At 43.7% G+C, this 72,089-nt stretch overlaps 2 protein-coding genes across 4 annotated transcripts in view; one reads left to right on the top strand and one right to left on the bottom strand.

Moving 5' to 3' along the window:
• rnf13 (ring finger protein 13) overlaps nt 1-9,824 on the bottom strand; it is a 259,925-nt gene extending 250,101 nt beyond the window's left edge. For 2 of the 3 annotated variants that reach the window (XM_072572033.1, XM_072572035.1), the window contains exon 1: nt 9,608-9,824. The gene's annotated coding sequence lies outside the window, so the exon portion shown is untranslated. The remainder of the gene's footprint in view (nt 1-9,607) is intronic. The other variant, XM_072572034.1, reaches the window with a different exon arrangement.
• A 37,640-nt stretch (nt 9,825-47,464) lies between these two features.
• On the top strand, nt 47,465-60,590 carry commd2 (COMM domain containing 2). The gene is made up of 5 exons (XM_072572032.1): nt 47,465-47,643; nt 49,959-50,036; nt 53,206-53,288; nt 54,908-55,081; nt 58,030-60,590. The coding sequence occupies exons 1-5, from the start codon at nt 47,577-47,579 to the stop codon at nt 58,225-58,227; spliced, it is 600 nt and encodes a 199-aa protein (XP_072428133.1). The 5' UTR covers nt 47,465-47,576; the 3' UTR covers nt 58,228-60,590.
• Nucleotides 60,591-72,089: the final 11,499 nt, after the last annotated feature.

Genomic DNA, 72,089 nt, shown 5'->3' with positions numbered 1-72,089 from the left:
CTACTTTTTGTCATTTACATAAATGATTTGGATGTGAGCATAAGAGGTTTAGTTAGTAAGTTTGCAGACAGAGAAGAAAGTTTCCTCGGATTACAACAAGATCTTGATTAGATGGGTCAATGGGCTGAGAAGTGGCAGATGGAGTTTAATTTAGATAAATGCGAGGTGCTGCATTTTAAACAAATCTGAACAGGACTTGTACACTTAATGACAAGGTCCTAGGGAGTGTTGCTGAACAAAGACCTTGGAGTGCAGGTTCATAGCTCCTTGAAAGTGGAGTCACAGGAAGATTGGATTGTGAGCCGAGTAGTGGGGAAAGACAGAGCAACAATGGCAGGGGTTTCTGGGTGTCATTGAGGACACAGTACAGAAGTTCATCCCAAAAAAAATAGAACTTATCGGGGGGGGGGGGGGGTTGGAAAGAGAAATAGACAGCCATGGCTGACAAAGGAGGTCAGGAAATGTATCCTAGCCACTTTATAGGCTCTCTTCTTCTAAGACCACTGGGAAATCAGAAGATTGGGAAGACTACAAAAAAAAAAGAGGATGACAGAGAGAAATAAGGAAGGAGAGGATCAAATATGAAGGTAAGCTAGCCAGAATTATTAGAAATTATAGTAAAAGTTTCTTTCAATAGATAAGAAACAAATGAGAGGCAAAAGTAGAAATTGAGTCACTCCAAACTGATACAGGAAGACTAGTGATGGGAGATGAGGAAATAGCTGAAGAACTTATTAAAACTGGGTCAGTCTTCACAGTGAAAGACACGAGTAATATCCCAACAATTAAGGAGAGTCAAGGGGCAGAGTTGAGTATGGTAGCCAATACAAAGGAGAAAGGACTTAAAAGCTAAAAGTTAAAAATTGATAAATCTCCTGGCCCTGATGGGCTACAACCTAGAGTTCTGAGGGAGGTGGCTGAAGAAAAAGCAGAGGCATTGGTTGTAATCTTTCATGAATCACTGGAGTCAGGGAAAGTCCCAGATGATTGGAAAATCACTGTTGTAACCCCCTTGTTTAAGAGAGGATGAAGACAAAACATGGAAAATTATAGGCCAATTAGCCTAACCGCAGTTGTAGGTAAAATTCCAGAATCCATCATTAAGGATGAGATTTCTAAATTGTTGGAAGTGCAGGGTCAGATTAAAACAAGACAGCATAGATTTAGTAAGGGGAGGTCATGCCTGACAGACCTGTTAGAATGCTGTGAAGAGGTAACAAGTAGGTTAGACCAGGGAAACCCGGTGGATGTTATCTAACTATCCCAAAAGGCCTTTGATAAAGTGCCTCATGGGAGACTGTTGAGTAAGGTGAGGGTCAATGATGTTTGAGTTGAGCTACAGGCATGGGTTGAGGATTGGCTGTCTGACAGAAGGCAGAGAGTTGGGATAAGAGATTCTTTTTCAGAATGGCAGCTGGTGACAAGTGGTGTCCCACAGGGTTCAGCGTTGAGGCCGCAGCTGTTCACTTAATATATTAATGATCTGGCTGAGGGGACTGGGGACATTCTGGTGAAGTTCATCGATGATACAAAGTTAGGCAGACAGGCAGAGAGGTGGTGGGAGGCTACAGAAAGATTTAAACAGAGAGTGGTCCAAGAAATGGTTAATGAAATTCAATGTAAACAAATGCGGGGTCTTGCACTTCGGAAAAATGAACACAGGACGGGACTATTTTCTAAACAGTGAGAAAATTCATAAAGCCAAAGTACAAAGGGATTTGAGAGTGATAGTCCAGGATTCTCTAAAGATTGACATGCAGTTTGAGTCTGTGGTTGAGAAAGCAAATGTAATTTTGTCGTTTATCTCAAGAGCGTTGGAACGTAAAAGCAGTAATGTGCTACTGAGACTTTATAAAGGTCTGGTTAGGTCCCATTAAGAATACTGTTTCCAGTTTTGGGCCCCACATCTCAGGAATGACATACTGGCACTGGAGTGTATCCAGCAGAGATTCACATGGATGATCCCAGGAATGGTAGGCCTAACATACAATGAACAGCTGAGGGTCCTGGGATTGTATTCATTCGAGTTTAGAAGAATATGGGGACATCTAATAGAAACCTACTAGATAATGCATGGCTCAAAAAGGGTGGACGCTGAAAATTTGTTTCCATCAAGTAGGGATACTGGGACACGTGGGCAGAGCCTTAGAATTAGAGGGGGGCAATTTAAAACGGAAATGAGGAGATATTTCTTCAGCCAGAGTGTGGTGGGCCAGTGGAACTCATTGCCATGGAGCGCAGTGGAGGCCGGGACATTAAATGCCTTCAAGGCAGAGATTGATAAATTCTTGATCTCGTGAGGAATCAAGGGATACTGGGAGTGCGCGTTGAAATGCCAATTATTTGTTCGATTGTTAAGATAATTAATGTGAAACTTGTAGTTGGAAGGTGAAGATGGAGATTAGAAGAATAAATGGAATATTAGGAAAAGACTGTGAAAGGAAACGGTTTTTATAAAAGCGTTGAACGAACATGCCAATGTATCAAAATTCTGGCGTCCTCATCCACATGTCATGATGTGTCTTTTCACACAGTGGGAGTGCGCCATGATTGAATGGCGGAGTAGACTCGATGAACCAAATGGCCTTACTTCCACTCCTATGTCTTATGAAGGGTCGTTTGGTATGCTTTCCTTTATTGGCCAGAGTATTGAGTACAGGAGTTGGGAGGTCATGTTGCAGCTATACAGGACATTGGTTTGGCCACTGTTGGAATACTGCGTGCAATTCTGGCCTCCTACCTTTTGAAAGGATGTTGTGAAACTTGAAAGGGTTCAGAAAAGATTTACAAGGATGTTGTCATGGTTGGAGGATTTGAGCTATAGGGAGAGGTTGAATAGACTGGAGCTGTTTTCCCTAGAGCATTGGAGGCTGAGGGGTAATCTTATAGAGGTCTATAAAATCATGAATGGAACGGATAGCATTAATAGACAAAGTCCCTTCCCTGGGGTGGGGGAGTCCAGAACTAGAGCGCATAGGTTTAGGATGAGAGGGAAAAGATAGGTTTCTTTTAATATAAGTGGCAACTTTATCACGCAGAGGGTGGTACGTGTATGGAATGAGCTGCCAGAGGAAGTGGTGGAGGCTAGTACGATTGCAACATTTAAAAAGGCATCTGGATGGGTGTATGACTAGGCAGGCTTTGGAGGAAAATGTGCCAGGTGCTGGCCAGTGGGACCAGATTGGGTTAGGATATCTGGCCGGCATGGATGAATTGGACCGAAGGATCTGTTTCCGTGCTGTACATCTCTATGACCATCTACCACCATTATATCTTTATTTTACAAATAAATTCTCTCCAGTATTCCAGTGCTGGTGCTATCGTTTTATTTTCAAAATGCATCCATGAGATGTGGTGTCGCTGGCTGGGCCAGCATTCACTGCCCATCCCTAGTTGCCCTTCAGAAGGTGGGTGAGCTGCCTTCTTGAACCACTGTGTGAAAAGACAAATAGTGACATGTGGATGAGAATGCCAGAATTTTGATAGATTGGCATGTTCGTTCAAAGCTTTTATAAAAACAGTTTCCTTTCACAGTCTTTTCCTAATATTCCATTTATTCTTCTAATCTCCATCTTCACCTTCCCACTACAAGTTTCACATTAATGATCTTAACAATCGAACAAATATTTGGCAATACAGAACTGGAGTACGGTGTCAAAGCTTTTGTTTTGTACTCACCAAGATAACTCAAAATTTGAGCGTAATAGGAATTTTTATTTTTTTATTCATCTGAGGGAAGAGGCATCACTGGCTGGCCAGCATTTATTTCCCATCCCTAGTTACCCTTGAGAAGGTGGTAGTGAGCTGCATTCTTGAAATGCTGCAGTCCACATACTGTGGGTTGATCATAATGCCATTAGGGAGGGAATTCCAGGCTTTTTACCCAGCAGTGAAGGAAAACAAAATTTATACTGTATTAGAGGAGTGCACAAATTGGTTGTTGAATCATTGTATTGATAAGAGATATTACCATACAGAATACACCAACTAGATAATGGCCTCGATGGGGAGATGCCAGTATTGGACTGGGGTAGACAAAGTTAAAAATCACAACACCAGATTACAGTCCAACAGTTTTATTTGGAAGTACAAGCTTTAAGAGCACTGCTCCTTCATCAGTTAGCTAGTGGGGCAGGATCATAGGACACAATTTATAGTAAAAGATCAAAGTGTCATACAATTGATGTGACGTATTGAACAATCTTAGATTGATGTTAAGCATTTAATCATTTTGAATAAAAGCCTGCAACTTATTCTAAGTGATTAACTAAACTGCAATCTCGGTTTGTTCAAGAAGGAGCAGCACTCAAGGCTTGTATTTCCAAACCAAATAAACCTGTTGGCCTATAACTTGGTGTTGTGTCATTTTTAAACAAGATAATGACTGACAGTTAACTGCCAAGCTTTGTTTAAACATTAAAATCTGACAGGTTTCTGTATTCATATTCAGGCAATAAACTAATTGGCAATATCTTAGTGGTACTAAGTCAAATTCAGTAGATCACACCAGTAGCCATCTGAGATCATCAATTTTGGGGGACTGGTTTTCAACCCAGTGCCCAACCATACCTTTACCCAAGTCAATTATTTCAACATGAACCTTTGGTTGCTAGCATGCACAACCCTGATGTTTGCTCAAAGATCAATTCAAAAGTCAAAGCCATCATTATGAATAGTCATCTAAATCCATAGCCACCACATTTTTCCAACTCCACCCATCTGTTCCTTAGTTGCAAAATATTATCAGAACCAACCTGCCTACCTCATTTTTGTCTAACACTTGGTATCTATTGGGACAGTAACATTAGATAAAAGGTTCTCTGCATGAAGAGACCAGAGTCCCTTGGGCACCCCGAAAGAAGATCACCAACTCCACTTTTACAATTATCTCAATTGCCTACATTGGCATAATAGTTTATCAAAAGCAAAGTACCACCTGGAAATCATCATCCTCATTGTCCATTATTTGCTTAACAGAACTCTTACAACTGCAGTCACCCTGGTTTAAAATAAACTAACTTTGGATTTGATGAGAAACCAAACAACTGGATAGAAAGTTACTCCTTCCACTGACTGCAGAATTGAGAGCTAGGAGAAATAACTTGAGTTAGAACAATCTTTCAGAAGTGAAGCTGGGAAGCTTTTGCTTCTATGCAAAAAGGAAAAGCAATGGGTGGAACTTTATTTAGCCATGGGAAGTGAGCATGACTGAGACCATTGTTGCCAATCCTTAGTTGCCCTTAATGTTGTGATGGTGAATTGATTTCTTGAACCACCACACTCCATTTGATTTTGGCAGATTTATAATGCTTTTCGGGAAATACTTCCAGGATTCTGACAGCAACACTGAAGAAATGGTGATGTGTTTCCAGACCAGGAATAGCATGATTTCTATGAACTGCAGTCGATGCTAGTTTAATTGCTGATTTTAAACAATCGATTAATAAGCACACACAAAACTTGTAGTAGACCATATAGCACTTTGGGCTTGCTCCTCAATTCAATAACACGGTATAACTTCCACATTATCCATGTTTCTATTCTATCCTTAGACTCTGCTGGATTTTTCTTTTACACTCAGTCACAGGATGTGGGCATCTCTGGCTAGGTCAGCAGCTATTGCCCAACCCTAATTGCCCAGAGGGAAGTGTCAACCACATTGCTGCAGGTCGAAAGTTGCATGGGAGCCAGATCAAGTAATGGCAGCAGTTTCCTTCCCTAAAGGCCATTAGCAAACCAGATAGGTTTTTCTGACAAGTGTTTCATGAACATTAGACTCTTAATTCCAGATTCTTTATTGAATTCAAATTCCACCATCTGCAATAGCAGAATTTGAACCCAGGCTCCCAGAACATTAGCTGAGTTTCTGGATTCATAGTCTGGTTATAGTAGTAAGACTAAACCATTGTTTCCCAATATATAGATTCCACAAATCCATCTCAGCTCAAATATACTTCTTGACAAGGCATCCAGTATTCTCTAGAATGGAGAATGCCAAAGATCCATAACACTTTTCAGTCCTCAGTAGCTGACCCCTTGAGATTATCACCACAATTTGAGACTCTAACCAGGGTTACCAGAACTTTGGCATCAACTGTCACAATCCTCTAAAATACAAGCTCTAACAAGACCACCTCTTATTGGTAAATCTAATGAACCTGTGCTCATTCTATTCAAATGTGACCCCTTTGCACAGTTCTCCCATCCAAAGATCAACCTGGTGAATCTGTCATGCTTCAAGGGCAAGGATAACCTCTCAGGAGGTTGTGATGGAAACTGTACAAAATATTCCAGAGATGTTACACTAAAACATTTTATAATCCAGCCCATTTGTAATATCATATCATCTGTAGCTCACTCCTTGCTGTACCCTATTAAGTTTCTGATTTGATACATGAACATCGAAATTCACTGCACTTATTCATCCTTTACTTTTAAAACAACTTGTTTATCAAGCAACGTAGAATAAAATGAGTTACAGAGATCATATCAGCCATGGCCTCAATAAACAACTAAAAAGCATACTTTGTTCCTATGTTACAATTATTCATCATGGCCCACACATCACAAGCCAAATACATCAAGAGGCTCCCTGCACTGTCAACACTGTTGAACAACAGTAGGTAGTGTTCATTCGAACTCCCACTAGTGCCAACTGTTTCTATTCACTTTGTACAGCTAGTTTCTCGCTCAGAATCTCATGGCTGAGAGAACGATCAGAACGGCTCTTTCATAAAGAAAGAATTTTCTACTTCTACCTCCAAACAGCTCATGGCTAAGGCATCACATGAACATAAAATTCTCCAACTAAAATGACGTAATTAAATAGATGGTCACAACGTGTATCTACATCACTCCCTCCAAAAGGTAACAAGTACCTTGCTGTAAAGTTCAAACTTACACCATTTTAACAGGAAAGAATATAAGCAGGAAAGAGACTGCAGAGACAGGAGCTAATCACCAATAAATTATTGAACACCTCAGCCTCAAATTTCTGAAGTACCTCCCAAAAGGGAAGTATCTGCAATTGTCATCACTACTATAATGCAGCCAGATGCAAAAGCCAATTACTGCATCCCAAGAAAACCAATTGAAAATAATTGTTTTTATCTTGCACAGCTCTCAGCTAAATACTGCTGAGCAAACTCAAATGAAATCTTACATGTCCAGGTGAGATGTAGGCCTCTAGTTGTACAGTAGTTGTGCCCCTAGTTCTGAGCCAGAAGGCCCAGGCTTAAGTCCCATCCGCTGCAGAAGTGTCAGAACACCTTTAAACAGTCTGATTAGAAAATATAAATCTAGGTGAGAAAGGGCTCCTATAGTGCAATGATAATATTCCTATCTCTGGGTCAGGAAGATTGCATACAAGTCCCACCTGTTCAAAAAGTGTGTAATAGCATCTCTGAACAAGTCTTAGTACACTATTATCTGAAAGATGAAATGGCAGCCCTGAAGAGCTAATCTAGATTTTTTTTAAAACAACTAGCAATAAAGTAATGCATAAAAGACAGGATGCACCGAGTGAAAGGATGAGGGTAGCGTTTCAAGAGAAATTTAGATTAGATTACTTACAGTGTGGAAACAGGCTCTTCAGTCCACATCAACCCTCCGAACAGCAACCCACCCAGACCCATTCCCCTAACACTACGGGCAACTGAGCATGGCCAATTCACCTAACCTGCATGTTTTTGGGCTGTGGGAAGAAACCACACAAAGAGAGGGACAATGTGCAAACTCCACACGGACAGTTGCCTGAGGTGGGAATTGAACCCAGGTCTCTAGCGCTGAGGCGCAGCTGTGCTAACCACTGTGCCACCATGCCGTCCAAAGGGACTTGCATAATATACTTGCAAAAGAAACATTTTTAGGACTATGAGCTAAGAAATGCAGCTGAGTGGGATCAGTTAGTAATTCGCTCCAAGTATCAAAACATAATGGGCTAAGTTGTTCAATATGATTCTGTAATACCAGTTAATTAAACAGAAAAGAAACAGGAAGCAAAGTTATTCCAACTAAAAACTAAATTCCTTCCTTAAACCTTCAATGCTTCAGGTGCACTGGTTATTTCAAAGTGATAGACATTATTTTTATAAAACTAAGATTCTATGACTTAATTAGGGCTTATTTATAAAATTAATCAAGTTACCAAAACAGCAACATTAAACACTAACTCCAACTAATTAAAACACAACACACCTTAGAGCAGCAGTGGCCTCTGTGCGAGACAATATTTGTCCTTCACCCACAATTGCAAAAACAGAATGTCATTTTCCTCATTGCAACTTACTGTGCATAGTCTATCTAAAATCACTTCATTGGCTGCAAAACACTTTGGGACAAGTTCGTTCTTAAGTGCTTATTGCTTGTGAATCCAAGAATCCTGGAATGCACATTATGGTTTCATGTTCCCTCAACCTCTCTTCCCCACATCATCTTGCTACATTATAGATTTATAACTTTCAAGTTTAATGCACATTACAATTTCTCCTCCTAACTGTTGCAGGTCCTGATCACATCAGGGTCAACCAGCAACTGCAGGTGCAACTAGGGGCAATTATAGCAAACATCTATGACAAGACCACTCTACAGATGCTGACTTGCAAATTGAACATGGTTTAGTTTCCAGTTTTGTTTCTCTCCCGTTTTTAGGAACATTAGGCTTCAATTATCTGCTTGCACAAAATGGAGATGTGGCTGATCTGACAAGTTAGCAGGTAGATAAAAGACTACAGTTGAGGTGAGGTGTCTAACCCGGAATGCACAGCAGACATTGTTACTGCAGACAAGGCTACATTCAAGCTTAGAAATAGATTGATCAGAGAGAGAGATTTTTAGTCGACAGTTTTCACTAGCATTGAACGACTTAAATCATTAGGATAGAGCACTTAATGTTTTCGGAATCGTTTAGTTCTTGGAAGAGTTGGCTTTGAGAAATAAAAGTAATTTTATTATCATTCAGCAGATCTATTGGATAAGTGACTTCAATAGTAGCCGTACAACATGGAATGTTACGGCAATGTCAGTTACTGCGGACAGCACAAAATCACCCATTATTTTTAACCCGAGTCGATTTGCCCATTTCATTTCGTTTCGTTTCGTGCGCCTTATTGCTGCTAATAAATCCAAACGAACAAGTCAATCGAAAAGTAAATATTTGCCATACAAGCGAGCATTGTGGCCATTGCTATTTTATAAACAGACATGTAAACGACAGGACAATGCTTTTGTAAACAATACAAGTGTTACAAAGAAAAAATCAGGGAGGGAGGTGGAGAAACGTTCTGAAGAAGGCAAGCCACAGTCTGAAGAAGTTTTTTTTTAAAAGAAAGAAATGGTGATGGCTGAACGAAGGAGAATGAGACGGAGAGGGAGGCCAGGCTCACGCCACGATCCAAAACAATCAAACAAGCACAGTTTTACACCCAGTGAGCCGGAACCAAGATTCCTATTTTCCTTGGGTTGGGTAAAAGGCCGCTGAAGGAGGCTGCTTTAGGTCGGGGCCTGGTGGACGGCATTGAGCCTCGCCCTGCACCACAACTACCAACCCCACACCCCCCTTCTCCCCCCCGACCCGTAAACAAGTGCCCAGCCACTACTACCTCTTTACCTGTTCCTACTAGAAGCTCTCTGTTCCGAACTGAACAGCAGATAATGATGAAGAGGCGAGGGCGGACCCAAGACACATGAGTGTGACAATGAGAAAAAACAGCAGAGCTCACGTCGCCCGAGAAACCGCACTGATCCCGCCCCCAGGCCCAACCGTCAATCACTGCACCGGACACGCCCCCCACTGGACTGGCTGTCGGTCACCGCACTGATCCCGCCCCCAGGCCCAACCGTCAATCACTGCACCGGACACGCCCCCCACTGGACTGGCTGTCGGTCACCGCACTGATCCCGCCCCCACGCCCAACCGTCAATCACTGCACCGGACACGCCCCCCACAGGACAGGCTGTCGGTCTCCGCACTGAACCCGCCCTAGGCCCATTGGTGAACCCCGTACTGACCACGCCCTTAGGATTGGATGTCAATCACCGCGCTGACCCCTCCCCAGGCTCAATCGTCAATCACAGCACCGGACACGTCACCCCCCCCGGACTGATGGTCAATCACCGCACTGATCCCGCCCCAGGCCCAACCGTCAATCACAGCACTGGACCCGCCCACAGGACTGGCAGTCAATTACCCACTGATCCCGCCCTAGGCTCATGGGTTAACCCCGCACTGACCACGCCCCCAGGACTGCTGTCAATCACCGCACTGACACCGACCCCAAGATAGGCTGTCAATCACCGTACTGACACCGACCCCAAGATAGGCTGTCAATCAACACATTGACACCCTAGCCCGAGGCCCAGCGCTCAATAACCCCAATGCTCAATCACCGCACTGACCCTACCCCTCGGCACAGCTGTCAATCACCGCACTGACGTCCCGCCCCAGGCCTTGCTGTCAATCACCGCGGGACCCCGCCCCCAGGCCCCGCTATTAATCACCAGGGGATCCGACCCCGTGACGTGCCGTCACCCATCACAGCTCGGCCCAACCAGGTCCTGATGTCAATCACCAGTTGGTCCCGCCGCTGCACCCGCCGTCGAGCATCGCGCGACCCCGCCCCCCAGGGCCCTGCTGCCAATCAGCCCACAGGTCCTGCGTCAATCATGACGGTTCCGCCCCTGGACTCGGATATCAATCACCGTAAGGACCCACCTGCCAACGGGTGCTGGCCCCGCCCTAAGGGTACAGCTGTCAATCAGCGCGGAGCCACGCCCTAGGCACTGCTGCCAAGTGGATACAGAACTGGCTGGAAGCGCAGAGGCAAAAAGTGTGGCGCTAGAAAAGCACAGACAGTCAGGCAGCATCCGAGGGGCAGGTTTTGGGCATCATTCTTGATGAAGAGCTTATGCTTGAAACATGGACTCTCCTGCTCCTTGGATGCTCCCTGACTGCTGTGCTTTTCCAGCACCACACTTTTTGACTCTGACCTCCAGCATCTACTGTCCTCACTTTCACCTCGAGGACAGAAGGTGGGTGGTGGAGGGTTGCCTTTCAGACTGGAGGCCTGTGACCCAGTGGTGTGCCACAAGGATCGGTGCTGGGTCCACTAGTTTTCATCAGTTATATAAATGATTTGGATGTGTCAGTGAAATTAACCCAATAAAGCACAGATCACACAAGCCAGTTCGGGTGAAATTGACAAGCTGTCCACGTAGCTGGAAGAGAAGTTGACTAGGCTGACACAGAACTGACAGTCTATACAGGTAGATCAATGGTTCTCTTCCCTGAGCGGAGAATCAAGCCAGTTTTTTAATAGGAATATTGTACAATGATGCTTATTGAAAATAGGGAAAATACTATGGGCTTGATTAGCAAGTAATCCAGTTACGATGGTGATAATCGCAAGGCAGCTATCAGAAGAATGTCCTGAATAATAGATACAATGAAGCATCCTGGCAGCATCAAACAGTTTTTAATGGGATCAGGAGATTCCAGTTCTCTTTGAGGATAGGTGAGAATGTCCCTTTCCTTGGCATTGAGGTGTTTCCATTGTTTCTCTCCTGTGAGCAAGGTATTCTGGTGCCCTCTTAATATTACTGGGGTACAAGACTGCTCTCAAGGCTTTGGGACAGCTGTGTTGTTCGGGTCCAGGAAGTGTATTCCCTGGTCTGGAGTTACTGTGGTCATGTCTGGTTTCTCTTCTCACCTTGTTTGGTCAATGCTGAGGCATTCTGGGTGTTTCTTGAATGGTTTGGACAGGCTTGATTTTCTGTGTTATCTGTGGCCATGCTGTGGGTAGGCAGCGTGGCAGATCCTTTCCCACAATTCCCCCTCTTCTGTGTGTTTTTTTAAGGGAGGGATGAGAAGGGGGTAATGCAACCAGATCTGGGGTGAATGTCGGTTCAGGGGGGTGGGGGTTCAGCAGTTTAAACAGATGGATCCTGCAGGTGGCCCCTTATGGTCATGTCAGCAATGGTCAGGGCTGGGGGTTCATAGAAGAGGTTGTAGGCCAGGTAAAACCACCCTTTAAATGTCCCAGTGGTACCCCACAGACTCCAGTGGGCTGGGCTGTTGTCCCCGTAGTTAGTCGTTGCTGGTAATATTTTGAGTGTGGTAACCTTACGGGATCTGTTTGGTTCCAGCCACCACTCTGCCATGTCAGAGATTTTAAAGGTGATAGAAGCTAAGAGAATACCCCCATGAGAGTGGACGGGGGCTCTAGTGCAGACCCAGCAGCGGATCTGATTAAATCGCTGAGCATACCCATGGGCCATTCTCAGGAAAGTGTTGGCCCAAAAGTCATGGCGGATTATTAAATATCTCGTCCCTTGTCCCTGTTTACCTGCAAGCCATGGTGTGACGATCAAACAGTCAGGTTGAGAGTGATGATGGTGATGGCTGCTGCGTGCAACTGGATCCGTCTTCAGTGTTGCGAGTGGTACCTTGTCCTGTCTGGTCCCTGTTCATTGGAAGTGGAGCTCTCTTGCAGTGGGCGTCTTATGTCCATTCAGGCTGTCCTTCCACTTTCACAGCTGTCCGGGTCATCAGCAGGATCAGCTACAGGCCTTTTCACCTCATGGAGAGAGAGTCCTTTTCCAGTAGTTTTATCATGACATAGTCCCTGGGTCTGAATGGATGAATTAGCACTAACTGGGGTGTGGGCAGCACAGCTCTGACCTGGTCATGCTTTGCCTCAATGCTCCTTCTAAGGGCTTGCATGTAATTCAGCACAGCCACTTGTGTCAGGAGAAGGGCTGTATTCGTGGAGAGCTCTGGGGGTCTGGTAGCAGTGAGGAAAGGTTGCCCTATGAGCAAAATGGGTGAGTCCAGTCATGTGTTCACCTGGCCACGTATAGTGTAAAGGGCAAGTGGAAAGGCGTTTGGCCAGGTCAGTCATGCATCTTGGGTGATCTTGGTCACTGTGGTTTTAAGGGTGTCATTCATCGGCTCAACCACGCCTGACGACTGGGTTTGGCAGAGGATGTGGTGTCACCACGGTATCCCTAGTGCCTCACTAATACCAGTCGTGAGCCCAGCATTGAAGAATCGCTCTGTCTGTCTCTATGTTACCGAGGACCCTGAATCTGAGGATGACATCCCATAGGAGGCATTTCACCACGGTCCAAGCATCATCCTTTCTTGTGGGGAACGCTTCTACCCATTAGAGAACATGTCGATGATTACAAGGATGTGTATTTAACCTTGTTTTTTGGAGCATGTGTGCAAAGTCGATCTGCAAGTGGGTGAAAGGTCCCTCAGTAATGGGCAGGTGGTCATACCTGGCAACAGACTTTCCTGCATTGTTCTGCAGGCAAATGAGGTACTGTCACAGCAGGGCTTGGGCAGCAGCAGCAAATCACAGTGCATACCAGGACTGATTCACAGTGTGTATCATGACCCTCTTGCCCATGTGGCCAATGCCATGGGCTGCTAGGGCCAGTGTGTGTAGGTGGGCTCTTGGGCAAATTATATGGCCATCAGGGTGTACAAGTAGCTGTAGGGAAGGTGATTGTGTGGGCCCAATGCGGGCCCAACTGTCCTTTTCTTGCAGTGGAGCAGCCTGTTGGGTAGCTCGCACTGCCTCCATGGGGTCAGGGAATACTGGGGCCTTCGCCATTCTGGGGGCCTGCAGTGGTGGGGTGCAGTGTGGCTTCCCAAGCTGCTGTGTCCGCTGAGGCATTCCCGAGGGTGACAGGGTCAGTGGCAGAGGTATGGGCAGTGTATTTTATAATCATTAGGGCAGAGGGTAACAGGACTGCTTCCAGGAGATTGGAGATCAGCGCAGCTTGCTGAAGTGATGAAGCCTCTCTGTTTCCAGAGTGTGCCAAAATCATGAAAGACTCCAAAGGCATACCTGGAGTCAGTGCACATGTTGGCTGTGTTACCCTTTGAAATGATGCAAGGCCTAGTAAACACAAATGCAAAACAACTGCACAGATATACCATCTGGTAGCACAGCTGCTTCTAGGATTGTGAAAGGGTTGCAGACAGCATACCCTGCCAGAGTGCGGTGATCCGAAGGCCTGAAAGGGGACCCATCTGTAAAGAGTGTGAGGTCATGGTTGTCTAAAGGTGCACGTTGATGACCTGCTGGATGAAGTCTAAACAGTCATGGTCGTTTGCAATGGGGTTCTGAGTGAGTGGGAGCAGGGTGGCGGGGTTCAGGGCAGGGGGCACATTGTAGGGACAGGTCAGCTTTGGACAGTAAAGTGACCTCGCAGCCAGTTCTCCAGGTGGCACTGAAATGTTGGGTTGCTGCTGAAATTAGCAGCAGGGAGACCGAATGGGGAACCAAAACAGTGCATGGGTGATCCAGCATGATGGGGGTGGCCTTCTCTACTGTTACTGCGGCTGCTGCCACAGCTCTCAAACACACTGGCATTCCCCTTACAACAGGCAGGAACTGTACAGAGTAATAAACAACAGGGCGCCAGAGATCCCCATGAAGCTGCATTAAAATGCCGAAGGCAAGCCCCTTCTGATTCACTGACATAGAGGTAAAAGGACTGAGCGTAGTCTGGGACCCCCAGGGCAGGAGCAGAGAGCAGTCACTGTTTTAATTTGGTGAATGCGTGTTCTGTCTTTGGCATTCAGTGCACATTTGCTGGTTGCTTTGGTGAAGATGCTTCCTGTAGGGGCTCGTCGATGGCACTGGGATCCAGTGCCTGCAATAATTCACCATCCCCAGGAAAGCCTGCAGCGGAGTTCTTGTGGCTAGCGGGGGAAGCTGAGTAAGGGCCGTGACTCTCTCTCTGGATAGTGCCCTGAGGCCATGTGAGTGTTTGTATCCCAAGTACTGTACTTTCTACTGGCAGAGTTGCATTTTTTCCATTGAAACCCTGTGTCCATCTTCTGCTGAACAGCAGAGCAGAGCTACAGTGTGTGCATGATTCAGCGGAAGTGGAGGCCAATAACAAATCATTTGCATATTGGAGGAGGGTGTTGTGGCACGGCCGGTGTAGAGTGGAGAGGGTGCAGCAGCATAGACTGTGGGGCTCTCCGTGTTACCCTGGGGAAACCTGGTCCATGTGTACTGGCAGCCTCATATGTAAAAGCGAAAAGGTACTGGCTCTCAGGGGACAACTTGGTGGAGGAAAAGGCTGAGCAGAGAGCGATTACAGAAAAACAGGAGGCAGAAGCAGGGATGCTGGTCAGTATGGAGTTAATGTCCATGATTACTGAAGAGCAGGGAAAAGACTTTGCCTACTTACCCTATCCATGCCCCTCATAATTTTGTAAACCTTTATAAGATCACCCCTCAGCCTCCGACGCTCCAGGGAAAACAGCCCCAGCCTGTTCAGCCTCTCCCTATAGCTCAAATCCTCCAACCCTGGCAACAACCTTGTAAATCTTTTCTGAACCCTTTCAAGTTTCACAACATTTTTCCGATAGGAAGGAGACCAGAATTGCACGCAATATTCCAACAGTGGCCTAACCAATGTCCTGCATAGCCGCAACATGACCTCCCAACTCCTGTACTCAATACTCTGACCAATAAAGGAAAGCATACTAAACGCCTTCTTCACTATCCTATCTAGCTACAACTCCACTTTCAAGGAGCTATGAACCTGCACTCCAGGGTCTCTTTGTTTAGCAACACTCCTTAGGACCTTACCATTAAGTGTATAAGTCCTGCTAAGATTTGTTTTCCCAAAATGCAGCATCTCGCATTTATCTGAATTAACCTCCATCTGCCACTTCTCAGCCCATTGGCCCACCTGGTCAAGATCCTGTTGTAATCTGAGGTAAGTCATTTGCTGTCCACTACACCTCCAATTTTGGTGTCATCAGCAAACTTACTAACTGTACCTCTTATGCTCGCATCCAAATCATTTATGTAAATGACAAAAAGTAGAGGACCCAGCACCGATCCTTGTGGCACTCCACTGGTCACAGGCCTCCAGTCTGAAAAACAATCCTCCACCACTACCCTCTGTCTTCTACCTTTGAGCCAGTTCTGTATCCAAATGGCTAGTTCTCCCTGTATTCCATGAAATCTCACCTTGCTAATTAGTCTCCCATGGGGAATCTTGTCAAACACCTTACTGAAGTCCATATAGATCACATCTACCACTCTGCCCTCATCAATCCTCTTTGTTACTTTTTCAAAAAAACTCAATCAAGTTTGTGAGACATGATTTTCCATGCACAAAGCCATGTTGGCTATCACTAATCAGTCCTTGCCTTTCCAAATATCCTATCCCTCAAGATTCCTTCCAACAACGTGTCTACCACTGACGTCAGGCTCACTGGTCAATCGTTCCCTGACTTGTCCTTACCACCCTTCTAAAACTGTGGCACCACATTTGCCAACCTCCAGTCTTCCGGCACCTCACCTGTGGCTATCAATGATACAAATATCTAGTCAAGAGGCCCAGCAATCACTTCCCTTAAAGGTGTTGAACTCAATATTAAGTCCAGAAGTATGTGAAGTGACTGGTTGGAAGATGACATGTTGATCCTCCAGTTTGCATTGTGATCCACTGGAACACTGCAGCATGCTGAGAACAGACAAGTGGACATGAGAGCAGGGCACTGTGTTACAATGACCGGCTACGGGAAAGTCGGGATCATGCTTGCGCATGGACTGGAGGTGTTCTGCAAAGCGGTCGCCCAGCCTGCGCTTGGTTTCTCCAATGTAGAGGAGGCCACATTGGGTGCAGTGAATACAGTACACAAGACTGGAGGAGGTAATGATAAAATCTTGCTTCACCTGGAAAAACTATTCACACACTTGGATGGTGAGCAGGAAGCAGGTGAAGGGGCAGGTTATGAACCTTCTATGGTTATATGGGAATGTGCAGTGGGAAGGGAGGGGCTGGTGTTGGTGATGGAGGAATGGAGTTGGTGCATATGTGGTATCCAACAGTCATGGAAAGCCTCAAGTATACCAGTAGACACTGATGCTCCCTCTCCAGGTTCAACCAGATATACATAGAACATAGAACATAGAACAATACAGCACAGAACAGGCCCTTCGGCCCACGATGTTGTGCCGAACTTCTATCCTAGATTAAGCACCCATCCATGTACCTATCCAAATGCCGCTTAAAGGTCGCCAATGAATCTGACTCTACCACTCCCACGGGCAGCGCATTCCATGCCCCCACCACTCTCTGGGTAAAGAACCCACCCCTGACATCTCCCCTATACCTTCCACCCTTCACCTTAAATTTATGTCCCCTTGTAACACTCTGTTGTACCCGGGGAAAAAGTTTCTGACTGTCTACTCTATCTATTCCTCTGATCATCTTATAAACCTCTATCAAGTCACCCCTCATCCTTCGCCGTTCCAACGAGAAAAGGCCGAGAACTCTCAACCTATCCTCGTACGACCTACTCTCCATTCCAGGCAACATCCTGGTAAATCTTCTCTGCACCCTCTCCAAAGCTTCCACATCTTTCCTGAAGTGAGGCGACCAGAACTGCACACAGTACTCCAAATGTGGCCTAACCAAAGTCCTGTACAGCTGCAACATCACTTCACGACTCTTGAATTCAATCCCTCTGCTAATGAACGATAATACTCCATAGGCCTTCTTACAAACTCTATCCACCTGAGTGGCAACCTTCAAAGATCTATGTACATATGTACATATATAGATATATATATACAGTTATTTTTAATAAATCTTTCGCGTGTACCTAATTAAACAAGTTAATTATTGGCCATTTAGAGAGGCACTGAAACAAGATAAAAATTGTAACAGAAGCTTATTAATTAAAAAAGAAATAACATTCCCCAGCTGATGATGCAACTCCAAATCCAGTTACCCCTTTATTTGTCCCCATGATACTTAATCAATTAATACACTCCAACTGTATTCTTTAACCTTAACAATGCGATCAACATTAACATTGACAAGGGAGACTGATGGGAATATGGGAGAGGACCAGCAAGCTAATGGAGCTAAGGATTGATAAGTCTCCTAGCCCTGATGGAATGCATTCCAGGGTACTAAAAGAGATGGCGGGCAAAATAGCAGGTGTATTGGTGGTAACTTTCCAAAATTCGCTGGACTCTGGGACAGTCCTAGTAGATTGGAAAACAGCAAATGTGATGCCACTATTTAAAAAGGGAGGTAGACAAATAATGGGGAATTATAGACCGGTTAGCTTAACCTCTGTAGTGGGGAAGATGCTTGAGTCTATTATCAAGGAAGAAATAGCAAGGCACCTCAAAAGAAATTATCCCATTGGGCAGATGCAGCATGGGTTCATGAAGGGCAGGTCATGCTTAACATGTTTGGAATTCTGTGAAGACATTACGACAAGGTGGACATAGGGGACCCAGTGGATGCAGTGAACTTAGATTTCCAAAAGGCCTTCGACAATGTCTGCACAAAAGGCTGCTGCATAAGATAAGGATACATGGCGTTAGGAGTAGAGTATTAGTATGGATAGAGGATTGGTTGACAAACAGGAAGCAAAGAGTGGGGATAAATGAGTGTGATTCTGGCTGGCAACCAGTGACTAGTGGTATGCCTCAGGGATCAGTGTCGGTACTGCAAATATTTACAATTAATATAGATGATTTGGAGTTGGGGCCCATGTGTAAGGTGTCAAAGTTTGCAGATGACACTAAGGTGAGTGGTAGAGCAAAGTGTGCGGAAGACTGTGAGACTTTACAGAGGAACATAGATACTTTGAGTGAGTGGGCAAAGGTCTGGGAGAGGGAATAAAATGTAAATAAATGTGAAGTCATACATTTGGTAGGAGTAATAGTAAAAAGGATTATTACTTGAATGGTAAAAAGTTGCGGCATGCTGCTACGCAGAGGGACCTGAGTGTCCTTGCGCATGAATCACAGAAGATTGGTCTGCAGGTACAACAGGTAATTAGGAAAGCAAATGAAATGATGTCCTTCATTGCTAAAGGGATTGACTTTAAAAGCAGCGACATTATGTTGCAGCTGTACAAGGTGCTGGTGAGGCCACACCTGGAGTATTGCGTGCAGTTTTGGACTCCTTATTTGAGAAAGGATGTATTGGCACTACAGGGGGCGCAGAGGAGGTTCACTAGATTGATTCCGGAGTTGTGGGGTTGCCTTATGAGGAGACACTGAATAGACTGGAATTATATTTATTGGAATTCAGAAGATTGAGGGGAGATTTTACAGAAACATGTAAAATTATGAAGGGAATAAATCAGATAGCAGTCGAGAGAATGTTTCCACTGGCAGGTGAAACTAGGACAAGAGGGCATAGCCTCAAAATTAGGAGGAGCAGATTTAGGACTGAATTGAAAGGAAACTTCTTCACACAGAGGGTTGTAAAATCTATGGAATTCCCTGCCCAGTGAAGTAGTTAACGCTACTTCAGTAAACGGTTTTAAAGCTAAGGTAGATTTTTTTTAACAATAAATGAATTAAGGGATACAGTGAGAGTGCAGGGAAGTGGATTTGAGTCCATGAAAAGATCAGCCATGAACTTATTGAATGGCAGAGCAGGCTCGAAGTGGTGAGAATGGGGGGGGGGGGGCGCGGTTAGGGGGGAAACGGCCTACTCCTGCTCCTCGTTCTTATGTTCTTAAGACCTAACAGACGCGAACTGGAATCTGGGAGATGGTATGATTGAGGATGTGCTTGCTATGCTGAGTAAGAGAGGAGGGGAAGTAAGTAGCATGCTCTCTTAAGGAGGTTGTGAAATCTGGAAACTTTTGAGTACAACATATCTTCTTTTGGTTCCTGATTTTATTCCTAAGCATAACGGACGCAAGCCTTGCTCTTGGCATCACTACAAATGATACTTTTCAACATAGTTACAGGATTGTTTTCCTTCTCATTTTCCCAAAAAGTCTTTAATTGACTGTAAAGTGCTTTAGGATGTTTTGAGATTGTGATCAACACGATAAAAATTCAGCTTCCGTTTTTATTTCTTTTGTGCAGCAGAAACTAGTTTTGGATTTTTTTTAATCGCTCACCACCGTAGTGGGATTTCAGCAATCCTTTTTTTCCCTCAAATTTCTTCACTTAAAGAAGCAGGAAGTGACTCTCTTAAAAGATGCAGCGCCCAATGACAGAAATATGCCACTTACTGCAGACATTGCATATTGTGTTTGAGTTGGCAAAAGTAGAGGTGAAAAGATATTCCAATCATTTTTTTAAAAAAATGACACTGGGTGTCTGTATCGAGTAGTCTACTTCAACAACACTTTATATCATATAGCACCATTGATATTGCAACACATTCCAAGCCACTTCAACAACTTTGGATGGTCTCCTCTACTTCTTTTGTCTCTTCTCATTTTTCTTTTCATCTTTCTTTACCTGTGCTGATCTTTATTGTTGCATTCAGATGATTTTATGGACTTGCACACACTTGGACACAATCTTTTGTTACTTCACTACACCTGTTACCAGTTGAAAAGGGTGGTGCTGGAAAAGCACAGCCAGTCAGGCAGCATCCGAAGCCAGGAGAGTCGACATTTCAGGCATGTGCCCTTCATCAGGATGAAGTGCTCATGCCTGAAACATCGACTCTCCTGCTCCTCAGAAGCTGCCTGACCTGCTGTGCTTTTTCAGCACCACCCTTTTCAACTCTGACTCTCCAGCATCTGCAGTCACCACTCTCTCCTACATTTGTTACCACTCTTATTGGCTGCTGTACATGTTAATTAATCTTCCCTGGTCTCAACCTTATCACAGATCTTCTCCTTAAAGACTCATCTAAACTCAAAACATTAGCTTGCTTTCTCTCCGTGGGTGCTGCCTGAGCTGCTGTGCTCTCCAGCCTTTTTTGTTTTCAGTTCTCCTTAATTGTTCTTGTCCTTCTACACCTTCCCCCTTGCCTCCCCTGCTTCCACTGTCTCAAAAACTCGAGTTCAGTTTGAAATTCCAACTCCATTTCTCTGCACAGACACTGTCTGGCCTTGCTGAGCTTTTCCATCTTTTCCAGTTTGTTTTTATTACAGGAGTGTTACTAGATCACATTTCATATCTTGCCAAATAAAGATTAGGTCAAGTCACCAAAAGTATGTTTCAAGAAATGATCTAAAAAAGGGGCTTGGGAAATATATTCCAGAGTTTAAGACTGAAGACACCGCTATTAAAGCAAAGCATTCCAGGAATGTTTAGTTGGCTAGAAATGGAGGACCACAGAGGTAACTTCAGGAAGTATGGAGGCCCCTTGGCCTATCAATTCTGCACCAATTAAAGATTACTCTAAATGTACATTAATCCCATGTTCCAGCACTTGGCCCATAGCTTGGAATGTCTTGATGTTTCAAGATCTCAGTTGTAAAATAAAGGAGGTTGTTGAGATAGGGAAGGGTGAAGACATGGAGACACAGACATTGAGAGACCGAGAACCAATGTTCATGAATATATATCTGTGATAGAATACAGGTTAGTGCAGAGTGAAATGCCCTCTGCCACAACACACCTAGACAAACCCTAGAGAAGTGCTTTCTGTTTTGAGTGCAATGTTTTTCCATTTCCAACTTCAAGCCTACTGAGTGACATTCTCAGCAGTACTAGGTTGGCAGAGAAATTATTTGTTAGTAGTAAAATATTTCAGAAGTTTCCCCGTGTTCTAAAAATTATGAGAAACTTTAAAAAATTATGGAGTTATATTCAACTCCATAAAGATTAAACATCATTACAATGCTCTTTTACAATGAGATGTAAGTTAAAGCTCTTGTCAAAAGTTATGTGCTTTACTAAATTCTCAACCAAAACCTCTTCTCACCATCTTTCATTCCTTAGAGAACCATGGTGTCTATCAGACCACAGGTTGCTATCCTTTCAAGAGAGTCAGAGAAATGACTGGTGGTTTTTTCAACTGAGGGTCACCATATCTCAGGTGAGGGGTGGGGGTGAGAAGGAGAGTCCCTCCTGATTACTTCAGCTGCTGCAGGAATTGTTGGTATCATTTTGCAGCGAAAACCAGCCTTCCAACCAACTGAGCTAACCAGCCCCCATCCTTTGAAAGCATTGCATGGCCATCAGCAGTGAAGAAATAGATAAAGTCTTGTGTTTGTATGTATCCTTTCATGATTTGTGTTTCAATTTGCTTTACAGTTCTGAAATGCAGCAACTTCTTTCTATTTCATGTAATGTGAGTGTCATTGGTGAGGCCCTTGACCTGGAGAAAAGGTGGTGGTGACCTGAATGGATGCATTTCATTTGGTGCTGTTGGGAAAGCTAGTCCGGGATTTTAACCCAATGGTAATGAAGCAATAGTTATACATTTCCAAGTGAGGAGGGTGAGTGGGTTCAGAATGGAACCCGCAGATGGTAGTGTTCCCATACATCAGCTGCCCTTGTCATAGAGTCATAGAGTCAGAGAAATGTTCAGCACAGAAACAGACCCTTTGGTCCAACTCGTCCATGCTGACCAGATACCCTAACCTAATCTAGTCCCATTTGTCAGCATTTGGCCCAAATCCCTTTAAACCCTTCCTATTCATATATCCGTCCACATGCCTTTTAAATGCTGTGCAGTAATTGTACCAGACTTCACCACTTCCTCTGGTTGCTCATTCCATACACGCACTACCCTCTGCATGAAAACGTTGCCCCTTATGTCCCTTTTATATCTTTCTCCTCTCAACCTAAATCTATGCCCTCTTGTTCTGGACTCCCCTACCCCAGGGAAAAGACTTTGTCTATTTATCCTATCCATACCCCTCATGATTTTATAAACCTCTATAAGGTCACCCCTCAGCCTCCGACACCTCAGGGAAACAGTCCCAACCTGTTCAACCTCTCCCTATAGCTTAATTCCTCCAACCCTGGCAACATCCTTGTAAATCTTTTCAGAACCCTTTCAAGTTTCACAACATCCTTCCATTAGGAAGGAGACCAGAATTGCATGCAATATTCCAATTCCAAGTGTTGGAGCTTGTGGGTTTGGAATGTGCTATCTGAGGACCTTGGGTGGGTTGCTGCACTGCATCATGCAGGTGGTATGCACTGCTGTCAATATGCACCAGTGGTGAGTGGAGTGAAACTTTATGGTGCAGGATGTGGTTCTGCTCAGACAGGTTACTTAGTTCCATCAAGTCTGTCAAGCTTCTTGAGTGTAGTTGGAGCTGCACTCATCAGAACTCAGATTTGCATCTCTGAGATGGACAGTTTTAGGGATTCAGAAGGTTAGATATTCACCTCAGAAATGCCAGCTCTTGTAGCCACAATAACAATATGGTCAGACCAGTTCAATTTCTGATGATGATGGTCAGAGAAACAGTGATGGGAATGCCACTGAATTTGTCAAGGGAGATGGTTAGGCTCTCCTTTTTTGGAGATGGTCATGTCTGGCACTTTTGTGGTGCAAATATTACTTGCCAATTGTCAGCCCAAGCCTGAAGGATGTTCAGGGTCTTGCTGCATATGAGCACTGACTGCTTCAATATTTGAGGAGTCCTTAACTCTATACAATCAACAGTGAATATCCCCACTTCTCAGCATGTGCATGTTTGTGTTGAGGAGGGTTGGTATAGAGAAAGGTTTCACGGTTTACTTTAAATAGGAAGTATGGAGATACAAACAGAAATTGGTGGAAAATCTCAGCAGGTCTGGTAGCATCTGTGAAGAGAAATCAAAATTATTGTGTCAGTTCCAGTGACCCTTCCTCAAATCTGACGATAGCTAGGAAAATGTCATTTTTTTTTGTGCAGCAGATAGGGGGAGAAGTTAAAGTGTGGCGATAAAGCCCAAAGAGAGAGGAGAACAGTTATACAGACAAAGGAGTGGATATTGATCTGGCTAGGAGGATAAATAGCTGTTACTGGGCTCTGTTAGTGATTAACAATGAGTTAGTGTGCAATAGCAGGCTGAGTGATAACAAAACCTGTGTGTGGGGTGGGGGCTAGAACATAAGAGATTCAAATCCTAAAGTTATTGGACTCACTATTGAGTCCAGAAGGCTGCAGGGTCTCCAAGCGGACAATGAGGTGCTGTTCTTCTAACTTATGCTGAGCTTCGCTGGAGCACTGCAGCAAACCTGAGGCAGAGATATTGGCAAGGGAACAGGGTGGTTTGTTGATATGACAGGCAACAGGAAGCTCAGAGTCATTTTTGCAGGCAGAACATAGGTGTTCTGCAAAGAGGTCACCCAGTTTCTGCTTCATTTCATCAATGTAGAGACCACCCTGTGAGCAGCGACTACAATAGACTAGACTGCGTGACATGTAGGTAAAACGCTACTTCACCTGGGAGGTATGTTTGGTTCCAGGCTTTCATTTTTCTATACCTGTGTAGTCTGTTGTGTGCATCTGTCATCATAAACTGGATCATCCTGAGACCATTTTGTCTGACCGTTTCCCTGGTTTTTGATTAATGGTCTGTATCTGACATAAGGTGTGTTTGGGCTCTTGGATACCGATGAGGGACAAAGTAAATGGGCAAATGTTATACCTTTGGTGATTACAGGGGAAGGTGGTGTGGGGGATTGTTGGAAGTGAATGGAGAACTTGGTTGAAACTTGCATGTGTACATTAAATTGTGTAGATTTGAATTTTAAATATAGACTTTTATGTTTATATGTTGACATATAGTATGTAAACAGTAATTGTTATACTGAGCATTGTTATACAGAGCAGTAGTCATTGGGGACTCGATAGTTAGGGGGACAGATAGGAGGTTCTGTGGGGACAAGAGAGACTCACGGTCGGTGTGTTGCCTCCCGGGTGCCAGGGTCCGTGATGTCTCTGATCGTGTTTTTGGGATCCTTCGGGAGCTGGGGAGAGGGGGAGAGCAGCCCCAAGTCGTGGTCCACATTGGCACCAACGACATAGGTCAGAAGAGAGATGGGGACTTGAGGCAGAAATTCAGGGAGGATGGAAGTTTAGAGCTAGTACAAACAGAGTTGCTTTCTCTGGTTTGCTGCCCATGCCATGTGCTAGTGAGGTGAGGAATAGGGAGAGAAAGGAGTTGAACACATGGCTACAGGGATGGTGCAGGAGGGAAGGTTTCAGGTTTTTGGATAATTGGAGCTCTTTCTGGGGTAGGTGGGACCTCTACAAGCAGGATGGTCTTCATCTAAACCAGAGGGGTACCAATATCCTGAGTGGGAAATTCGCTAAAGCTATTAAGGTGGATTTAAACTAATACAGCAGGGGAATGGGAACCAAAATTGTAGGACAGGTACAGAAGAGGATGAGAGTAGGGAGTTCCAAAATCAAGTATCTGACACTGGCAAGCGAGAACCTAGTTTGAAGTGTGTGTACTTCAATGCGAGGAACATCTGAAATAAAGTGGGTGAACTGGCAGCGTGGGTTGGTACCTGGGACTTCGATGTTGTGGCCATTATGGAGACATGGATAAAGCAGGGACAGGAATGGCTGTTGCAGGTTCCAGGATTCAGATATTTCAGTAAGAACAGAGAAGATGGTAAAAGACGGGGAGGTGTGGCATTGTTGATCAGGGACAATGTTACAGTTGTAGAAAGGATGTTTGGGGACTTGTTAACTGAGGTAGTTTGGGCTGAGTTTAGAAACAGGAAAGGAGAAGTCACCATGCTGGGAGTTTTCTATAGGCCTCTGAATAGTCCCAGAGATGTAGAGGAAAGGATAGCAAAGATGATTCTTGATAGGAGTGAGAGAGGCAGGGTAGTTGTCATGGGGGACTTCAACTATCCAAATATTGATTGGGATCACTACAGTACGAGTACTATAGATGGGTTAGTTTTTGTCCAGTGTGTGCAGGAGGGCTTCCTAACACAGTATGTTGACAGGCCTACAAGAGGCAAAGCCACTTTAGATTTAGTACTGGGTAACGAGCCCAGCCAGGTGTTAGATTTGGAATTAGGTGAGCACTTTGGAGACAGTGATCATAATTCTGTCAGGTTTACTTTAGTGATGGAAAGGGATAGGTGTACTCCACCGAGCAAGAGTTACAGCTGGGGGAAGGGAAATTACGATGCAATTAGGAAAGATTTAGGAAGTGTAGAATGGGGAAGGAAACTGCAGGGGATGAGCACATTAAAAATGTGGAGCTTATTCAAGAAAAGCTCCTGTGTGTCCTAGATAAGTTTGTACCTGTCAGGCAGAGAGGAAGATATAGAATGCGTGAGCCGTGGTTTACTAAGGAAGTGGAATCCCTGGTCAAGAAGAAGAAGAAGGCTTATGTTAGGACAAAATGTGAAAACTCAGGGTGCTTGAGGGTTACAAAGAAGTCAGGAAAGACCTAAAAAAAAGAGAGCTCAGAAGAGCCAGGAGGAGACATGAGAAGTTGTTGGTGGATAGAATCAGGGTAAACCCTAAGGCTTTCCATAGGTATGTCAGGAATAAAAGAATGACGAGAGTTAAATTAGGGCCAATCAAGGATAATAGTAGGAAGTTGTGTGTGGAGTCAGAGGAGATAGGGGAAGCACTAAATAAATATTTTTTGACAGTGTTCACTATAGAAAATGAAAATGTTGGCGAGGAAGATACAGAGATACTTGCATCTAGACTAGAGGAGATTGAGGTTCACAAGGAAGAGGTATTAGAAATACTGCTGAGTGTGAAAATAGAAAAGTCCCCTGGGCTGGATGGGATCTATCCTAGGATCTTCTGGGAGCAAGGGAAGAGATTGCTGAGCCTTTGGCATTGATCTTCAAATCATCATTGTCTACAGGAATAGTGCTTGAGGACTGGAGGATAGCAAATGTGGTTCCCTTGTTCAAAAAGAGTAGTAGAGACAACCCTGGTAATTACAGACCAGTGAGTCTCACTTCAGTTGTTGGTAAAGTGTTGGAAAAGGTTATAAGAGATAGGATTTATCACCATCTAGAAAAGAATAATCTGATCAGGGATAGTTAGCATGGTTTTGAGAAGGGTAGGTCGCGCCTAACGAATCTTATTGAGTTTTTTGACAAAGTGACCAAACATGAGAGTAAACCGGTTGATGTGGTGTATATGATTAGATTAGATTACTTACAGTGTGGAAACAGGCCCTTCGGCCCAACAAGTCCACACCGCCCCGCCGAAGCATACCCACCCATACCCCTACATCTACATCGACCCCTTACCTAACACTATGGGCAATTTAGCATGGCCAATTCACCTGATCTGCACATCTTTGGACTGTGGGAGGAAACCGGAGCACCCGGAGGAAACCCACGCAGACACGGGGAGAACGTGCAAACTCCACACAGTCAGTCGCCTGAGGCAGGAATTGAACCCGGGTCTCTGGCACTGTGAGGCAGCAGTGCTAACCACTGTGCCACCGTGCCGCCCACTATATGGATTTCAGCAATGCGTTTGATAAGGTTCCCCACAGTAGGGTATTATACAAAATGCAAAATGGGATTGTGGGAGACAGAGCAGTTTGGATCAGTAATTGGCTTGCTGAAAGAAAACAGAGGGCTGTAGTTAATGGAACATGTTCATCTTGGTGTCCAGTTAGTAGTGGCGTATCGCAAGGGTCTGTATTGGGTCCACTGCTGTTCGTCATTTTTATAAATGACCTGGATGAGGGCTTAGAAGGTGGATTAGTAAATTTGTGGACGACACGAAGGTCGGTGGAGTTGTTGATAGTGACGAAGGACGTAGTAGGTTGCAGAGAGACATAGATAGGATGCAGAGCTGGGCTGAGAGGTGGCAAATGGAGTTTAATGTGGACAAGTGTGAGGTGATACACTTTGGATAGAGTAATCGGAATGCAAAGTACTGAGCTAATAGTAAGATTCTTGGAAGTGCAGATGAGCAGAGAGATCTCGGTATCCATGTACACAGATCCCTGAAAGTTGCTACCCAGATTGACAGGGTTGTTAAGAAGGTATACAGTGTTTTGGCCTTTATTATTAGAGGGATTGAGTTCTGGAACCAGGAGGTTATGCTGCAGCTGTACAAAACTTAATAGAGACATACAAGATAATCAGAGGGTTAGATAAGGTGGACAGGGAGAGCCTTTTTCCAAGTATGGGGACTGTAAACATGAGGGGACACAACTTTAAATTGAGGGGAGTTGGTATAAGATAGATGTCAGAGGTAGTTTCTTTACTCAGAGAGTAGTAAGAGTATGGAATGCTTTGCCTGCAACGTTTGTAGATTTGCCAAGCTTAAGTGCATTTAAGTCGTCATTGGACAGGCATATGGACGTACATGGAATAGTGTAGGTGGGATGGGCTTCAGATTAATATGACAGGGTGGCGCAACATCGAGGACCGAAGGGCCTGTACTGTGCTGTAATGTTCTATGTTCTATGATATTACTTTATTGCTGTTTGTTTCTGCTGATATCTGGGATTAAATTATTTTTCAACTATTAACTTGGGGTCACATTGGAAATTGGGAATTACTGGCTGCTGGTGCTGTTGAGGGGCTGAACTGTGAAAAACCTCGCAACTTTCTACCTTATGGGTCCGTGCCACTTGGAATGCAGTGAAAAAGGTATGTATCATCTCATACCGATAGTGTGATTTTAAGTTGCATTATAACTACTTTAATAATGAAAATGGACTCACAGTAGAACAATACATCTTATTATTCCAAACCTGGATTGTGTCTTGACCCTGCCTGAGTTATTTATGGTAAAATACTGGGTGTTTCTAATCATCAGTGGCGGTAGTACTGGAACTTATTTATTTTAGTTAATACAGAGCAACATCAACATTTAAAGCCCATGGCCACTAATGTCTGGAAAGAAACAGGTAACAGATACATGGCAACACCACCATCTACAAACTCACCTCCAAACCACTCACCACCTTCACTTGAAAATATATTGCTGCTCCTTCAGTGTGGATGCATCAAAATCCTGGAATTCCATCTCTAAAAGAACATCGACCTACAGCATATGGACTAAAGCAGTTTAAGATCAAAGCTCACCAACACCTCTCAAGGACAACCAGGGATGAGCAATAACTGCTGTCCTAGCCAGTGATCCCTATGTTCCTTGAATGCAATTCTTTTCTCTGGTAGCAAATTTATATAGTTTGATCCACAGGACCTGGAGAGAGATCTAAAATAACTACACAGAGGCCAGTATCTCGTCACAGGGTCATTCTTTATTTACATGTGCATTGTACATGTGCTGTGACCTGCCAGGTCCAAGCCAGTCCCTTCTGAGTCTCATGTTTATGTGTCAGCCAGGACTCCCTGATAGGTCCAGGTTAATAATTCTAATCAAGAATCTTATAGTCAATGCGATCCAGCTTGCCAAGGTTCCAATAAATACAAGATTATAATATTTTAAATTGCTGTTTTGTGATTGAAGGAATAACTATACTCATTTAAAATTTAAAATGAACACTGCTAGACTAGAACATGGATGTTGCTGATTGCATAGTGAAAATTGACAATTTCTGGAAGGATTCCAATCAGCAATTACCAGGAAATGGAACTCTGATGTCATTTCCCTGGAATGTCATATTCTTGCATTGTATGAATACTGCTATTAAAAAACGCCAAAGACCAGAAGGCAAGAGCTTTCTCCCAGCTAGTTCTGAACAAAGGGGGACCTATTGAAACTCATTACGATTGAAGTGGCACTAACAGCTCACCACTGAGTTCATACGAACGAGCAATGATCCTTACTAGTTGCATCAAAACACCTTATTGTCACAAATATGACTCATTCAGAAACACCCCTCTCCCTGCTCCATCTGTTCTGTTTGTAATTTCTTTGTAATTAATTGTAATTTCTCAGATGCCTTGCTCACTCCAGTCGTAGCTCAGCTTCCATCTAGTCCAAATTAGCTTCGAAATCTCATTTCTCAAAACAATCATTGAGAGAGTGGAGCAAGTCAGTGCGCCAATATCATCTAACTCTGCTCTCCTTCTCAACTTCACAAGAGACTCTGCAAGTTTAGCCAACTTCAGCTGCCTGCATCAACATTTAACATCTAGTTACTTACATAAGTCACAGGCTTTATGAACTCAAACAAAAATCATATGAATTAATGTTGACTCCTTGATTTTTAATTCTAATCTCTTTCCTTTTTACTTCCTTGTATGCTTGTGTGTATATGTGTGTTGTGATAATCATCCACTGAGTTTGAACACAAACCTTTGTTTTTACCCTAAAGAGATTTTAATACAGGCCATTTAAAAATTGGACATCACAAACAGAGGGTTTGGAGTACACACCATAACCTATTTATAAAGGGAAAATAAGTAATTTTTTTAGAGAAAAGCATACCTCTGCTTGCAAACACAAGAGGAAAAAAATATATAATTCAATACAATTCTCCCTCTTGTTCATAATACTATATACATCTGCAAGGTTTGTGAAGGTTTGTAGCTCAGGTTGAGGTTTAGGGTGTAGGTTTGCTCGCTGAGCTGTAGGTTTGATATCCAGATGTTTCATTACCTGGCTAGGTAACATCATCAGTGGCGACCTCCAAGTGAAGCGAAGCTGTTGTCTCCTGCTTTCTATTTATATCTTTCTCCTGGATGGGGTTCCTGGGGTTTGTGGTGATGTCATTTCCTGTTCATTTTCTGAGAGGTTGATAGATGGTATCTAGATCTATGTGTTTGTTTATGGCGTTGTGGTTGGAGTGCCAGGCCTCTAGGAATTCTCTGGCATGTCTTTGCTTAACCTGTCCCAGGATAGATGTATTGTCCCAGTCGAAATGGTGGGTTTTTTACCTCCGTGTGTAGGGCTACAAGGGAGAGAGGGTCGTGTCTTTTTGTGGCTAGCTGGTGTTCGTGTATCCTGGTGGCTAACTTTCTTCCTGTTTGTCCTACATAGTGTTTGTGGCAGTCCTTGCATGGAATTTTGTAGATGACGTTGGTTTTGTCCATGGGCTGTACTGGGTCTTTTAAGTTTGTTAGTTTTTGTTTGAGAGTGTTGGTGGGTTTGTGTGCTACTATGATTCCGAGGGGTCTTAGTAGTCTGGCTGTCATGACAGCCAGAAATGACAGCCAGACTACTAAGAGCCCTCGGAATCGTAGTAGCACACAAACCCACCAACACTCTCAAACAAAAACTAACAAACTTAAAAGACCCAGTACAGCCCATGGACAAAACCAACGTCGTCTACAAAATCCCATGCAAGGACTGCCACAAACACTATGTAAGACAAACAGGAAGAAAGTTAGCCACCAGGATACACGAACACCAGCTAGCCACAAAAAGATACGACCCTCTCTCCCTCGTAGCCCTACACACAGAGGAAAAAAACCCCACCATTTCGACTGGGACAACACATCTATCCTGGGACAGGCTAAGCAAAGACATGCCAGAGAATTCCTAGAGGCCTGGCACTCCAACCACAACGCCATAAACAAGCACATAGATCTAGATACCATCTATCAACCCCTCAGAAAACGAACAGGAAATGACATCACCACAAACCCCAGGAACCCCGTCCAGGACAAACATATAAATAGAAAGCAGGAGACAAAAGCTTCACTTCACTTGGAGGTCGCCACTGATGATGTTACCTAGCCAGGTAATGAAATGTCTGGATATCAAACCTACAGCTCAGCGAGCAAACCTACACCCTAAACTATATATATCTGATGATAACTATTGGTATGAATGATGATGAGTAATCCATGCTCTAAAATCTCTGTCTGTGACAACACTGCCATTGTAATTATCATTTGTGGACTTGGAACCATAACTTGGAAACAGTGAGTGTCATTGATTTTGGCCTCACAAGAAAAGCAATATTAACCCTGGCTTTCCCCTCCATCAATTGTGCCTAAAACGATAAATGCAAAGCATCAGTCAAATAAATAAGCATCAGCCAAGACACCTTCCACGTCATGTGGACTGAGTAACAGTCAAACATTGAACAAAAAACTAAAAGAACAGCAGATGCTGGAAATCAAAACCAAAAACCAGAAATTGCTGGAAAAACTCTTCCAGTCTGTGGAGAGAAAGCAGAGTTAACATTTCGGGTCCAGAGACCTTTCTTCACTTATAGAGTCATAGAGATGTACAGCACGGAAGCAGACCCTTTGGTCCAACTCATCCATGCTGACCAGATATCCTAACCCAATCTAGTCCCACCTGCCGGCACCCGGCCCATATCCCTCCAAACCCTTCCTATTCATATACCCACCCAGACACCTTTTAAATGTTGCAATTGTACCAGCCTCCATCACATCCTCTGGCAGCTCATTCCATACACGTACCACCCTCTGCGTGAAAAAGTTGCCCCTTAGGTCTCTTTTAAATCTTTCCCCTCTCACCCTAAACCTATGCTCTCTAGTTCTGGACTCCCTGGCCTGAGGGAAAAGACTTTGTCTGTTTATCCTATCCATGCCCCTCATGATCTTGTAAACCTCTATAAGGTCACCCCACAGCCTCCGATGCTCCAGGGAAAACAGCCTCAGCCTGTTCAGCTTCTCCCTGTAGCTCAGATCCTCCAACCCTGGTAACATCCTTGTAAATCTTTTCTGAACCCTTTCAAGTTTCACAACATCTTTCCGATAGGAAGGAGACCAGAATTGCGTGTAATATTCCAACAGTGGCCTAACCAATGTCCTGTACAGCTGCAACATGACCTCCCTACTCCTGTACTCAATATTTTGACCAGTAAAGGAAAGCATACCAAACGCCTTCTTCACTATCCTATCTACCTGTGACTCCACTTTCACGGAGCTATGAACCTGCACTCTAATGTCCCTTTCTTCAGCAACACTCCTGAGGACCTTACCGTTAAGTGTGTAAGTCCTGTCCTGATTTGCCTTCCCAAAATACAGAACCTCACATTTATCTAAATTAAACTCCATCTGCCACTTCTCAGCCCATTGGCCTATCTGGTCAAGATCCCATTGTAATCTGAGGTAACCTTCTTCGCTGTCCACTACACCTCCAATTTTGGTGTCATCACCAAACTGTACCTCTTACGCTCACATCCAAATCATCTATATAAATGATGAAAAGTAGTGGACCCAACAATGATCCTTGTGGCTCTTCACTGGTCACAGGCCTCCAGTCTGAAAAAGAACCGTCCACCACCAACCTCTGTCTTCTACCTTTGAGCCAGTTCTGTATCCAAATGGTGAGTTCTCCCTTTATTTCATGAGATCTAACCTTGCTCACCAGTGTCCCATGGGGAACCTTGTCGTACACCTTACTGAAGTCCATATAGATCACATCTACCGCTCTGCCCTCATCAATCCTCTTTGTTACTTCTTCAAAAAACTCAATCAAGTTTGTGAGACATGATTTCCCACACATAACGCCATGTTGACTATCCCTAATTAGTGGATTAGTGGTGCTGGAAGAGCACAGCAGTTCAGGCAGCATCCAACGAGCAGCGAAATCAACGTTTCGGGCAAAAGCCCTTCATCAGGATATTCCTGATGAAGGGCTTTTGCCCGAAACATTGATTTCGCTGCTCGTTGGATGCTGCCTGAACTGCTGTGCTCTTCCAGCACCACTAATCCAGTATTTGGTTTTCAGCATCTGCAGTCATTGTTTTTACCTTATCCCTAATTAGTCCTTGCCTTTGCAAATACATGTATATCCTGTCCCTCAGGATTCCCTCCAACAACTTGCCCAACACCGACGTCAGGCTCACTGGTCTATAGTTCCCTGGCTTGTCCTTACCACCTTTCTTAAACAGTGGGATCACGTTAGCTAACCTTCAGTCTTCTGATACCTCATCTGTGACTATTGATGATACAAATATCTTAGTAAGAGGCCCAGCAATCACCTCCCTAGCTTCCCATAGAGTTCTAGGGTATACCTGATTAGGTCCTGGGGATTTATCCACTTTTGTGCGTTTCAAGACATCCAGCACTTCCTCCTCTATAATATGGACATTTTTCAAGATGTAGCAATCTATTTCCCTACAGTCTATATCTTCCATGTCCTTTTCCACAGTCAATACTGACGTAAAATACTCGTTTAGTATCTGCCCCATCTCATGCGGCTCCACACAAAGGCTGCCTTACTGATCTTTGGGAGGCCTTATTCTCTCCCTAGTTACCCTTTTGTCCCTAATTTATTTGTAAAAGCCCTTTGGATTCTCCTTAACTCTAGTTGCTAAAGCTATCTCATGTCCCCTTGTTGCCCTCCTGATTTCCCTATTAAGTATACTCCTACTTCCTTTATACGCTTCTAAGGATTCACTCGATCTATCCCGTCTATACCTGACATATGCTTCCTTCTTTTTCTTAACCAAGCCCTCAATTTCTTTAGTCATCCAGCATTCCCTATACTGGCCAGCCTTTCCTTACACCCTAACAGGATTATACTTTCTCTGGACTCTCGTTATCCAATTTCTGTAGGCTTCCCATTTTCCAGGCATCCCTTTACCTGTGAACATCTGCCCCAATCAGCTTTTGAAAGTTCTTGCCTCATACCGTCAAAATTGGCCTTTCTCCAAGTTAGAACTTCAACTTTTAGATCTGGTCTATCCTTTTCCATCACTATTTTAAAACTAATAGAATTGTGGTCGCTGGCCCCAAAGTGCTCCCCCACTGACACCTCAGTCACCTGCCCTGCCTTATTTCCCAAGAGTAGGTCAAGTTTTGCACCTTCTCTAGTAGGTACATCCACATACTGAATCAGAAAATTGTCTTGTACACACTTAACAAATTCTAATCCATCTAAACCCTTAACACTATGGCAGTCCCAGTCCATGTTTGGAAAGTTATAATCCCCTCCCATAACCACCCTATTATTCTTACAGATAACTGAGATCTCCTTACAAGTTTGTTTCTCAATTTCCCTCTGACTATTAGGGATCTATAATATAATCCCAATAAAGTGATCATCCATTTCTTATTTCTCAGTTCCACCCAAATAACTTCCCTGGATGTATTTCCGGGAATTCCCTCCCTCAGTACATCGGTAATGCTATCCCTTATCAAAAATGCCACCCCCACCCCCACCCCCCACCCCCTTGCCTCCCTTTCTATCCTTCCTGTAGCATTTGTATCCTGGACCATTAAGCTGCCAGTCCTGCCATGTTTCTGTAATTGCTATGATATCCCAGTCCCATATTCCTAACCATGCCCTGGGTTTATCTGCCTTCCCTGTTGGACCCCTTGCTTTGAAATAAATGCAGTTTAATTGATCAGTCCTACCTTGTTCTCTGCTTTATCCCTGCCTGCCCTGACTGTTTGACTCACTTCTGTTCTCAGCTGTACCAGTCTCAGATGGAAGTCTTTCCTCACTATCTCCCTGGGTCCCACCACCCCCACCTACCCCCCGTCCCCCAACCTTACTAGTTTAAATCCTCCCAAGCAGCTCTAGCAAATCTCCCTGCCAGTATATTTGTCCCTTTCCAATTTAGGTGCAATCCATCCTTCTTGTACAGGTCACTTCTACCCCAAAAACACCTTCCAATGATCCAAAAATGTGAATCTTTCTCCCGTACACCAGCTCCTCAGCCATGTATTCATCTGCTCTATCTTCCTATTCCTGCCCTCACTAGCTCATAGCACCGGGAGTAATCCAGATATTACTACTCTCGAGGACCTCCTTTTTAAATTCCTGCCTAACTCTCTGTAATCTCCCTTCAGAATCTCAACCTTTTCCCTTCCTATGTCATTGGTTCCAGTGTGTACAATGACCTCCTGAGAACATTCTGCACCTTTAACTCGGATTTCTCTCCACAGACCTGCTGAGATTTTCCAGCAATTTCTGTCTTTGACCCGACCATAATCCCTTGAGCAAGAGATTGGATAATTGCTGGAAACACATACTTTTGTTGAAAACAATCAACAAAGAGATTTAGGAAATGTGTGGAGAAAAATGGTTTGATTTGCTCTGTCACCTGAAACAGTTGGGTTTTTTCATATCAGTATGGCCACTCCTCTGCTTTTGGAGTTAAAGGAGGAAAGGAATACCCTATCATAATCCCCCTGCTGTAACTTCAGGTGTTCCCTATCAGTCAAATGTGTCTCTTGCAACATTGCAATGTTAACCCTGTCCTTCTTGGGACTTGACTTTTTCCTTTTAATAGGGGAGTGACTCCCCTTTATATTCCAGGTGCACCATCTGAACAGATCGCTAGCCATGACCGCACACTACAGCCCACAGACTTCAAGAGGAAGTAACCCATTCAGTATGCGACGAGTGGAGAAAAAAATGAACTTTATCAAATCTAAGCACCATTCCTATAAACACTATCAACTAAAACTGAAAAACTAACCTCTACTGCTAAATTACACACCTGAACACTAAAAGCACAAGTTTCCAGAAATTCTCCCTCTTGCCCATAGGGGGCATTCACTCCGGATCTCACAACCATCCTAGCACTTTCCAGTTATGCCGCACCCCAGACCCAAGCAAGAAAAACAAACACATTATTTACACCCTTACCAGTTAACAATGGACGCCCACCCCTCCCCCTCCTCATCTCAGCCCCACATATCTTTACATCCAAGGAGTAACTACCCCTCATCCCACAAAACACATATAATATAAAACACGCAATATCAAGCCTATAAAACCTGAGACTTCCAAAAGGGAAAAAACACAGAGAATGAAGATACAACAAAAAAGTCATATTATTCCATTGCCCATATGCCCCTTCTCTTCTGTCCTCCTCTGCCAGAGTCTATCATTTTGGCAAGTCCAAAAATTCTTTTACTTTTTCCACTGAGTCACAGTCATAGACAGTTCCCCTGTAGTTGAAAGGTAGCACAGCCAGATATCTCAGGGAATATTGAATATTTAAATCTCTTAGTTTTTTTGTTTACCTCATCAAAGGCCTTCTTTTTCTTAATTACAGCCCTGCAAAAGTCATGAAAAAACATTATTTTTGAGCCTTTATAAGCCAAAGCCTGTGGATCTTTTCTGGGTCTTCTGACTGTTTCAATTATTAAATGCTTTTCCTTGTAATGCTGGAGTCACACTAGGACCGGGTGGGTGCGCTGAGATGGACCGGACCTGTGCAATGCGATCCAATAGGCCTGCTCCATGCTTACCCGGCCTGACTCGATCTCCAGGCCCAGCAGCTCTGGAAGCCATCCCTCGAGGAATTCGGCAAAACTTTCTCCTTCCACTCGCTCAGGTAAGCCCAAAACTCATCAATGTTTTTCTCGGCCTCGATTTTCGACATCGTCTACCTGTTCCTGCAGGCCTGAATTTGGCCTTCCAGAGATCGTACCCGCCCTTCGGAGCTCTCTTGTCATGGCGTCCGTGGCTGCGGTCCTTTGTTCCATAGCTCCAATGCGCTGATCTAAGGTCCAGATCTCTTGCTTATGCTTTGCGAGCATGGCAGTGATTGGTTCCAGCACTCCCTCAATCTTTTCACTGAGTTTTGCAAACTCTGTGAGTGGATGCTGCTGTTCCATTGGACACAAGGGCACCTCCGCAGGAGTTGAGGTACTGGCCGTGAGTGTGCCCGACATAGTAGGGGAGTGCCCTGCTTGCTGCATTCCCCGAGGCCCTTTTCCCTTGGACTTCTTCATATCAACTCCAGACCTTCGAAATTCAAATTTAAAGGGGATCTAGACATTCTATCAGTTTTAAGCTACCAACCTTCCCCAGGGGTGACTCGTGTGGGGGGGGGGGGGGGGGGGGGGGGGGAGGGGGGTGAGCCCACCTTGTCCATGGTCTGGCAGAGAGCTTAACACAGCAGACTGTTCAGACTGCCGCCATATTGAATGTCCCCAATGTGTTGACTCTTAACTGCCCTCTGAAATGGTCTTGAGAACCATTTACTTTTGGGATAATTAGGGATGACCAACAAATGTTGGCTTTGTCATCAATGCCCATGTTCTATGAAAGAATGGCTCCTTCAAGTAAAAAGAACAGGCAATGGTGATGTCCTGATCTTACCAAACAATGTATGTATGTATTTTTCATTATAAAGGTCATAGATTTGAATGTTTAAGCTACTAAAATAAGCCAATAGGAAACTAGCCACGAACATAGCATCTTCTTGAGAATAGAGCTTTTCAGAGATTGTGGTCCTGTGTTTTTTCAACTTTACTTTTAATCAATTTGTAACACTAGGAGGAAGGACCCTTCATTTGAATGTTTGGGATGGCTAAGAAGAGTGTTTAACAGAATGTCCACTGAGGTATAATCATATCAACACTGGCAGTGAAGAGGGTCCAGAGGAGGAGGTTTGTAAGAATGATCCCGGGATGAAGGGCTTGTTATGAGGAGCAGTTGATGACTCTGGGTTTGTACTTGATGGAGTTTAAAAGCATGAGGGGGTATCTTATTGAAACTTACAAAATGCTGAGAGACCTGGATAGAGTGGGCATAGAAAAAATGTTTCCACTGGTAGGAGAGACTAGGACCCAAGGGCATAATCTCAGACTGAAGGATTGAATCTTTAAAACTGAGATGGTGAGGAATTTCTTCAGCAAGATGGTGGTGAATCTGTGAAACTTATTGATGCATGTGGCTGTATAGGCCACGTCATTGAACATATTCAAGACGGAGATAGAACATAGAACATAGAACATAGAAAAATACAGCGTAGTACAGGCCCTTCGGCCCTCAATGTTGCACCGACCGAAGCCTACCTAACCTACACTAGCCCAATAACCTCCATATGCTTGACCAATGCCCGCTTAAATGACCATAAAGAGGGAGAGTCCACCACTGCTACTGGCAGGGCATTCCATGAACTCACGACTCGCTGAGTAAAGAATCTACCCCTAACATCTGTCCTATACCTACCACCCCTTAATTTAAAGCTATGCCCCCTCGTAATAGCTGATTCCATACATGGAAAAAGGTTCTCATGGTCAACCCTATCAAAACCCCTAATCATCTTGTACACCTCTATCAAGTCACCCCTAAACCTTCTTTTCTCCAATGAAAACAGCCCCAGGTGCCTCAGCCTTTCCTCATACGATCTTCCTACCATACCAGGCAACATCCTGGTAAACCTCCTCTGCACCCGTTCCAGTGCCTCCATATCCTTCCTATAGTATGGCGACCAAAACTGTACACAATACTCCAGATGCGGCCGCACCAGAGTCTTATACAACTGCAACATGACCTCAGGACTCCGGAACTCAATTCCTCTACCAATAAAAGCCAGTACGTCATATGCCTTCTTCACTGCACTATTTACCTGGGTGGCAACTTTCAGAGATCTGTGTACATGGACACCAAGATCCTCTGCTCATCCACACTACCAAGTATCCGACCATTAGCCCAGTACCCCATCTTTTTGTTATTCATACCAAAGTGAATCACCTCACACTTACCCACATTGAACTCCATTTGCCACCTTTCTGCCCAGCTCTGCAGCTTATCTACATCCCGCTGTAACCTGACACATCCTTCCTCACTGTCAACAACTCCACCGACTTTTGTATCATCCGCAAACTTGCTCACCCAACCTTCTAGCCCCTCCTCCAGGTCATTTATAAAAATGACAAACAGCAATGGTCCCAAAACAGATCCTTGCGGAACACCGCTAGTAACTGCACTCCAAGATGAACCTTTACCATCAACTACTACCCTTTGTCTTCTTCCAGCCAGCCATTTCCTAATCCAAACCTCCAACTCACCCTCAATGCCATACCTCCGTAGTTTTTGCATTAGCCTGCCATGGGGTACCTTATCGAACGCCTTGCTAAAATCCATATACACCACATCTACTGCTTTACCCTCGTCCACTTCCTTGGTCACCTTCTCAAAGAATTCAATAAGGTTTGTGAGGCACGACCTGTCCTTCACAAAACCATGCTGACTATCCTTGATCACATTATTCCTATCCAGATGTTCATAAATCCTATCCCTTACAATTCTCTCTAAGACTTTGCCCACAACAGAAGTGAGACTCACTGGCCTATAGTTACTCGGGCTATCCCTGCTCCCCTTCTTGAACAAGGGGACCACATTCGCTATCCTCCAGTCTTCTGGCACTATTCTCGTAGACAGCGATGACATAAAAATCAAGGCCAATGGCTCCGCTATCTCCTCCCTAGCTTCCCAGAGGATCCTAGGATAAATGCCATCAGGCCCAGGGGACTTATGGACTTATGGGACTTATTTTCCCTGGAGCGTCAGAGGCTGAGGGGTGACCTTATAGAGGTTTACAAAATTATGAGGGGCATGGATAGGATAAACAGACAAGTCTTTTCCCTGGGGTAGGGGAGTCCATAACTAGAGGGCATAGGTTTAGGGTGAGAAAGGAAAGATATAAGAGAGACCTAAGCGGCAACTTTTTCATGCAGAGGGTGGTACATGTATGGAATGAGCTTTCAGAGGATGTGGTGGAGGCTGGTACAATTGCAACATTTAAAAGACATCTGGATGGGTATATGAATAGGAAGGGTTTGGAGGGATATGGGCCAGGTGCTAGCAGGTGGGACTAGATTGGGTTGGGATATCTGGTCAGCATGGACAGGTTGGACTGAAGGGTGTGTTTCCATGCTGTACATCTCTATGGCTCTATGACTCCAAGTGAGAATTTGAGGACGGTAGATATTTCAGAGGGTCGTGATGCTATATGAGGTTACAAGAGTGAAGCGATGGAGGATTTGTAAACAAAGTTGAGGAATTTTAAATAAAAGTGCGTCTGAACTCAATTTAGTAGATTGGCAAATGTGGCATGATTAGTGAACAGGAATGGGTTGCAAGTTAGAGCATAAGTGGCAGAGTTTTAGAGGACCTTACATTTACAGAGGGTAGATAGTGGAAAGCTGATCAGAAGTGTGTTTCAATAGTCAAGCCCAGACATTATATAAATAAAAACAGAAATTGCTGGACAGACTCAGTAGCATGTCTGCCAGTAACTGTGAAGAGAGAAACAGAGTAAACGCTCATTGATCAATATGACTCCTCTTCAAAATGGGACATTGGAGCCAAAGTTTCTCTCTCCACAGAAGCTGCTAGATCTCCTGAGTCTCTCCAGCAATTCATGCCTTTTGTTTCTGATCTCCAGCATCCATAGTATTTTTCTTTTAATACAAGAAGTAATAAAATTGGTCCCTGCTTAAAGTTGACTTACTCAACTTACTTGAAAGTTGTTAATAAAGTAATATCAATTTCTTCATTTAAAGCTACTGCTTTCATACGGTCTGCCATAGAACTCCTGTTTTGTGACGTACATGTGCATGTGACCTTCTTCCAATCACTTTTGCCCTTGCCCACAATCTCTCTTTCTCCTGCTGGCACCCTTGCCTTTCCCACCCTCTCTCACTTTCTATTTGTTTTCCTTAGTTCTGGTCTGTTTTGCAGCTGCTCCACTCCTGGCTCTAATTCTGAACCTGCATGTATTCCTGGGGAAGCATTCCTGGGAATTTCAGCTGCTGCCTGCATTGAGCGACATCTGCCAATAGGTGTGGCCTGATTAATCTAAGTTTAGTGTACTGTATGTGTATTCATCTTTTGCAGATTGTGTTGTATTTCTTTCATATTCAGTATTTTACACCTTGAGTTACTTCAGCTAGGAATGCAGAGTGTATGTATGGTATAATACATTTTCTTTTCCCGGTAGGAAATATCACTGGAACCTAACTCAGGCTTTAACATGGATTCCAATGGGAAACCATGACTCACTCAAAGTTGTTTCACTTAAAATCATGATTTTCAGAAGGGCAACCACAACTTTAAGAAAGCATTCCCTAGAAATCCAAAGTGGGATTGTCAAGGACTGAGCTGGTTGACAATATTTTTGAAAGAGAAGGTGAACACATCCACATAGTATGGAGTCTAGGATAATGAGGATGATTAGTTTAGAAGGGAATAGAATCAAGGTGGAGGAGATGGGCATTATGAACAGGTACATTCGAAGAGCAGGGATAGGATAATTTAGAGAAACATGTGGGCAGGGGAAGCTTGAGGAGAAGTTTAACTTCTCCTGTAAAGGAAGCAGCTGGGAATGAATGGCTTGAGATAGAAGGAAAGGCTGGATAGGCTGGGACCTTTTCCACTGGAGTGTAGGAGTTTGCGGTGTGACCTTATAGCGGTTTTATAATCATAATGATATAGATAAGGTGAATAGCAGGTGTCTTTTCCCTAGGATGGGGGATTTCAAGACTAGATGAGAGGAGAAAGGATTAAAAAAGACACAAGGAGCAACCTTTTTACACAGAGTGTGGTTTGTGGAATTTGGAATGAATTTCAAGAGGAAGTGTTGGATATGGGTACAGTGAGAACATTTAAAAGACATTTGGAAAAGTACAAGAATAAGAAATGTGTGGAAGGACATGGGCCAAGTGCAAGTAGGTGGGACTAGTTTTGATTGGGATTATATTCGGCATGAACTGGTTGGACCTGTTTCTGTGCTGTATGACTCTCTGACTCAAAGACAGCTGGTCAGACGGCTTTCTGTTAGTGACAGAGATGTCATAGAGTCATAGAGATGTACAGCATGGAAACAGACCTTTAGGTCCAACTCGTCCATGCTGACTAGATATCCCAACCCCATCTAGTCCTACCTGCTAGCACCCGGCCCATATCCCTCCAAACCCTTCCTATTCATGATTTGGAGATGCTGGTGTTGGACTGGGGTGTACAAAGTTAAAAATCACATAACACCAGGTTATAGTCCAACAGGTTTAATTGGAAGCACACTAGCTAGTGTGCTTCCAATTAAACCTTGTGTTGTATGATTTTTAACTTCCTATTCATATACTCATCCAAATGTCTTTTAAATGTTGCAATTGTACCAGCCTCCACCACTTCCTCTGGCAGCTCATTCTATACATGTACCACCCTCTGTGTGAAAACGTTGCCCCTTAGGTCTCTTTCATATCTCAACCTAAACCTATGCCCCTCTAGTTCTGGGCTCCCCCACCTCAGGGAACAGACTTTGTCTATTTACCCTCTCCATGCCCCTCATGATTTTGTAAATCTCTATAAGATCATCTCTCAGCCTCTGACACTCCAGAGAAAACAGACTCAGCCTGTTCAGCCTCTCCTTATAGCTCAAATCCTTGAGCATCTTACACTATTGCTTACCAGTATACTGAAAGAGTGGTGTAATAGTGTTGACTGGATTAGTAATCCAGAAGCCCAGGCTAATGCTTTGGAGCCACGGGTTCAAATCTCATCGCAGCAGTAGATGGAATTTGAATTAAATAAATAAACCTGTATTAAATAAATATAAAGCTACTCTTAGTAATGGTGACTATAAAAGTATGATCAATTATTGTTTACAATTCTATTTGTTTGCTCATGTCCTTTAGACAAGGAAATCTGCTGTCCTTCCCCGGTTTGGCTTAGGTATGACCTAAGACCCATAGCGATGTGGCTAGCTCACTAACTGCCATCTGAAAGGTCCTAACAAGCCAACTGGGGATGGGCGTCAATGCGACCTTTCCAATGGTACCCACATCTGAACAAAGGATAAATTGAAAAAGTGTCAGATTTGTAGAGTCATAGAGATGTTCAACTGGGAGAGGTTTTATTTTGGCATGTCAAGATGATGCTGGTGGTATTTCGGAGGAGACTATTCTAGCCAGTTCTTGGAATGCTATGTCAGTCAATTCTCATCAAGTCTTTCTGCAATCCCCAGGAAATTGAAGATAGGGTCTATGTTAGGAAGGTAGACCAGCACTGAAATGAGAAAAAGGTTGACTGGTGACAAGGGCTTTAGAAGTAAAGGTCAGAAACTGGTCGAGAAGATCATTAAAGATAGAGTAAGAAAATTAGCTATGTGAAATTGCAATTGGATGTGAGTCAAAGGAGAGCTTTATATCTCAATAAAATTAGTTCGGATAGGGTCAGGAGCCAATGACAGATCAAGAAAGTGATTAAGACCAGGAGAGCAGAGAGTCCACATGAGATGACAGATTCCAAGTTGTCTATGATTATGGACCTGACAGTTTGCACGTAGATTGAAAGAGATAACAGGGGAGAAAGAACATGTAAGAGTGTGAAGTGAGTGTAGATTGAAGAGTTGTTCAGTTTAAAAACAGAGAGAGGAACATAAAGACAAACCCATGGAGTGGTGTCTGGGCTTCGTAGCTGAGGCAGACGGATAGTGAGATACAAAAGATTATTCTCAAGGGGAGATGAAGGGGTGGAAGAGATATGAGAAGAGTACGAAACTATACTTCTGTATAACTTACCCCAGATTTTGGATTAGTGGTGCTGGAAGAGCACAGCAGTTCAGGCAGCATCCAACGAGCAGCGAAATTGACGTTTCAGGCAAAAGTCCTTCATCAGGAATAAAGGCAGTGAGCCTGAAGCGTGGAGAGATAAGCTGGAGGAGGGTGGGGGTGGGGAGAAAGTAGCATAGAGTACAATGGGTGAGTGGGAGAGGGGATGAAGGTGATAGGTCAGGGAGGAGAGGGTGGAGTGGATAGGTGGAAAAGGAGATAGGCAGGTAGGACAAGTCCGGACAAATCATGGGTACAGTGCTGAGCTGGAAGTTTGGAACTAGGGTGAGGTGGGGGAAGGGGAAAAGAGGAAACTGTTGAGGTCCACATTGATGCCCTGGGGTTGAAGTGTTCCGAGGCGGAAGATGAGGCGTTCTTCCTCATGGTTATGGAGCAGCGGTGAAGGAGGCCCACGACCTCCATGTCCACGGCAGAGTGGGAGGGGGAGTTGAAATGTTGGGCCACAGGGCGGTGTGGTTGATTTAGATTACTTACAGTGTGGAAACAGGCCCTTTGGCCCAACAAGTCCACACCGACCCCCTGAAGCGTATACCACCCAGACCCATACTCCTACATTTACCCCTTCACCTAACACTACGGGCAATTTATCATGGTCAATTCACGTAACCTGCACATTTTTGGATTGTGGGAGGAAACTGGAGCACCCAGAGGAAACCCACGCAGACATGGGAGAATGTGCAAACTCCACACAGAGTCGCCTGAGGCGGGAATTGAACCCGGGTCTCTGACGTTGTGAGGCAGCAGTGCTAACCACGGTGCCACCATGCCGCCCACTTTTTAAAATAAGTGTCTCATTCCGTCGCCTTCACCCTGTAAATCTGCATATTGTTACATTGAACATGCCCATCGAATTCCCTTTTGTGTCCATTGAATCTGTCTCTTTGTCACTGTCAGACAGCGACTTACTGACCCCACTCCCTGTGTGAAAATGGTCTTCCTAATGTCACTTTTAGATTTAGACAGTTGGTTGGTGCCGGTGTCCCAGAGATGTTCCCTAAAGCGCTCTGCTAGGAGGTGCCCAGTCTCCCCAATGCAGAGGAGACTGCATCGGGAGCAACGGATATAATAAATGATATTAGTGGATGTGCGAGTAAAACTTTGATGGATGGGGAAAGCTCCTTTCGAGCCTTGGATAGGGGTGAGGGAGGAGGTGTGGGCGCAGGTTTTACAGTTCCTGCGGTGGCAGGGGAAAGTGCCAGGATGGGAGGGTGGGTTGTGGGGGGCGTGGACCTGACCAGGTAGTCACGGAGGGAACAGTCTTTGCGGAAGGCGGAAAGGGATGGGGAGGGAAATATATCCCTGGTGGTGGGGTCTGTTTGGAGGTGGCGGAAATGTCGGCGGATGATTTGGTTTATGTGAATGTTGGTAGGGTGAAAGGTGAGCACCAGGGGCGTTCTGTCCTTGTTATGGTTGGAGGGGTGGGGTCTGAGGGCGGAGGTGTGGGATGTGGACGAGATGTGTTGGAGGGCATCTTTAACCATGTGGGAAGGGAAATTGCGGTCTCTAAAGAAGGAGGCCATCTGGTGTGTTCTGTGGTGGAACTGGTCCTCCTGGGAGCAGATCCGGCGGAGGCGGAGGAATTGGGAATCCGGGATGGCATTCTTGCAAGAGTTGGAGTGCGAAGAGGTGTAATCCAGGTAGCTGTGGGAGTCGGTGGGCTTGTAAAAAATGTCAGGTCAAGTCGGTCATCATTAATGGAGATGGAGAGGTCCAGGAAGGGGGAGGGAGGTGTCAGAGATGGTCCAGGTAAATTTTAAGGTCAGGGTGGAATGTGTTGGTGAAGTTGATGAATTGCTCAACCTCCTCGCGGGAGCACGCAGTGGCGCCAATGCAGTCATCAATGTAGCGGAGGAAGAGGTGGGGAGTGGTGCCGGTGTAATTACGGAAGATCAACTGCTCTATGTAGCCAACAAAGAGACAGGCATAGCTGGGGCCCATACGTGTGCCCATGGCTACCCTTTGGTCTGGAGGAAGTGGGAGGATTCAAAGGAGAAATTGTTAAGGGTGAGGACCAGTTCGGCCAAACGAATGAGTGTTTCGGTGGAAGGGTACTGTTGGGGACGTCTGGAGAGGAAAAAACGGAGGGCTTGGAGGCCCTGGTCATGGCGGATGGTGGTGTAGAGGGATTGGATATCCATGGTGAAGATGAGGCGTTGGGGGCCGGGGAAACAGAAGTCTTGGAGGAGGTGGACGGCGTGGGTGGTGTCTCGAACACTTATACCCCAAACTTTGACAGTTGAACACTTTTTGAATGTATTCCTGGAGATTTTATCATAAAACCTAATCCCATGTTTATGTCTTAGTTTGTTTAATATATCCCTTGTGGTGCACTGTTTTCCCATCCCAATGAAAATAAAAACACATTATCCAATTGTATGACCCTATCATTCAGGCAGCCATTCTTCCCACTTTCCAATGTTTTCTTTGTAACGAACTAAGTCAGAAGAGAACTAAGAAACTGAAAAATATCACTTGTGTGTGAAGGACCCACACCTCAGGAAGGACATACTGGCACTGGAACGTGTCCAGCGGAGATTCACACGGATGATCCCTGGAATGGTAGGTCTAACATATGAGGAACGGCTGAGGATCCTGGGATTGTATTCATTGGAGTTTAGAAGATTAAGGGGAGACTTAATAGAGACGTACAAGATAATACATGGCTTGGAAAGGGTGGATGCTAGGAAATTGTTTCCGTTAGGTGAGGAGACTAGGACCCGTGGACACAGCCTTAGAATTAGAGGGGGTCAATTCAGAACAGAAATGCGGAGACATTTCTTCAGCCAGAGAGTGGTGGTCTGTGGAATTCATTGCCGCAGAGTGCAGTGGAGACCGGGACACTAAATGTCTTCAAGGCAGAGATTGATAGATTCTTGTTGTCTCGGGGAATTAAGGGCTACGGGGAGAATGTGGGTAAGTGGAGTTGAAGTGTCCATCAGCTATGATTGAATGGTGGAGTTGACTCGATGGGCCGAATAGTCTTACTTCCACTCCTATGTCTTATGGTCTTATGGTCTTATGGACCCCCCCCCCCCCCAATATTCTGCCAAAGATTAACAGTGGGGTAAATGATAATCTCCAATTCAATGAGGCTCTGGACCAGTGCTGGAGGGTGACAAACCTGCCAAGACTAAGGTGTGATTTGATGATCAGGGGTTTGGATAGGGAAAGCATTAAGAGGATCATTTGAATAAGAACAAACTACATGGGCATTGGGAAAAAGGCAGGAGAATGACAATTAATCACAGTGCTCATTGGAGAGCTAATGCAGACACAATGGCCTCTTTCTGCACCAATAATAATTATGATGGTCACAGTCCCAGAATCACAGAGAGGTAGTGGTAGCTTATGTGAATGGCATAATAGGTTAACAATAAGCATTTTTCTGATTGCAAATCAATGTTAACATATAAAACAAAAAGTGACTCAAGTTGAAGCACTCGCTCACTTGATAGTGAACTGTTGTTGGGGGGAAGGAATGGACGGACTTGACCCAGGAGAGGGTGCGCCTCTGCGTTTGGCCATTGGATGGCGCTCTCAGTGGAGGCTTGGACCGCCGGAACCTTAGTCGCGACGCCTTGTTTAACACGGACTCGGTGGGGTGTGGGTTTCCGGGTCTCCTATGGGAAGTGTTCGCTGTGTTTTCTGCTCCTCTCTTCTCTCTCTGTTTGCCCGAGGTCCCGGACTGAGGGAAGATGCTGCTGGTTTTGTCGGAGGAGCACAAGGAGCACCTGGGCTTCTTATCTCAGGTGGACTCTCCGGGTGAGTGAGTGCAAGCTGGGACTGAGGGAAAGAGAGAGGGGGTCCCTGGGGAGGGTCCCCCCACCCCCACCCCCAGTCCCCCTGGGGAGGGTCCCCCCACCCCCACCCCCACCCCCAGTCCCCCCACCCCCACCCCCACCCCCAGTCCCCCCACCCCCACCCCCACCCCCAGTCCCCCTGGGGAGGGTCCCCCCACCCCCACCCCCAGTCCCCCCACCCCCACCCCCAGTCCCCCTGGGGAGGGTCCCCCCACCCCCACCCCCAGTCCCCCCACCCCCACCCCCAGTCCCCCTGGGGAGGGTCCCCCCCACCCCCGGGTCCCCCGACCCCCCGGTCCCCCGGAGGGTCCCCCCGGGGAGGTCTCTATTCCGCCTCTCTTTCTCTCCCCCTGCCCCCGCCTCCCCCCAATACCTGGGGCGACTGGCCACTGTAGAGTAGAGATTGTGGGAGGGAGACAGTAGTGTAGGTGTGGTGTGTAAAAGGTGGTGTAGATGTGGCAAGGGGGCTTTAACACTGGGAGGAGGTCTGGGTGGGTGGTGTGACAGGGTTAGGAATGGTGAGGTGGGGGTTGTGATAGGTTGTGATAGGTTGAGGGTGTGTTGGAAATGGGGGGTGGGTGGGGATTGTGAGAGAGCTGGGTTTTGGGTTTGTGAGGGTGCAGGGAGTGGTTGTGTGATGAATGGGAGTTGTGCGAGGACTGGGGGAGGTGTGGGTTGTGTAAGGATGGGGAATTGAGGTATCTTTAGGTATGTGCAGTAGGTTAGAGATAGATGGGTAAGTAGGCTTGATTGGATTGGATGGGGTTTTGCCCAAAACATCGACTCTGCTGCTCCTCGGATGCTGTCTGACCAGCTGTGCTTTTCTAGCACTACACTTTTCAACTCAACATCTGCAGTTCTCATGTTCTCTTGAGTTGGAAAGGGGATTGTAAATTATGGTCAAACCTGAAAATTTCACTTTTTTGAGAAGAAAACCCTGGTGTTCTTTTATTTTTAATTTAACCTATTTTTCTAAACAACCTATTCAGGCATGTTATTACATAACTCTGGAGCCTCCTGGTCCAGGGGTAGTGACACTGGCACTGCGCCACAAGAGGGCCCTCACCCTGGCGTTCTTACCTAGTTTGATCTATATGTGACTCCTGACCATCCACCAACCGAGTTGACTCTGGCCTGCCTTCTGAAACAGAGTTTCTGCTCATGTCATGAGAATGTGATGTTTGGTGTTAGGAGTTTATTGTTTGGCAGATGACAGGGAAGTTTGTCTTCAGACGTTCTACAGTTAATTATAAACCAATGCAATATCAGTCAATCAATGTGGTGTAAATTACCATATATACTCATGTAGAAGTCGATTTCCTGGAAAAGTCAACCCCTTATTTTTGGCAAAAAAATTGTTTTCCATATATCCTGTGTAAAAGTCGACCATACTGAATTGCATTATAACCCTCTTTCAAAGGAAACCGCATGTTTCTATTAAGCTACTTTAACAAAATCACATTCATTCATTCATGCCAAACTCTACTCATTGCTCTTTGTTTACTATATTATGTCTCTATGCATTCATTTATAACTCTACTTACCAGTAGTCCATTTGGTTTACTGCAGCAGGTTTTGATTCATTCATTAATTCGGGCCGGTACTTATCGCACTTTGTTCACTATACTGTACATCCAAAAGTTAATATTGTTAAAAGTTAATAATTTTAATTGTGCCATTATATCTGAATAAAAGTGAGATGTATTCGCGACATATATCTTTAATTCTTTGACAAATTTGTGGATACTGCTAAGGTTCATTACATATGAGAGTATATAGGACGGAAACGAATTCAGTGGGAAAGTTCAAGATGCTTACACATTCAGAATTTAATAACTGTTTCATTTTAAGTGTGCCATGATACCAAGGAATGACGATGTTGAACAGTGACTTTGCAGGATTTCAATGATTCTTTAACATGTTAAATTTTATTACTGTATGTATAAGTAAAATTTACTTACCATAATTCATTTATGTTTTTCTTCTTTACCTGGGATTAGTTGAGCGATCAAATAGACTTCTGCTTAATATGGAACTTTGAACTGCAGCGTGAATTTCAGCCCCTCAAAACTAGTGCCCTTGTATTATTCGACCCCATAAATTGAAACTTTAAAAATAGTCAAAATAATTCAACTTTTACACGAGTATATATGGTAATCAAACTGGGAAAAATAAGCAATAAGATAAAGTTGTGAAGTAGAGGAATTTTTATTTTAAGGTCTTGCTAGTGCAATGCGTATTCATTTGTATGATAAAAGTTTTCTTTTTTGGTTTCAGTTGTAGGAGAATTCTGCCGAATTGCTGTGGAATTTCTGAAGAAAGGCTCAAGTCCCAAAATATTTGAAGGAGCAGCGAGTATGTAATTATGAGTGGCTTTTAATTTGTGATTCTAATAAAGGCAGTTGTGTTCTTTAATGCTGAGCACAATTTGCTAATATTACAATTCCAGTACCCACAATCTACATTCTGAGGAAAATAAAGAGCTATATAGCCAGTATAAGTTCTGTATAGCTCTACCGTGACCTCCCTGCTTTTATATCAGCCATGCCATGAAAGCAAACGTTCCATATGTCGCCTCAACTTCCCTATTAACCTGTCCTGCCATCTTTGGGGAACTATGGACATGAACCCCATGATCCCTTTGTTGCTTTGAGGTTCACAGTGTCTCTAGTACTTTGGGTTTTGCACGGCAACAGTGAATAGGAAATCACAAAATATGCGTTGTTTTATTGATGGGAATAATTTCATTTTTTACACTCAATTCAAAGATTCATTTGTTCAAGCAGGGTATTTTCAGGATCTGTCTTGAGAAGTTGGGAATTGATTGTCCAATAATATTGCCACATCCCTGCCATTTTGTGGTTTGCATACTGTTTTAGTTTTGCCTTATAATAAGTTGAATTACAATATATAGCGTTTATTGTATTCAGACAGTAGAGTGGTTATGGGGTGACCGATGAGCAGCTGTCCAGAAATCTAGTGTGATATTCACAGACTTGGTTTTGTAAGTGTGATGTTGGCTGTGATAATAGAGTCATAGAGATGTACAGCATGGACACAGACCCTTTGGTCTAACCCGTCCATGCTGACCAGATATCCCAACCTGATCTAGTCTCACCTGCCAGCACCTGGCCCACATCCCTCCAAACCCTTCCTATTCATACACCCATCCAAATGCCTCTTAAATGTTGCAGTTGTACCAGCCTCCACCACATCCTCTGGCAGCTCATTCCATACACATACCACCCTCTGCGTGAAAAAGTTGCCCCTTAGGTCTCTCTTATATCTTTCCCCCCTCACCCTAAACCTATGCCTTCTAGTTCTGGACTCCCCGACCCCAGGGAAAAGACTTTGTCTATTTATCTTATCCATGCCCCTCATAATTTTGTAAACCTCTATAAGGTCACCCCTCAGCCTCCAACGCTCCAGGGAAAACAACCCCAAGCTCTTCAGCCTCTCCCTGTAGCTCAGATCCTCCAACCCTGGCAACATCCTTGTAAATCTTTTCTGAACCCATTCAAGTTTCACAACATCTTTCCAATAGGAAGGAGACCAGAATTGCACGCAATATTCCAACAGTGGCCTAACCAATGTCCTGTACAGCCACAACATGACCTCCCAATTCCTGTACTCAATACTCTGACCAGTAAAGGAAAGCATAACAAACGCCTTCTTCACTATCCTATCTACCTGCAACTCCACTTTCAAGGAGCTATGAACCTGCACTCCAAGGTCTCCTTATTCAGCAACACTCCCTAGGACCTTACCACTAAATGTATAAGTCCTGCTAAGATTTGCTTTCCCAAAATGCAGCACCTCGCATTTATCTGAATTAAACTCCATCTGCTGCTTCTCAGTCCATTGGCCCATCTGGTCCAGATCCTGTTGTAATCTGAGCCTTAGAATTAGAGGGGGTAAATTCAGAACAGAAATGCGGAGACATTTCTTCAGCCAGAGAGTGGTGGGCCTGTGGAATTCATTGCCGCAGAGTGCAGTGGAGGCCGGGGCACTAGATGTCTTCAAGGCAGAGATTGATAGATTCTTGTTGTCTCGGGGAATTAAGGGCTATGGGGAGAATGCGGGTAAGTGGAGTTGAAGTGTCCATCAGCCATGATTGAATGGCGGAGTGGAACTCGATGGGCCAAATGGCCTTACTTCTGCTCCTATGTCTTATGGAGGTAACCCTCTTCGTTGTCCACTACACCTCCAATTTTGGTGTCATCTGCAAACTGACTAACTGTACCTCTTATGCTCGCATCCAAATCATTTATGTTAATGACAAAAAGTAGAGGGCCTAGCACCGATCCTTGTGGCACTCCACTGGTCACAGGCCTCCAGTCTGAAAAACAACCCTCCACCACCACCCTCTGTCTTCTATCTTTGAGCCAGTTCTGTATCCAAATGGCTAGTTCTCCCTGTATTCCATGGGATCTTACCTTACTAATCAGTCTCCCATGGGGAACCTTGTCAGACGCCTTTCTGAAGTCCATATAGATCACATCTACTACTCTGCCCTCATCAATATTCTTTGTTACTTCTTCAAAAAACTCAATCAAGTTTGTGAGACGTGATTTCCCACGCACAAAGCCATGTTGACTATCCCGAATCAGTCCTTGCCTTTCCAAATACATGTACATCCTGTCCCTCAGGATTTCCTCCAACAACTTGCCTACCACTGAGATCAGGCTCACCAGTCTATAGTTCCCTGGCTTGTCTTTACTGCCCTTCTTAAACAGTGGCACCACGTTTGCCAATCTCCAGTCTTCCGGTACCTCACCTGTGACTATCGATGCTACAAATATCTCAGCAAGAGGCCCAGCAACCACTTCTCTAGCTTCCCACAGAGTTCTTGGGTACACCTGATCAGGTCCTGGGGATTTATCCACTTTTAACCGTTTCAAGAACAAGGAGATTGTTTCCTTGCAAAGTGATAAAGGGAGGGAGAGGATTTTTAAGACATCTTTTATATTGCTATTAAAAAATGCATAGTTGTTCATCTTGCACTGATCAGGCTGAATGCAAGACAACCAATTTCAAGCAAATGCAGTACTTTGTACTACAGGAGAAAAGGGTGCACATTTTCCTGTTGCTTCCTCGAAGCTAATGCCTCAGCCAATCAGAGTTGATTTGCCATTCTTGCCTTTTGTCCTGATCAGTCCAAGATGGAATCTTCACTGGCTTTCTTTCTTTCTCTTTATAGCAATATTCATGTTCTACCATGCGATGTGTTAATTTCATTCCGTACGGCATTTCATTGTCTAGGGCAATACAGTAGCTATTTTGCATTCAGGGATCTCCCAACTCTAGTCCTCCACTTGCTGTGCTTACAGATATATCTAACAGGACAGCTGCTTTGGCATAATTAAGGGGAAATCCCATACCTCACTTCTCCTTTTGGTCCCACTGTATGACAGTATATTGCCTAAGATGAATTACAAAAGTATATAGTGAGGCTGTAACTTATCTGTTTAAAATCCAATGCTTATCCACATAGCAGTTATATAATTGAACTTTTTTGTCATAGGGAAGCTGAATGTGAGCACTGAAACTGTACAACATGGAGTGGAGGGTTTGATGTACTTGCTTACCGAGAGCGCCAAAATGATGGTAAAATTAATTTATTTATATACCTGTTCCTGTGGGATTAGCTTTGATTCAGTGTCCTGGACTAGTTATTGCTCAACAAAGGAATTGAAGAGAATTTTTCTGGAATCTTCAGCACCCCCAAGTCTCCCTACCCTGTTGTTTCTTTCACCTGTTCCAGGTGATTCCATGGCTATGGAGGGGTGGATGGTAGAGGGCAGAGGTGGCAGGAATTGGGGTAATGTTGAATTGTGATACTCTGGCCATCATGAAAGCAGAGCTTGCTTGATGGGCCAACTGGATAACTTCCTGCTGTCAACAGGAAGCAGTAGCAGTTTATTTTAACCTTTTATATCTAAAGGATAAAGTTAATCCAGCAACAGTGTTTAATCCACAAATTAGGAATTAAACAAGAAAATCAGGCGCAATTTTATACCAATGGGTTACAGTCTTGCAGATTAATTCATCAGTAAAGGGCGGTGTAAGGAGTAAAATTGTTGTATGGTGAAATGGCAAACTTTAATGTAAAGGTCAAGTCACCACTGTCCTACCGGGCTGCACTCTCTGCACCTACCGGGCTGCACTCTCTGCACAAAGGACAGAACCCCCCCCTCGGGTCCTCACCTTCCACCCCACCAACCTCCACATAAATCACATATTCCGCCAACGTTTCTGCCAGTGGATCCCATCACCAGGGATATATTTTCCTCCCCACTCCTATCTGCTTTCTGCAAAGACCATTCCCTTCGCAACCACCTGGTCAGGTCCACGTCCCCAACAACCCACTTTCCCCTGCTACCGTAGGAATTGCAAAACCTACACCCACTACACCCCAACCCCCCTCACCTCCATCCAAGGCCCCAAAGGAGCCTTCCACATCCATCAAAGTCTCACTTGCACTTCAACATATGTCATTTATTGTATCTGTTGTGGTCTCCTGTACGATGGAGAGACTGGACGTCTTCTCGCAGACCACTTTAGAGAATGTCTCTGGGACACCTGCACCAACCAATCCCATTGCCCTGTGGCCGAACATTTCAACTTCCCCCTCCCACTCTGCCGAGTACATGCAGGTCCTGGGCTTCCTCCATTGCCACTCTCTCACCACCTGACGCCTGGAGGAAGAACGCCTCATCTTCTGCCTCGGAACCCTTCAACCCCAGAGCATCAATGTGGACTTCACCAGTTCCCTCATTTCCCCTCTCTTCCCCCACCCCATTTACAGCTCAGCATTGCCCTCACATCGGCAGATGTACAAAATATTTTGAACATTGGCCTGAATGGGAATTCAATCCTGATGATGTGGTTCCATGTCTGAACTGTCTCATCCTTGCATACTAATGCCGACCAAGAATTAAGCCAGGGTCCATTTTTAAGTGATCACATCTAGGTGGGCGAAGGCAATTACAGGCAGTCCCTGCGTTGTGGCCATGTTTCTGTTCTGGAGTCCATTGGCAAGTCAGCACACAATGTAGGGTGATATAAAATAGCTGTATGCAGACATAAGTACAGGAATTGTTTGCTTGTCAAATCTTTAAAATTACGCTCCTATATTGGATTGTATTAGTTAATCAGGAGTTCCCTATATCATTTTTGTGAATTTAAATGCAATGTGTAATCACAAATCTTAACTTTATGATTAGATTTCCGAGGTGGATTTCCAGGACTCTGTGCTTGTTTTGGGTTTTCCTGAAGACCTAAATAAATTGCTACTTCAATTTTACCTGGATAATAGGAAAGAGATTCGGAGTATCTTGAATGAACTGACTCCAGACCTCCCACATTACCACAACTTAGAATGGAGACTTGATGTTCAGGTAAAGACTTTACAATCACCTCAACCCAGCAGTTTTAAATAATATTATATGCATTATTGTAAATGTATCTCATTTGCAGTGAAATTTAATTGTAAACAAAAATGCAATAAATCTTGTATCAAATGTTTTCTTAGATTTGGCAAAACCTCTATTCATACACTCAACAGAAGGGTTTAAAGCTATGAAAATGTGATCATTTAGAGAGTAGAAGACACTCCAGGAATCCTGTATTGAGTTATAACGATATTAATAAACAAAGATAGATGGCAGCTTCATGGTCCAAACATAGATCTTGCTTCACAATTTGGCTTAGAGCACAGACAACACTCGTTCTCTCTCTGTAACATCACCTTGCTTGGTCTTCTGCTTACTGTCAGGCAGCAGACTCTGATCCATAGAATCCTTCAGCCCAACAAGTCCACTCCGACCCTCTGAAGAGGAACCCATCCAGACCCATTCCCCTACCCTATTATCCTATATTTATCCCTAACTAATGTTACTTAACCTACTCATCCCTGAACACTATGGGCAATTTAGCATGGCCAATTCACCTAACCTGCACATCTTTGGATTGTGGGAGGAAACTGAAACAGCTGGAGGAAACCCATGCAGACACGGGGTGAATGTGCAAACTCCATACAGACAGTCGCCCAAGGCTGGAATCGAACCCGGGTCCCTGGTGCTCCGAGGCAGCAATGCTAACCACTGAGCTACCGTGGTCTTGCATGCTGTTCAGTTACTGAAAGCTGGTACTTGTTTATCTCTTACAAACCACAATACAGTATGATCAATGATGTTATTACACTATAACTGGTCTAATTTCCACATGATTTAAGGACTATGTAATCAATCTCAAATTGGCTTCAAAGGGTGATAGTCATTGACTGGTCTTATCTCCCACTGTCACCTGATAGGTACCATTTGATGCCAATTACTCATGAGATCGTCCTCTTCATTATAGTCTATGTCGCGTACCAGAGGGAAAGGCTTTAGGGTTTAGTGTTTTGCAAAAGAAGCAAATGCAAAGTGCGGAATGGAAGTGCCATGAAGTTTGGTGGAGGTCCATTCTATTGTGTAGCATTCAGGAGAGAACTGGATGATTGCTTAAATAGAAATAGTTGGGTGGTAATGGGGAAAGGCAGGAGATTGGTGCTAAGCTAAAAGCTGATGGCATGAGTGGTGTCCTGCACTGTATATTTGTGACTTAAGACTTCTGAATGAGAGGATTTTTCTGCTGCATGTTCTGATTGATACTCCAAATTCATTAGCTTTGTTTTGTTTAATTGCTGAAAGCTCCTCATTAAATCAGTTAGTTTGTACAGGGCATCTTCTGTGGAGTGTTGAATTGGTTGCTAGTGCAGGGAAAGTGTTACCCTTTTCATTTATAAATTTTTATATCGTGAAGTCACGAATTGTCTGAAAACTACACGATTTAAAATCAACACAAAGTTAACAAGTAGGCACTACTTTAAAACATAGCGTGTATAAAACATTAATACATTGTCTAAAATAGTCAAAAAAGATTGTACAGTCACAAAGCCAATAACACACTGTTACAGAACACTGAATATAAAGAACATATTTGGCAAAATATTACTGCTTCTCTTTCTGAAACATTGCAAATTAAAAATAGCACAGCCTAGAACACTTAGCTTTTCTTTCCAGACAATAAGTCTTTTTTTACCTTTGCTCTGATAATGACAAAACCAGGTACTTGTTAAGGGGATTAATGCATTCAACCTTGAAAGGCTATGAGTTCTTACTCTGTGACATGAAAATAAGTGTAGCAAGGGCACAAGCTTAATTAGTCTTGTAGCGCAGAAATGTGCTACATTGACTCCAGTTAAGCTGTTAATGTTCGGCTGACTGATGAATATACTTTGAGACAGAAAGCTAACACTGAAGGAGAAGCTGGGGTTAATCAGTGTTCTTTTTGCAGTTGGTTCACCTAATTTCACAACTGAGCAAACGTTTCTCTGCAAATTAATAAGTGTCATAGTTTGCTGCTGTGCCAAAGTTTTATGTTGTCAAGGATTTGAAATGGCTTCTCCGTTCAGGTCATCTACAAAAATGGGGAATAGAAATTCGGGCGCAGTTCCATGGACTATTTAAATCCATGGCCCTGGTTAACCTCTCATGTTTTCTTTTAATTACTTGTGTTTCTAACTCCAGAATCTAGTGTAAAACTTCGACTGTAGTCCTTTAGATACCTCTTATATTGAACCTTTGTGGTACGGTGGCTCAGTGGTTAGCACTGCTGCCTCTCAGCGCCAGGGATCCAGGTTGATTCCAGCCTCTGGCGATTGCGTGGAGTTTGCACATTCTCCCTGTGTTTATGTGGGTTTCCTCTGGGTGCTCCGGTTTCCTCCCACAATCCAAAGATGTGCAGGTTAGGTGAATTGGCCAAGACAAATTTCCCATAGTGTAGAGGGATGATTAGTTTTGGTGCATTAATCAGGGGTAAATGTGGAACAATAGGGTCTGAGTGGGTTACTCTTCGGAGGATCATTGTGGACTCGTTGGGCTGAAGGGCCTGTTACCACGCTGTAGAGATTCTGTATAATTTGCAAATGCTTTCCAGGCTTCAAAGTAACTTACCACATCCAGTTCTGTTATCTACTTTATGTACAATGACCACAAAAAAGGCAACAAAGTTTGTTAAGCTCGATTTTGTTCTTTGAAAACCTGTCTGGTGGTTTCTTATTAGACATGTATTACAGTACAGAGAAACCTAGATTATCTGAAGGACACTGGAGGGGAGTATTTCATTCGGTTAATCGAATTCCGGATAATCGAATGCTGGATAATCTAGGTTCCTCTATACTATAAATGAATTAAACATCATGAAACTGTAAATGCAAGCACTCATATTTCTGTTGGCTGGTTTAATGTAACTGTTGTGATGCCAAGATGATACCAAACATTTTTTGCTTTGTTTCTTCTGTCAGTTGGCCAGCCGTGCCTTAAGGCAACAGATCAAACCACTCCTAACTCTGAAATTACACCTGGAACAGAATGGACAGCGGAATGCCAATATCCTTCAGACTGACCCTGCCACCTTGTTGCACCTAATTCGCAAGTTGGAGCAAGCGCTTGGTGAAATGAAGACAAATCACTGCCGAAGGATAGTCCGCAATATAAAATAGGGAAATGAGGAGAGACTGGCAACCATTGGCATTCCCTGTGTCAGATTGAGACAAATGAATTTTGGGCAATTGGGGGTGTCATGTGTTCTTGGACTAATGGAGGAACCGGTTGCTGTTCTGTGTACAACATGATCTTGGTTATTGGAAGCAGTTTGAAGAATGAAAGTTGGTGATAGTCTTTGTTTGCTGTTACTGAGGTACTTTGACATTGGAAATCAGCAACCTTCATGACTACTATCAAATTGTAAGGTATTATTAGCTGGAGCTGTGAAGCCACACCGAAAAGTGCTTTATATTGATCATTGCCCATCAGTAAGATCTGAACTCCAGATGGTTACACACAAATGCTTAATTTTTTGATTAAATTAATGTTGCCTTAGGTGAAAAAGGGGCCTATTTTGGGGATTATGGCAGCAGGTGGCATAGTTAGGAAACAGCAGAAGAATGAAATGCAGAAAAGACTGGAATAATTGATCCTACAAAGCAGCTAAAATTAACTAGGAGTGAGAAAAGTATATCGAAGGGTCGGGAGGGTAGACAAACTGTGACAAAAATACTTCCTACAGGGGTCTCCTTGTATCTCTTAGGGTCAGGCTGAAATCAGTGCCAAACCGAGAAGGAGGTTTCTTCTCCAGTTGGCAGCTGCCACGTTCCTGTGTACAATCAATTTGAGTTTTTGTCTGCCCCGTTCATTGTACAGCCTACAAAAAGGCACTGAATGGGCAACCTTACTGATCACAACTGAGTGATTGTGTTGCCATCATTGACACTGATTACCATGATGAGGGTGAGAAAGAGGTGAAAAAGATTATCACTAACGTACAGCTCTGAATATTGTAGCACAATCAATAATTCGTTAGACCATTCATCGAAAATAACTTATTGAAGCACATTCTGATGACACTGAAACAATACATTGTTTTTTTTTCGAATATACATGAGCCAGGTTATTGCTAATGATTGAGAGATCAGTTACAAAAGACTTCACACTCACCGCCATGTCCAATTTCTCTGGTGCCAGCGTTAGATTTGCTAAGTTAAAAGTCGTGTACCAGTTCTGTTCCCAACAAAGCTAGCATTAAGATGCATTGTATCAAATAACATCTTTGCCATGTCCTTGTGACATGTAAGTCAGAACATTATTCCTGGACATTTTATTTTCAGTATTACAATTTGGATACCTAACTTGGGTATTTTCCCACAACTTCCAAAAAGAACATTGGGCTGAACAATGCACATTTTGTTTTTGTTATGCTCGCCCTAACATTTAGAACATTCATTTCCTGGTTTCTGAGGCAATTTCTTCTATCTTTTCCCTTTCCCAGTATCCCATGAATCTTTTAGTATCTTGGCAATTAAGAGACCAGACGTAGGACCCAAGCGCGCTCAGCACTAATTTGTTCCATTGTATGAGTAGGGAGCAAGCACATTATACAGCAGGTGCCATGTGGCTACATTATACATGTTACTCTTTTCTGACAGTTGAAAGAGTTGGCCACAATAAAGGAAGTGTCTTATTCTGTGCTCCACATGTTTGGAGATTTAATGGATGAAGTGAACAGTTGAAATGTCCTAAAGGGGTAAAGGTATTCTTGCAGTGAGTCACGCATATTATTCAGATTGTTTGGTTAAAAGCAAACTTGGAAGATGGACACTTTACAGTGGAATGGCCTCTACCTTCATTTGAATGTTGACTGCTGTTTGTGATTATAAATGATTTATTTCTTTTCGTTATGCCTAAAGGTCCATTGTACTTGGAGGCAGTTTTCAGCAGCTGTAAAGGTTGAACCAAGAAAATAAGGGAAACTTGGGTTCAAATGTACCTACATCTCTTTAATTTTCATATTATTGGAACTGTTCAGTAGTCAACATGTTCCCAATAGTTGCCCAAAAAGGTATTCTAACCAACAAAGTAAAAAATAGTCACCAATAATTGTATGATTAACGGTCTTCATAACATTTGATATTTTGTAAAATTGATTGAAATATCTCGATCACCTTTTAATTTTTGTAAGGAATTCTGGAAGTGTTAATTTGTTTTCTCTTTCTCTGTTTCTATTTGAATTATTTTTCATTACTTCCAGTTTGTTTAATTGGTGTAGTATTGTGAACATCATGTTGACATTATTCAATTACTAAAGTCAAGTGCAAGAAAATTAATACAAAATTTAACTAGTCTTAATGAAGTGGAAAAGATCCTCCTTCTCCAGAATTGCAGAACAATTGTTTGTGCCAAAATGGTACACAGAAAGTAATCTTATACTTCACTTTAATGCAATTTAGTTTAGACTTATTTCCCAATTCCTTACTTGAGTGCCTATATTCTTGTAAAATTCACATAATAAATAAATAATCTGACTCCAGAGTTGTAGTTTTGATTTGTTTACTTTTAAAATGCTCTCCTGTCCAAATATTCAGCAAATGAAATTGCATGATACTAACCATGTACAAGATATAATGGTATTTGCTGATTATTTAATACATTCAAGTCACCTTACACTCTATGTTCCTCAACTTCACAATGTATCAGTAATGTGGCATACTTTGGAATTCATTGCTGAATCCGATGCAGTTGAACTTCCTCTATCACTGGGTTCAGTGTATCTGCAATGTTTGTGGAGAAAATGTTTGGATTGTAGGAAAAATACTTGCAATGTATACCATTCATTTGAACTAACTCACCTTTATATCCTGAACTTGTTGATGCTAAGGTTAATTACAAATCCATTTGAGCACTGGGTAAGAAAAGCCATTTTTGCAATACATTGTACAGTGACCAGGTTTTGTTTTTTCTATACCTTTTTAATCTGACCAAATTGCTAAATGCAATAGGAAATAGTTGCTGGATTCTGGAAACTTTAAAAAATAACTGTAAATATGCAGTGATATACATGTGGATTTGTAGCTTTTGAGAAGTATTTTAGTGCGATTTGATGTGACCATGCCAAAGTTGATAAACTCAGTTACTGAGTTACCAGTTACTGTTTCAAACATTGGTGGACTGACTAGGCAAACTGGAAACTTAAATACTCCATAAAGTGATGCCGAGGGGACCTTTTCTAAGTGAGGCTGTGTGTTCTTGGGATTATGCATAGTGGATCAAGATGTATCGTAATTATTGTCTCCCAGGAACAAGTGAGATTGAGTTGATTCCTTTTAGGTCGTATGACTTGAAATTTAGTAGGTGTACTTTTACTAAAGAGCAGTGGAACTCTGAATTTTTCAGCTGAGTGGATTGCTTCAGAAGATCTGTGCTTGTGAAGATCTGCTTTTCTTATTCATTCGTGGGACATTAGTGTCACTGGCTGGGCCAGCATTTATTGTCCATCCCTAGTTGCCCTTGAGAAGGTGTTAATGACCTAACGTCTTGAACTGCTGCATCCATGTTCTGTGGGTTGATCTATAATGCCCTGAAGGAGGGAGTTCCAGGATTTTGACCAAGGTGATAGTGAAGGAATGGAGATTGAGTTCCAAGTCAGGATGATGCTTGGCTTGGAGGGGAACTTGCAGGTGGTTGTGTTTCCATGTATCTGCTGCCCTTGTCCTTCTCGATAGATATGGTTGTGCGATTGGAAAGTGCTGTCTAAGGATCTTTGGTGATTGTCTGCTACTGAGTGTCAGTGGTGGAGAGAGAGAGAGGATGCTTGTGGATGTGGTGCCAGTCAAACAGGCTGTTGATGTCCTGGATGGTAGGCAGAGGTGAGTACTGCAGATGCTGGAGATCAGAGTAGTGCTGGAAATACATTGCATGTCAGGCAGCATCCGAGGAACAGGAAAACCGATGTTTCAGGCAAAAGCCCTTCATCAGGAATTAACTCATTCTTGGGATGAAGAGCTTTTGCCTGAAACGTTGATTTTCCTGCTCCTTGGATGCTGCCTGATCTGTTGTGCTTTTCCAGCACCACTCTAAACTTGTCCTGGATGTTGTCAAGCTTCTTGAATGTTGTTGGCACTGCTCCTGGTATGCCCTCCTGCACACTCCATTGAGTTGAAGTAGTTGATCTAGAGGCTTGATGGCAATGGTTGAGTGAGGAGTATGTTAGGACATGAGATTGCAGATTGTATTGGTATACGATTCTGCTGTTGGTTTTGCTCTACAGTGCAGATCAGTTCAAAGACTGCCCCGTTTAGCATGATAGGGCCAAACAGCACGATGGAGGTATGGGACTTAATTTCCACAAGGACTGTGGGGTGATTTTTGTTCAACTTCACAATTACCTATGAGTTATTTTGTAGTTTGAAAATAAAATAGATTTTAGATTAGATTACTTACAGTGTGGAAACAGGCCCTTCGGCCCAACAAGTCCACACCGCCCCGCCGAAGCGCAACCCACTCATACCCCTACATTTACCCCTTAACTAACACTACGGGCAATTTTAGCGTGGCCAATTCACCTGACCTGCACATCTTTGGACCGTGGGAGGAAACCGGAGCACCCGGAGGAAACCCACACAGACACGGGGAGAACGTGCAAACTCCACACAGTCAGTCGCCTGAGGCGGGAATTGAACCTGGGTCTCTGGCACTGTGAGGCAGCAGTGCTAACCACTGTGCCACCGTGCCGCCCTAAATAAATTCTTTGTATAATTCCATTCATGCCCTCAGCATCCCAAATGCTCTACAATCAGTCACTTAAGTTTGAACTGTCGTAACTATAACATAGGAAGTAGCAAGCATCAACTAAATCACATTATAATCTATTTCAAGGATAAATGATGGCCTGCACACCAAGAGAATTCCCCTGCTGTTCAAAAGTTGGTATGACATCTTTTCACTCCATCTGACAGGGTAACACAAGGTCTTGGTTTAACATTTAATCCAAAACACAATTCTGGATGTGTTTCACAATCATGATTTTGTTGAATTCCCCTGAAAGTGAAAGCTTTCCTTGTCATCACTTCCAAGGAAACCAAAATGGCAGTGGCGGAGTGGCAGTGCCGTGTTCAAGCCCCTGATCTGGGGCTTGTCCACCTCCATGTGTTATCTTTGTTTCTTTTTTTCTCTTTTGCTTTGTTTCTTTCCTTTTTTTTAAAAGCAGCAGCAGTGAGAGAGAGTGGGACCCAGCAGCAAGGCAGGAGAGCGAGCCAATTATTCAAGATGATGGTTCCAGCACAGTAGGCCAGTCCACTCCAAGTTGGCCATGTTTTCTTTTCTCTCCTCCCCATCTTCCTTAATAACTTGCCTTCTGGAGAGAGAGCAGGCGCAGGGGTGGCATTGCCAGGAGTGTGGCAGCATCTGTAGGCCCGGAGCAGTGTCAGTTGGAGGCCTAGTGTGGGAAGCGTCAGTGGGCCTGGGCCCTGTGTGGTGAGAGTGAGCTCAAAGATAGAAATTAGAACATAGAACAATACAGCACAGTACAGGCCCTCGATGTTGCGGCGACCTGTGGAACCAATCTGGAGCCTATCCTACACTATTCCATTTTCATCCATATATTTATCCAATGACCATTTAAGTACCCTTAAAGTTGGCGAGTCTACTACTGTTGCCGACAGGGCATTCCACGCCCCTCTGAGTAAACAAACTACCTCTGACGTCTGTCCTATATCTATCATTCCCTCAAATTAAAGCTATGAGCCCTTGTGCTAGCCCTCACCATCTGAGGAAAAAGGCTCTGACTATACATCCTATCTGACTCTCTGATTATCTTATGTCTCAATTAAGTTCCTCCCTCAACCTTCTTCTCTCTAATGAAAACAGCCTCAAGTCCCTCAGCTTTTCCAAATAAGATCTTCTCTCTATACCAGACAACATCCTAGTAAATCCCCTCTGAACCTTTCCAAAGCTTCTACATCCTTCCTACAATGTGGTGACCAGAATTGTACACAATGCTCCAAATGTGGCTGCACCAGAGTTTTGTACAGTTGCCATATGACCTCATGGTTCTGAAACTCAAACCCTCTATTAATAATAACTAACACACCGTATGCCGCCTTAACAACCCTATCAACCTGGGTGGCAACTTTTAGGGATCTATGTACATGGACACCAAGATCTCACTGCTCACCGACGCTACCAAGAATCTTACCATCAGCCCAGTACTCTTTATTCTTGATGCTCCTTCCAGAGTGAAACACCTCACACTTTGCCACATTAAACTCCATTTGCCACCTCTCAGCCCAGCTCTGCAGCTTAACTATGTCCCTCTGTAACCTGCATTATATCTTGGTGCCATCCACAACTCCACTGACCATAGTGTCATTTGCAAATTTGTTAACCCATCCTTCTATGCCTTCATCCAGGTCATTTATAAAAATGACAAACAGCAGTGATCCTTCCGGTACACCACTAGTAACTGAACTCCAGGATGAGCACTTCCCATCAACCACATCCTCTGTCTTCTTTCAGCTAGCCACTTTCTGATCCAAACTGCTAAATCACCCTCAATCCCAAGCCTCCATATTTTGTGCAATGGCCTACCGTGGGAAACCTTATCAAACACCTTACTGAAATCCATATACATCATATCAATGGCTTCATCCTCATCCACCTGTTTGGTCACCTTCTCAAAGAACTTGATAAGGTTTGTGAGGCACCACTTACCCTTCACAAAACCGTGTTGACTATCCCTAATCAACTTAATCCTTTTCTCGATGATTATAAATCCTATCTCTTATAACCTTTTCCAACACTTACCCATAACCGAAGTAAGGCTTAGTGGCCTATAATTACCAGGGTTGTCTCTACTCCCTTTCTTGAACAAGAGGACAACACTTGCTATCCTCCAGTGTTCTGGCACTATTCCTGCAGACAGATGTCCTCTGGCATCTGTGGCATCAGGAGCAGGAAGCCTGAGGTTTCCTGTACAGCGGGACAAGGCAGAGGACACTGAGCACTTGCAGAGAGTGCACTTAAGAACTGTTTAACTTTTACCACTATTCCTTTATTCTTGCACTTAAAACAAGGAAGGACTGAAATGTTAAATTTTAAATTTGTTTCTTTATTTTTCTACTTATATTAAGAATAATGGTAATGCTTTATTTCAATTTTATTTCTCTTCATTACTACTTCGAATAGAGGATCATAAAATCCCTACAGTGTGGAAGCAGGCCCTTCAGCCCAACAAGTCCACACACCAACACTCTGAAGAGTAACCCACCCAAACCCATTCCCCTACATTTCCCCTGACTAATGCACCAAACCTACACATCCCTGAACTCTATGGGCAATTTAGCCTGGCCAATTTACCTAACCTGCACATCTTTGGGTTGTGGGAAGAAACTCTCACAGTCAGTCGTCCGAGGCTGGAATCAAACCTGGGTCCCTGATGCTATGAGGAAGCAGTGCTAACCACTGAGCCACCGTGTTGTTTCTACGTTTTGTCCCTCAGTACCTTCATACCTAAGATGGTGTCGTGTGTGGTAACGTTATACACACTTCACTGTACTCCTGTACTTGCGTATGTGTGACAATAAAGCTTAAATCATCTTTTTTTAAAAGTCATCTCCCCTCGTATTGAATGGCCTCTGCAGAGTGGATGTTGGGAAAATGTTTCCATTGGTAGGAGGGACGAGAACCCAAGGGCACAGCCTTAGAGTAAAGGGAAGAAACTGTACCTCCATGTAACTGCATTTCTCTGGCAGTTTATTCCACGTACGAACCACCCTCTGTGTGAAAAGGTTGTCCCTCAGGATCTTTTTAAATCTTTCCCCTCTCACCTTAAACTTAGGCCCTTAGTTTTGGACTGCCCTACCTTGGGGGAAAGACCTTTGCTGTTCATCTTATTTACGTCTCTCATGATTTTATAAATCTCTATAAAGTTACACCTTAGCCTCCCACATTCCAGGGAAATAAGTCCAAACCTATCCAGCCTCTTCTTATATCTCAAATCTTCTAATCTCATTAACATCCTTGAAAATATTTTTTGCACCTTTTCCAGTTTAATAACATCTTTCCTACAGCAGGGCGGTGAGAATTGTATGCAGTACTCCAAATGTGGCCTTACCAATGTACAGTTGTAACATCTTTGAGGAGAAAGTGAGGACTGCAGATGCTGGAGATCAGAGCTGAAAATGCGTTGCTGGAAAAGCGCAGCAGGTCAGGCAGCATCCAAGGAACAGGAGAAGAAGGGCTTTCTTGAAGAAGGGCTTATGCCCGAAATGTCGATTCTCCTGCACCTTGGATGCTGCCTGACCTGCTGCGCTTTTCCAGCAACACATTTTCAGTACAGTTGTAACATGGCATCCCAACTCCTGTACTCAATGCTCTGACCAATGAAGACCACCATGCCAAACGCTGCCTTCACCACCCTGTCTACCAGTGATGCCACTTTCAAGGAATAGTGTACCTGCACCCCTAGTTCGACAATGCTCCCCAAGGCCCTACCATTAACTGTGTAAGTTCTGTCCTGGTTTGTCTTACCAAAATGCAACACCTTGCATTGATCTGAAATAAACTCCTTCTGCCATTCCTCGGCCCACTGGCCCAGTTTGTCAAGATTCTGTTGTACTCTTAGATAACCTTCTGCACTGTCCATTATACCACCAATTTTGGTGCCATCCACAAACTTAATACCCATTCTTCCATGTATTCTCATACATATTGTTCGTACAAATGGTGAACAACAGTGGACCCAATCCTTGGAGCACACCGCTGGCCACAGGAACAACAACCCTCTAGAGCATCCTCTGTCTCCTATTGTTAAGTCAATTCTGTAACCATTTTCCTAGCTCTCTCTGGATCTCGTGTGATCTAGCCCAACTGACCTTGTTGAAGGAGCAAGTGAGGACTGAAAAAGCATGGAGATCAGAGTCAAAACGTGTGGCACTGGAAAAGCACAACTGGTCAGGCAGCATCTGAGGAGCAGGAGAGTTGACGTTTCGGTCATAAGCTCTTCATCATGCCCGAAACATTGACTCTCCTGCTCCTCGGATGCTGCCTGACTGGCTGTGCTTTTCCAGTGCTACACTTCTTGACTCTAATCTTGTCGAAGGCCTTGGTTAAAGTTCATGTCAGCAATGTTTACCACCATCTTCATCTGTCTTTTGTTACCTCTTCAAAAAACTCATTCAAGTTTGTGAGACATGACTTCCTATGCTAACAATCCTTCATCAGTCTTTAACCTTCCAAATGCATGTAGATCCTGTCTGTCAGAATCCCCTCCAACAACATATCCACCACTGACGTCAGGCTCACTGGTCTGTACTTCCTTGATTTTTCCTTGCAACCTTTCTTAAATAATGGCATAACATTAGCCACCCTCCAATCTTCCGCTCGTCACCCGTGGCTGCCGATGATATAAATATCTCTGCCCTAACTGCCCTAGCTTCCCATAATGTCTTGGGACGCCTTGATCAAGTCCTTGGGATTTATCTGCCTTTATGTGTTTTGAGGCCTCCAGCGCCACCTTTTCTGTTCTGTGGACTCTTTTCACAACATCACTATTCACCAAGTTCTCTTGCTTCCATGTCTTTCCCCACGATAAATACAGTTGAGAATTATTTGTTTGGGATCTCGTCCCCATCTCCTCTGCTTCTATATATAATTGGTCCCGTTAATCTTTAAGGGACCCTATTTTCTCTCTAGTTGCAGAGAATATACAGATGACATACCTGGTTAAGTATTTCTCTGTGTTAACTGCCATAAAGGTATACCTAGTGAAGCTGCCACAGTCTTTATGCAATTTAACAACCCAGCACTCCTCCTGTAATTAGTGTAATTACTGATATGCAACTCAAAAAATATTGGCTTGTATCCTTCTTAAGAATCCTGTCTTTTGTTGTTATTCCAGCTGATGGTAATATTGGCTAAGTCAGATCCTAGAGTGGAACCTTGATAGATCCCACATTTTGATTGTTTTTGTAGTTGCTAAATGTGGTGGTTAGTCACTGAGAAATATTCACACAGTCTGCAGATGTTCTTTAATGACAGACAGCAAGTTTGTTGCACAAAAGAAGAAATAAAGCTATATGTTTAGAAGAGAGTTCAAAAGATCTTAACATAAAGATCAAAACAGAGTTTCAACTTGCTTTCCAGCGTTATCTGCAATAGAGACTCAATCCCTGAGCGATATCACTCCCTTTCAACTTTTTAAAATCCTTACTTAATTAATGTATTCCAGTTTCTTTCCCTTAATCTACTGAAACTTTTTTTCGAAATTTCATTGAGTGTGATGGTATGAATCTTTCACTGTCAGTGGTAGGGAAGTGCTGAGGGTTAGAGGGACTTGGTGTGCACATCCAGAGATCCCTGAAGGTAGCAGGACAGCTAGATAAGATTGTTAACAAGGTATATGGCATGCTTACCTTTACTAACTGAGGAATAAACTGCAAGAGGAAAGAGTCTTATGCTAAAACTGTATAAAATGCTGCTTAGGCCATAACTGGAATAGTGCATGTTGTTCTGGTCACTACATTGCAGGAAAGATGTGATAACTCCAAAGATGCAGAGGAGATTTGCCCGAACACTGTGTCACATGGAGGGTCTGGAGATTTTACCTTAGAGCAGAAGTTGAGAGGGGACTTGATTGAGGTATGTAAGCTTAGGGTTCGAGGGGGGTGGGGTCAATGACAAATGAGTGTAAATTTTAGGTGAGAGGAGAGTAAAGAAGAAATATTTTCACTCAGAAATCTGGAACCCACTGTCCAAAAGGGTGGCTGAGTCAAAAACTCATGTAACAGTATTTATATATGTTCACTTGCATTACCACAACTCCCAGGGCTATGGGCAAAATGCGGGATTAATGACATCAGATCTTTGTTAACTGGCATGGACATGATGGGCTGATTTCCCTCATACTGTCCTGTAAATATCTCTGAGTCTACATCTCTAAATGAACATTCATACATAATTTAAGTAGCCATTTTAGGTATGAGAAATCATAATACATTGATAGCTAAGTATGTTGTGAATAAAAATACAGAGTGGCCTGCATTTATGTTACATTATTTGCAATCTTAGGATGCTCCAAAGTGCTTTCCAGTTAATGGAGGATGGGATGTTGACATAGAATTAATGTCACAACCAATGCTCTGGGAATGTGAATTCAAAACCCATGTTGGCAACCAGTGGAATTTTAACTCAATTAATACATTTCAGATGTAGAAAGCAGTGACCATGAAGTTATTATCGATTATTTAACCACTCACCTGATTCCCCAGTATCCTTACCTGTTTGGGTTTGCATACAACTGGCCATGTGTATCCATTGACATGGCCTAGCCCAGTTCAAGGGCAATTAGAGATGGACAACAAATGCTGACTTTTCTAGGGATGCCCATATGTCCCGAGGGAATAAAAGGTACTGATGTAAATCAGACAGCTAATCCTAGGAAACAGCAACGCGATGATGGACCAAATAATCAGTTGTCATGAAGTTGACAAGGGGCAAATCTTGATAGCACTCTGCTAAAAACATCTCCTGCTGCTTTCAAAACTTCCACGTGGGATCTTTTACACCAACCTGAGAGGGCAAATGGAGACTTATTGTAAAGTTTTATCCAGCAGACAACATATTTGACAGTACAGCTCTCCCTCAGTACTCCAGTGAGAATATCAGCCAAATTAAATGCTGGAGTGCTGCATTGTGGGTGAAACATTTAACTGAAGCCTCACCTGCTTAAAAGGTCCAATAGCACAACTTCAAAAAAGATTAGAGGTTCATTTTCAGACAATCTTTATCCCTTAAATCTACATCAAAAATGATCAATGCCACATTGCTGTTGGTGAGAGTTTCCTCTATGTAAACTGGCTGATGGATTTACTACAAGTACTTAATAGTCTGTAAAGTATTTTATCACATCTCATTGTTGTGAAAAGAACCAACATAAAATACAAGTCTTTTTTTTCAGCATTGTACCTACAATGTCTAGCAGGGGCTGTTAGGTGTTTACTAATTTCACTCTTTACATAAAGTTAATTGTCCACCCTCTTCTCCGCGCATCTCCGCAAATGTTCCATTAGTTAGTAATTAGCGAACTTGGGATTGTAATTGAAGTTTGTGTTTTATACTATTCAGGTCTGTTACCTTCAATAATGAATCTTCTTCTTGTTTTCTCTGCTCAAAGGTAGGTCTAGATGGTAGCACCACAACTTCCACCATGGGTATGGCAAGGAGGCAGGTCCTAAATCCATCACAATGGGGATCAGAAACTATGCTGTCTGCACTGGCCATCCAGTCCCCAAAGCATCTCAGTTGATGTGGTACCATATGTGGTGTATATTTGGAGCTATAGGTAGTGTTGGTAGAAACACAACATCTTCTCATCACATGGGCTGACTAGGAATTTCTCCTACTTATAAAAACTTGCTTTTGGAAAGGTTTGCAGATTGATCATTGACCTGATTGGCTGCATAATCCACACAACGTTCTTAACCATCAAGTCCTGAGGTGGGACTTGAACCTAGAGCTTAGAGGCAGGTAGACTACCTACTGTGCCCCATAACCTCCCTCAGTCACAAGCAGTGCATTGGTGATGGACAATTCTCTCAGTTGCCACTGGAGGGCACTTTAAGGACACTGTTGAATATGTAGCTGTGAAAATTCTCCACTTTGTTCCTTTGGGTGTGTGAGGTCAGGGCTCGTTACAGACAACAGTTGGATGTCTCAATGAAAAACACAAATGCATAATTTGTTTCTTAACAACTATAATTAACTTAATTAACTTTCCTGGTACTATGGTTGCCATGTCTAAAACTTGGACAAGTGTCTGAATGGGGAAGGGACAGGGGTGGGTTTGAGATTTGATGCTGATGACAAGAGTTAATTTACGATATTAATCTTGATAATTCATCTCTCCCTATCAAGAGAGGAATAATGGAAACCCAAATGTACTCCAGTCACCCGTATTCTTGATGATTTTCAACTTTTAACCAAAGTCTGAGGTTTGGGTGAGTGATGTCAGAAGTTATATTCTTTTAATTAAAAAAGAGACTTTAGCTTCCAATAAACCTCACTTAGTTTGGAACTCCCAATTATCCTTGGTGGGGGAATCCCTTTTGTAATGGCAAGTAATTGAGTTTTCAGCATAAGTGGAAAATTTGGGTTTCTACTTTAAAGATCATCTCTGGTTTATATCTTGAAAATTTCCAGACTGATTCAAAATCTGAGTGTGTGGCATCTCCCAATTCCCAGCAAGCCTATTTCTTTTAATGAGGAACACTCTTGCTTAGAGCGAAGATGGTCTGTTTTAATTAAGCTGTACCGCAACACTTGAGGAAAGCAAATGGAGGACATATTCCCTCTTAATATGTACTGTCCACCTTCTCTTCAATGCCCTCTCCCTTCATTATAGGGAACCAACCCCAGTGTCCATCTGCCGGCTTGTACGTAAAGCAGGTTCTGGTTTAACAAGTTATTTAACTGGAGTCTTAGAGCATGCCCACGCACCAAATTGAAATGAAGACCAAATACTTCAGCCATGGATTCATATAGCACATTAACAGACCCTTTGGTCCAACCAGTCCATACTGACCATAATCACAAACTAAACTAGTCCCACCTGTCTGTGCTTGGCCCATATCCCTCTAAACCTTTCCTATTCATGAGCTTATCCAAATGTCTTTTAAATGTTGTAATTGTACCTGCATCCAGCACTTCCTCGGGAAGTTCATTCCACGCACGAACCACTCTCGGTGTAAACAAGTTGCCCCTCATGTCCTTTTTAAATCTTTCTCCTTTCACCTTAAAAGTATATCTCCTTGTTTCAAACTACTCCACCATTGGGAAAAGGCACCTCCCATTCACCCTTCATGATTTTTAAAATTTCTCTAAGGTAACCCTTCAACCTCCTGTTCTCCAGTGGTAAAAGTCGCAGCCTATCCAGCCTCTTTATAACTTAAACCCTCCATTCCTGGCAGCATACTGGTAAATCTTTTCTGACCCTGCTCTAGCTTAATAATATCCTCTGCGCTGACCTGTCTACATG

Source organism: Chiloscyllium punctatum, chromosome 6, assembly GCF_047496795.1.
Source record: "Chiloscyllium punctatum isolate Juve2018m chromosome 6, sChiPun1.3, whole genome shotgun sequence".
In the NCBI taxonomy this organism is placed as follows: domain Eukaryota; kingdom Metazoa; phylum Chordata; class Chondrichthyes; order Orectolobiformes; family Hemiscylliidae; genus Chiloscyllium; species Chiloscyllium punctatum.
The sequence above is the reverse complement of the archived record's forward strand: the minus strand, read 5'-3'. Positions and strand labels throughout refer to the sequence as shown.

Coding starts and splice junctions, on each gene's coding strand:
- commd2 (XM_072572032.1), top strand. CDS start 47,577: ATGCTGCTGGTTTTGTCGGAGGAGCACAAGGAGCACCTGGGCTTCTTA. Junction 50,037..53,205: donor AATATTTGAAGGAGCAGCGA/GTATGTAATTAT, acceptor TTTTTGTCATAG/GGAAGCTGAATGTGAGCACT. Junction 55,082..58,029: donor AATGGAGACTTGATGTTCAG/GTAAAGACTTTA, acceptor TTCTTCTGTCAG/TTGGCCAGCCGTGCCTTAAG.